Genomic DNA, 72,089 nt, shown 5'->3' on the forward strand with positions numbered 1-72,089 from the left:
AATATAGAGGAAACAGCTTGTGACCTTTATTGAAATAAAGCTAAAAAGAAAACTACCTGAGGTTGGGTTGCCTCCCAACAGAGCGCTCTTTTACCGTCGCTAGCTCGACGATTCCTCCTTTACCTGAGATGATACTGTACTCTGGGGTTTTCCCCCATGTTGCCCAGATAATGCTTGAGTCTTTGTCCGTTCACTGTAAAAGTCCTCTCTGAACCTTCATCCATGATTTCGATGTGTCCATATGGCGAAACTTTTGTGACAAGAAAAGGGCTGGACCACCTTGATTTGAGTTTTCCTGGGAACAGTCTCAATTTGGAATTGTAAAGGAGTACTCGCTGCCCCTTTTCGAAACTCCTGGGTGCAAGATGCAGGTCATGTCTTCTCTTTGCCTTCTCTTTATACATCTTGGTATTTTCATAGGCTTGTGACCTGAATTCCTCCATCTTTTGCAGCTGCAAGATCCTCTTTGCCCCAGCAGCAATGCTGTCAAAATTTAGTATCTTGATAGCCCAGAGAGCTTTGTGTTCCAGCTCCAGTGGTAAATGACAAGCTTTCCCATACACTAGTTGATATGGGGACATTCCAAGTGGTGTTTTGAATGCTGTTCTGTATGCCCAAAGAGCATCATCCAGCTTCTTCGACCAATCCTTTCTTGATGCACCCACAGTCTTTTCTAGAATCCTCTTTAGCTCTCTGTTGGATATCTCAGTTTGTCCACTTGTTTGGGGATGGTAAGGCGTGGCTACCTTGTGTTTTACCCCATATCGTAGGAGAAAAGCTTCTAGTGGTCTGTTACAAAAATGGCTCCCTCCATCACTGATGAGTGCTCGTGGGACTCCAAACCAGCTAAAGATATTCTTTCTGAGGAAGTTCATGACCACCCTGTTATCATTCGTTGGGGTTGCAATAGCCTCTACCCACTTGGAAACGTAATCCACTGCTACCAAGATGTACTTGTTTGCATATGAGGTTGGGAATGGTCCCATGAAATCGATTCCCCACACATCAAACAATTCCAGTTCCAAGATGAAATTTTGTAGCATCTCATTTCTTTTGGGCAAGTTTCCAGATCTTTGGCATTCATTGCAGCTCTTTACTAGTTCTTTGGCATCCTTGAAAAGGGTGGGCCAAAAGAATCCGCTTTGTAACACCTTTGCTGCAGTTCTGTCCCCTCCAAAGTGGCCTCTATAGCATGAGCCGTGGCAATTCCATAGGACCTCTCGTCCTTCTTCTTCCGAAACACATCTCCTAAGGATTCCATCTGAACACTTCTTGAAGAGATATGGCTCATCCTAGACAAAGTATTTTGCATCATTCATGAGCTTCCTTTTTTGATGTTTATTGATATCTGGAGGTAAGGCCCCAGTTGCCTTGAAGTTGGCAATGTCTGCGAACCATGGTGCTTTGTGAACTGTCATCAACTGCTCATCAGGGAAGAGCTCGTTCACACTTGTATCATGTGCTCCATCTTTATCATGAGGAATCCTGGAGAGGTGATCTGCTACCTTGTTCTCCACTCCTTTCTTGTCTCTGATTTCAATATTGAATTCATGCAGCAATAAGATCCATCTTATTAGTCTTGGTTTTGATTCTTGCTTGGCAAACAAATATTTAAGTGCTGTGTGATCTGTAAAAACAATCACTTTAGCACCAATGAGGTATGATCTAAACTTGTCAAATGCAAAAACTATTGCTAGTAACTCCTTTTCAGTAGTGGTATAATTTCTTTGAGTATCATTAAGGACTTTGCTAGCATAGTATATCACATGGACTAAGTTGTCTCTCCTCTGTCCTAACACTGCCCCAACTGCAAAATCAGATGCATCACACATCAATTAAAATGGTAAATTCCAATCAGGTAGGAAAATGATAGGAGCAGAGGACAACCTCATTTTCAAATTTTCAAAGGCTAACATGCATGTTTCATCAAAGATAAATGGTGTATCAGATACAAGGAGATTGCTTAAGGACTTGGCTATCTTTGAAAAATCTTTAATAAACCTTCTGTAAGAACCAGCATGCCCCCAAAAAGCTCCTAATTGCCCTGACATCACTGGGTGGAGGCAGTTTTTCAATAAGTTCTACTTTAGCTCTGTCAACCTCAATGCCTTGGTTAGAAACTTTGTGACCAAGGACTATTCCTCCTGTCACCATAAAGTGACATTTCTCCCAGTTCAAGACCAGATTGGTCTCTTGGCATCTTTTCAATACCAAGGCGAGGTGATGTAGGCAACTAGAGAAGGAATCTCAGAATACCAAGAAATCATCCATAAAAACTTCAATGAATTTTTCTATCATATCTGAAAAGATAGAAAGCATGCAGCATTGGAAAGTCGCAAGTGCATTACATAGCCCAAATGGCATGCGCCTGTAAGCAAACACTCCATATGGGCAAGTGAATGAGGTTTTCTCTTGATCCCTGGGATCAACCACTATTTGGTTATATCCTGAATAACCGTCGAGAAAATAATAATATGCGTGCCCCGCAAGTCTTTCCAACATCTGATCCATGAATGGAAGGGGGAAATGATCTTTTTGTGTAGCCTCATTGAGCTTCCTGTAGTCTATGCACATTCGCCATCCTGTGACTGTCCTTGTAGGAATTAGTTCATTCTTCTCATTAGGAACCACGGTAATTCCTCCCTTTTTTGGGACGACATGCACGGGGCTGACCCAGGGACTGTCCGAGATTGGGTAGATGACTCCTCCCTGCCATAGCTTCATAACCTCCTTCTGTACCACTTCCTTCATGATTGGGTTCAGCCTTCTCTGGGATTGAATGGATGGTTTGGCATCATCTTCCAACAGTATCTTATGCATGCATATGGCTGAACTGATTCCCTTCAAGTCAGCAAGGGTCCATCCAATGGCATCCTTGTGCTGTCGCAGTACTTTGATCAGTTTATCCTCTTGATCTTTGCTGAGGCATGAGCTTATGATCACTGGGTAATTTTTATTTTCTCCTAAGTATGCATATTTGAGAGTGGATGGCAGTGCTTTGAGTTCAAGTTTAGGTGCTTCTGACTTTTCGTTCTCTTCCTTTGGTGCACCTGGTATGCCAATTTCTGTTGTTGCAACCTCTTCACCTGATGTACACTCTTCCTCTATTATTCTTTTAGGCTTTTCAGACTTTTCTTCTTCAAAAACTCTCCTGCACTTCCTCTTCAAGTGAGTCCAACCTCATACATTCCCCCAGTTGTTCTTGTGGGTAACTCATGGCCTTGAACACATTGATTGTCATCTTTTCATTGTGTAATCTCAGGGTGAGATCACCTTTTTGGACATTAATGACAGCTCCAGCAGTGGCCAAGAACGACCTTCCCAGGATAATGGAGGTCTTGGCTTCCTCCTGCATGTCCAGCACTACGAAGTCTGCCGGGAATATGAAGTCTCCCACTTTCACCAGCAAATCCTCTACTACGCCATGAGGGAACTTGAACGATCTGTCTGCCAACTGTAAGGCCATTTTTGTTGGTTTAGCCTTCTCTATCTTCATATTCCTCATCATAGCTACTGACATCAAATTGATGCTGGCTCCTAAGTCACAAAGAGCTTTCTCCACTGTGATTTCACCTATAATACAAGGGATCTGAAAACTCCCAGGATCCTTCAATTTCTGGGGCAGTTTGTGCTGAATGATAACACTACATTCTTCGGTTAGTATCACAGTCTCGTTGTTCTTCCAGCTTCTCTTCTTAGTCATGAGCTCCTTCAAGAACTTGGCATAGAGTGGCATTTGTTCTATTGCTTCAGCAAAGGGTATGTTGATTTGCAGTTTCTTGAAGATTTCCAAAAATCTCGAAAACTGATTGTCATCTCCCTTCTTCTTTAATTGCTGAGGGTATGGGACTCTTGGGACGTCTGGCTTCAGCACTCCTTCCCCTTTTTGTGAAATCAAAGTGGGAACTCGAGCTTCGTCCTGCTCTTCTTCCTCTTTATTTGAGTCCTCTTCTTGTGGTTTCTGGGGGATTTCCTTCAGTTCCTTCCCACTCCGAAGGGTGATAGCCTGACACTCCTCCCTTTTGGTTGAGTTAGTATTACTGCGAAGGTTGTGGTTGGGGATTTGCTTGAATAAGTAGCCAATTTGTGTCTCAAGTTTCTTGATGGCAGCATCCTGGTTCTGTATATTGGACATCACTTCTTCTCGGAACGCTTTACTCTCTTGAAACTCTTTGCCTATGCCTTCAAGTAGATTCTCAATCCTTGAGAGTCTGTCATCAAATGATGGTAGATTGGGATTAGAGATGGAAGGATGAGGAGGGTTATTTTGGCCTTGGTAAAGGTTTTGAGAGGGTTGGTTATGTGGGTGCTGATATGGTCTAGATGTGAAATGTTGGTGGGCTGTATTGTTGTTGGGATTTGAACGTCTTTGATCTAGGCCTTGGTCTTGTTGATTTCTCCACCCAAAGTTTGGGTGATTCCTCCATCCAGGGTTATAGGTCTTAGAGCATGGATCATGGTTTTGCCTAGGTGAATTCCTAATGTAGTTGGCTTACTCCTGACTACCCTCTGCTTCTTCATTCATTCCTTCTTGGGTTGTTGATGAAGTAGTGATTGCTGCTACTTGGTTCCTCTCCATCTTCTTGGTAAGGTCAGCCAGCTGCTGGGTAATGAGCTTGTTTTGGGCCAGCAGAGCATCTACATTGTTTAGCTCCATTACTCCTCTAGTGTTGCCTCTTTCAGAAGCATAGAAATAGTCATTCTCTGCTACTGTTTCAATGACATCTATGGCTTCCTCAATAGTCTTCTTCTTGTTCAAAGATCCTCCTGATGAATGGTCTACAGCCTTCTTTGATTCATATGATAGGCCTTCATAGAAAATGTGCAGCTGCACCCATTCGTTGAACATGTCAGGTGGACACCTCCTTGTTAGGTCTTTAAACCTCTCCCATGCTTCATAAAGAGTCTCACCATCTTGTTGCCTGAAAGTTTGGACCTCAGCTCTCAGCCTATTGATTCATTGAGGGTAAAATTTTGCTAAGAATTTGTTCACCACATCTTCCCAGGTTGTCAAGCTCTCCTTCGGGAAAGACTCCAGCCACTTGGCTGCCTTATCCTTGAGTGAGAATGGAAATAAGAGCAGTCTATAGGCGTCAGGATGAACACCATTAGACTTCACTATGTCACATATTCTCAGGAAGGTGGTTAGATGTTGATTGGGGTCTTCTTGGACACCTCCTCCGAACGAACAGTTGTTCTGAACAAGGGTGATGAGCTGTGGCTTTAGTTCAAAATTGTTGGCGTGGATGGTTGGCTTTTGAATGCTACTTCCACAGTTTCCTGGATTTGGATTGATGTAAGAGCCTAAAACTCTTCTATCCTCCCCAGCATGATTTGCTCAACCTCTTCCGCCATGGTTGTGAGTCTCTTCTTCATGATGGTTTTCCATGTTTTCATCCATGTTTGGTTCAAAGTATTCCTCCTCTTCCTCAGCACCAACTACTCTCTTTCCTCTTGCTTCCCTCCTTAATCTAAGGAAGGTCCTCTCAAGTTCAGAATCAAAGGAAGTTGAAGCCCCGCTTCTTCTCTCTGTCATACAACCAACAAAGCACAAGCAAGGAAAGTAAATGCAGAAAGTATTCTGTTAGAATTACTGTTAATGTGAGTGATGCAATATATCAAACAGTTAGTGGGTTAGTGAACTGAATTGTAAATAACAAAAAGAAACGAGAAAGTAGGGGGAAGGGAAGAAATTAACTAAAACTGAAAGTAAATTACTCAAACAGAAAATTAAATCAAACAAAACAAAAATGCTCAATCTAGTTATCTTCCAATTTGATTATTGTTGATGCACAATCAATCCCCAGCAACGGCGCCATAAACTTGATGCGCAGAAAACTTGTCTCATAACAAATTTCCTTCGGCAAGTGTACCAAATTTGTCGTCAAGTAAACACTCACAATAGAATGAGGTCGAATCCCACAGTGATTGATTGATCAAGCAACTTTAATTAGAGGAATGTTCTAGTTGAGCAAATCAGAATTTGAGTTGAGAATTGCAGAAAATTAAATGGCGGGAAAGTAAATAACAGAAAAGTAAATGCTAGAAATAAAGAGCTGAATGTAGATGACGGAAAGTAAATTGCAGAATCTTAAATGGGAATGGGGTAATTGCTCATAAAAGTAAATGACAGAAATTAAAGAGAATGGATAAGATCAGAAATGGGGAGTACATTGGGCTCAGGAGATGTTGCATTCTCCGGATCAATTTCATTTTCATCTCTTCCTCAATCAATGCACTCATTGATCTCCATGGCAATCTTAAGTGATCGAATTACAATTCCTTGTAATTTAATCTCTCAAATCTTGATCAATAGCCAATTCCTTGGTCAATTGCTCATGAGAAGAGATGAAGTATGGTCACTGATTATACCACATGCATTTCCCAAATCAAGTGTTGAGAGGATTATAGTCACATATCTATCCAAACCCAATTTGGTCCAGCATGAGAAAGCATTTCTAGCATGATCTCTTCATTCCTCTTTCAAGGTTCAGAAGAGATCCAAGTTTGAATAGCTTCTTTTCCAAGATAACTACCCAATTGGATGAAGATCGAAAGCTTTCAAGTAAAATCAAGAGAAAAGATAGAAGAAGAATAATGAAAACTAGTATTGATCCATCAAATTTCAACAGAGCTCCCTAACCCAATGAAAGGGGTTTAGTTGTTCATAGCTCTGGAAAATGAAAACAAAGATGGAGAATACATGATGAAACTAGAAGTGCAGAGAAAGTAAAATACATAGAGTAGTTCTATGCCAAGAGGCTCCCTATAATTTCCAACTCCCAAAATAATTCAAAGCTACTCCTATATATACTACTCTTCTGATCTTCTAGTTGGCTCTTCAAGTCTTGGGTATGGGCCTTTGGATCTTGAGTTTGAAGCAGTTATCTTCTTCATTGGGCTTGGCTTTACTTGCAGAGAGAAAGTGTGAAGTGGGCAGAGACTTTAGCTCAGGACGTTAGTGGTGTTAACGTTCAGTGAAAATATGGGTTCGAGAACGTTAGTGACAATCACCTTTTTCACTAACGTTCCTCACCCAAGTAAGAGCCACGTTAACCTCAACGTTAGTGGCACAAACGTTGCCACTAACGTTGCCTCTTTGTCCTTCGCACACGTTATTGGGACTTATCTTTCCCAATAACGTTGAGAAGCCTCCTCCTTCCCTACGTTAGAGTCCACGTTCTTGCCAACCTTCGAGAACGTTAGTGACACTTACCTTTGTCACTAACGTTCCAATGTGCCCCTAGCTCCCACGTTAGAGTCCACGTTAACTAGGTTAACGTAACTTTAACGTGGCTGTGCTAGCCATCTCCAACGTTAGTGACAAAGGTGAATGTCACTAACGTTGGCTCATCATCTCTCCTCCTCACGTTAGCTTCCACGTTAACTAAGTTAACGTGGGAGTTAACTTGGCTCATTGTGGCTTGTGTGGGCTCCTTCCAACATTAGTGACAATGTTAGGTGTCACTAACGTTGGCGATCACCTTCCTTCTTCACGTTAGCTTCCACGTTAACTAGGTTAACGTGAAAGTTAACGTGACTTATTGGGGCTTGTGTGGGTTAATCCCAACGTTAGTGGCAATATTTGGTGTCACTAACGTTATCGATCACCTACTTTCTTCACGTTAGCTTCCACGTTAACTTTAACGTGGCTTATTGTGACTTGGCCAACGTTAGTGACAAAGTTGAATGTCACTAACGTTGGCTTCCCCTTTACTTCTTAACGTTAGAGGCCACGTTAACTAAGTTAACGTGGCTCTTAACGTGGCCACTTATGAGCTTGGTCCAACGTTAGTGACAAAGGTAAGTGTCACTAACGTTGGCTCCATTTCCTTTCCTCCACGTTAGAGTTCACGTTAACTTAGTTAATGTGACTCTTAACGTGGGCAATGATGGCTTCGAGAGCGTTATTGGCGATTACTTTTCTCATTAACTTTGCAAGTTACTCCCATTCCATGTTAGGAGTTACGTTAATTAGATTAACGTGGCTGCTAACGTGGTTCTTCCTTGCTTCCTTTGTCCTGAAATCAAGCAATAGAGTTTATCAAAGTTCTAGTCCAAGTCATGGGAAATACAACATCCAATTTGTTATTAAATTCATGCAAAATCCTCGTGAAATCATGTAAAGTGCACAATGTATGCTTGAATCAAGATGTAAGTGAATATCTACCCAAAACTAGCTTATTTTCTAAGGAAATGCATGAAATTACCCTAAAATCAGTAAAGAAAAGGTCAGTGAAACTGGCCAAAATGCCCTGGCATCAAGTATAACTTTCTGTATTAAGCAGCATTCAATCGGCTAAAATGCTTTCGGATTCCATGGTTTTTCCTTTTTTATCCATATCAAGCCGCTCATTTTATACTAACTAATAAACCTGCATGTTGTACAGTGGATGACTACCCAATGTTCAACTGAGGGACTGCTGCTCATGTTGCAATCAAAACAAAATTTCTCCGTATGAAAACCATACAACTTAGGTATTTTATCAACAACTGTACTATAGATACAGTAGACGACATGATGGAGTTTAGGAGGCATTTCATCCTACTCGTGTTGGAGATGTTCTTGTGTCCGATAGTGCAACACGTCATCTCGCCATGGCACATCGATACAATACTCGATATTTCTTATCCGAGGAGATTCTGTTGGCCCTTTAATATTTTCAACTGGTTAGAATAGGTGATCAAGAAGTATCAACGTAAAAACAACAAATCCTATAAGGGTTGCATGTTTGCTTTGCTGGTAATTTTTTAATACAAAATGCCAGTTAATCTGACTCAACTTTTGCATCCCAATACTTAATTTGTGTCTGTGATTTCTCCAAGTATTGTACTTCCAGAAACTAAAGCATGGTGAACTAGAGTAGTGTCAAGAATCGGAGCCATGGCTTTCTGCATGGATAGCCACGGAGCTCAGTGTTATGGCATCAGTTCAACCAGAGGTATTCACTGAAGTGATGCTAAAAGATTCCTGTAGCATAAAGAACTTAGTTGCTTTTTTTACGTTGCTATTTTTTGTGTGTGTTTCTGGAGATATTTATAATGAGGCTGTCGATTTCTCTTGTAATTAATTGCACATGCCCTTCCATGGACCTAACATTTATGGTTGTATGTACATTGATGTGTCCTCCCTGGATGTGTCTTATGTTGTATGTGCCTTCTGACTAATTGCTGTTCCCGAACAGGATTGCGTCGACACCGGTGGGAACGTTGAGGGGGTCGTCAAAGCATGCACAAGTAAGGTCACAACAAACCCACGTCTTGAAAGAGAAGGCTCACACCGGACAAAAAGACCTATAGGGTCTAAAAAAGTGAGTGGACGTTACCTTTTAAAGAAAATTTAAGTTGCATGTTTCAAAGTTAAAATAGGAGAACAGTACAACATTTTTAAAACTTACTGGTGATGCCATGTTTTTAAATTGCTTGATGACATGTTGTATTAATTTACCTTGTAATGGTTATGTGATTTAAAAACACTGTGTGGTTGTTGTGTATGATTATTTTGGTGATTTGAATTCAGGGATCTGATAAGAGACGGGAAGTTAGCAACGGCTCAGTGCGTACAGATGCACCTTTAGTTGCATCCGACGAGGATGACGATGACGATGAGCCCATTGCCAAAAGACTGCGCAGAAAAATTGATCGGACAAGAACACCTCTACTTCATAGGACAAAAGGGGACACCAGCATGACCAACTAGACAAAAACAACAGAGAAACCAAAAGTGAGTAGACGTTACAATTTGAAGAATCTATAAGTTGCATGTTTCAAAGTTAAAACATGAGAACAGTATAACTTACATTTAAAAAAGTTACTGGTGATGCCATGTTTTTAAATTGCTTGATGACATGTTGTATTAATCTATCTTGCATTGGTTGTGTGATTTAAAATCACTTCGAGGTTGTTGTGTATGACTATTTTGGTGTTGCAAATTCAATGATCTGATAAGAGGGGGAGTTAGCAGTGACTCAGTGCACATAGATGCACCTTCAGTTGCATCTGACGAGGATGACGATGACGACGAGCCCATTAGTAATAGGCTGCACAGAAAAATAGAGTGGACAAGAACACCTCAACATCATAGGACGGAAGAGGACATTGGCACGACCAGCCAGTCATAAACAACAAAGAAACCAACCAACCCAGAAGATCTTGAACCCAAGACTCCGTCAATAGCATTGGTGCAGTATTCAGGACTTGATGAATATTCTCGTGAATTTGAAAGGCAATTAAATGCTAAAAAATGTTTTACGGCTAGTATGCATGTATTTTGCTATTGGCTCCTTCAAATGCATAAAGGTTACCCCCTCACAAAAGTTATTTTTGAAACAGTGATCCTTACATATTATTTCAGTGAAATCCAGAGTGCAAAAAGTTCATCTTGCCGCACACCCAATCCATAGTGCCCCTTATTCTCACTTGGGATTACTCAGATGTTAAAAACACCCACACCGTCCCCCCCTCTGCCCCGTTCATCCATTACTTTAGGGACGGAAAATCACTGAGCAGCATGAGCAACGAATTAGAGGGTGGGGTGTGGACATGTCTCGTGGTAGCCAGTAAACAGTGGCGTCGTATGACGATAGACCACACCTAGTCCTGGTAAAGGAGGACTTGTGGACATTGAAACCACGTTGTTGGCTCAATAACAATGTATGTAACCCAAAATCATGTTACTTCAGTTTGTTTTGATCACATATTTTGGCGATATTTATATTTTAAAAGCTAGTGATATAGTTCGTGCACTGGATGTGTTGCGCATTCAATAACTCAAGGACAAAAAGATTCACACGTCACTTTTACTACGTGTGTCCAGGGATACTAGTAAGGATACTTTTACACCAATCCTTTATGTATATTACAATTTATCAACACTTACAAAGTCTTCTTGGACAGGAAATGGTCATGGTACCAAAAAATTTGAAGGACTTTAAGGAAAGGCTAACTCCTATGTATGTGGATTTGGGTGAACACTTCGGTGCCGACACCAAGTATTTTGACAAGGCGGCAGTTGCAAAGAGAAGATGGGTAAGTCAATTTGTTGTATGATATGTTACTTACATCGAAGCAAACGAACAACTAAAATGTGTTTTTGTTTATCTGTATACGTAATTTGCCTAGTTACAAGTGTATATTATTGCAGTGATTTTTTCTTGTATGTATGTCCCATCACTAGTGGGTGTATGCATTCGATGTCTCCGGAAAAAAGCTTTTCGTACTAGATAGTTTACACACTAAACCACATGATACATCACGAATGAAGATAGATGCATATGCAGTACAAAAAGATCTCATGACTCGGTTAATCTATTTTACCCGTAATATTGTATTACGTTTAAACTTTAATTGTGTTTCAGGGAAGGCTCATTGAAGACATAGCTCAAGTGGCTAACCCCACGTATAAGTGATGACATGTCACCATGTCATATTTTTCTACGCTTATTCATACAAGAAATTGATGATTTGTGCTTGAATAATGAATGCTTTTGTACTTAAATGGTATATTTCCTTGATCTTTTGATTTTATAAATTCTGTAGGAAATAAGAAGAAAAAGAAGCAAAAAGCACAAAATAAGCTAAAAAGGAGAAAAAAAGAGCTTTGGGGCACACTTTGAAGTTGGAGCACACTTTGGAGGCTTAGGCCACGCTTTTAAAAGCGTGGCCCAAGACCAAATTAAAGGAGATTGGCAATCAGCATATAAAGCTCCGCTCTTGCCAAGAGCTGAGCGCTATAAGAGTTCAAAATGAGCTTGAAAGCAAAATTTTCGCTAAGTTAAAATCTGGGCGTTCACAGCATGACCAGGCCTTCTTCAAAGGGCTATAACTTGAGCTACAGATGTCCGATTGATGTGCTTCCAATTGCGTTGGAAAGTTGATATTCAGAGCTTTCTAACGATATATGGAAATCTATATTTGGCATGAAATTGAGGCACTAATGAAATGCATCTTTAAGAGCAAAAAACAAGCAAAAAAATCAGCCAATACTTCCACCAAGGTTCGAAACTGGAGCCTCACTCCAAAGCAAAGTAGCACTCACTTAGAGAGTGCTGCGCTCTCATGGAGAGCATTGTCGTGCTCTCTCCCAAAGAAAATGCAAGGAAATTGGGCAAGAGTGCAACCCTCATGGCTTGAACACGGATACCTCACCAAGGAAGCAAGGATGCTGCGCTCTTGGTGAGAGCGGAGCGCTATTTTGATGCTTGGACCTTGTCACGCACGAAAATTGACACGGCCAGGGACACAAATTGAATCCTGCGCTCTTGTGGAGAGTGGAGCATTGCCCTGGGAGGTGTCCCACACCAAACCAACTTGAACCAAGCTTGACCCATGCTCCAAACCAATTAAACCAAGGCTAACCAAACTCATCTCTCTTCAAATCCAAAGCAAGCAAAGGCCACATCATCACTCAAAGGCACAAGAACAAGTTAGAATTAGGATTTTCATTTAATTTTTTTTATTTCAATTTTATTTTATTTTGTAAAAAGCCTATATAAAGGCATCATTCTCATTTTCAAAAGAGGAAGTGAGCTCCATTAGAGAGCATAGAGGCTGGCTCCATTAGAGAGCTCTCTCTTCTCTTTGCTCTTACTTCTGAAATTCTACTTTCTGTTTCTGAATTTTAGATTGAGATTTGAAGGAATTCTGTTTCAAATCTTGATTTGAAATTTCTTTGTTCTTTTTCTACAAAATCTTAGTGAATTGAAAATTTAATCTGAGTTTCCTTTACTGCTTTCATTTTCTTCTCTTTTGGAAATTGTTCTCTGTTAGATCAAGGAAGGAATTGAGATCTAGACTTGTTATCTAGTCTTATCCAACCCCTGAGATCTTAAATTTTATTTTGCAATTAAGCTGAGTTTCATTTCTTCTTTGCTTCTTCAAGCAACTTTCCACTTCTGTTAAGATCTGCTGCAACTTTTTTCATATTCTAGCTCTCTGATTGATTGCACTTTACACTTTCCTATTAAATTTTAATTCTCAGCACCCAACTCAATTTACTTTCAAACCATTTAATTCTTCTGCTACTTTTACTTTACTGCAATTTCCTTTCCTGCATTCTGCAATTTCACATTTCCATTCACATTTAGCTTGATTTAATTTCCTGCATATTTACAATTCCTGCAATTTAAATTTTCAGTTCCTTGATTTATTGCTTTCTTTAAATTCCCTGCACCCAATCCCCTTTACATTTGATTCAATTTACATTTCTTGCAATTTAAGTTTCAGCTATTTTACTTTCTTGTTCTTTAAGTTACTTGCACATTTACATTCTGTAGCTTTAAATTCATTGCAATTTACTTTCTGTAGCTACATTTCACACAATTCACTCAATGTTAGCTTGACTAAACTAATCACCCACTAAAGTTGCTTGATCCATCAATCCCTGTGGGATCGACCTCACTCTAAGTGAGTTTTACTACTTGATGCGACCCGGTACACTTGCCGGTGAGTTTTGGGTGTTTGGAATTCGTTTTCCAAAATATCCATCAAGTTATTGGCACCGTTGTCGGGGATTGATTAGATCAACAATGATTAAGTGGGTGAGAAGTCTAGATCAAGTATTTTCTTTATTTTTGTTCTCTGTTTTAAGTTGATAGCAAGGTGTTTGAGCTATTGCCTCACTAAGAAATTCTTTCTCTGTGACATGAATTTCAATTTTCATTGATGTTGCATTTTATAAAATACAAATGGAGTTCAACTCATCTTATGGTCAAACAAAATTTTATGGGATATCACCCACCATCATCAATCTCTAATGGTGGCTGAGAATATCACCAAGAAAATACAAATTCTAAGCACTCCAACCCATGGAGATTTGCTTCAGAGACACAAGATGAGCAAGAGAATCATATGAGATATTTCCCTCCACCACAAAATGATGCTAGTCATGATTCTAATGGTGGCTGGAAAGGGAATTCTAATGCTCCATATGATATTCATCCAAAGATATCATCACTTGACCATGCTTCAACAGAAAGTCCCTGTCAAAACTCACCACCCACACAAACTTCCATGAACTAAAGCCTCTCAAAGCTTGAGACTATGTTTGAAAAATATGAGAGGGAGGCACAGATATCCTGGAACGAGCAAGAGAATTCATTCAAAAACATAGAAGTGATGGTAAACCAAATGTTAAGTGCAAGGGAGAAGGTGGAAAAGCAAGATGAGGAGGCTACTGTATCAAGTGAACTTTCAATGAAGAATGAGGTGTTTGAAAATGAAACTGCACTTGAGATGACAAGGGAACATGAAGACTTACAACTCTCACAAACTTCCCTGATCCAAAAACTCTCAACAATTGAATCTGTAATTGAAAAATATGAAGAGAAGATGAAGAAATGTTGGGAAGATCAACAAACCTCCTCAATGAAAAAGCTATTAAGTCAAATGTTGGGTGCAAAGAAAGGAGTGAAGGAACAAGAAAGTGAGGAAGTCATTCCAAAAAATTTACACTCAAGTGAGGCAGAGAAGTACATGAAGGAAGAGTTCATGGAACCACCAATTCAAAAGGCTCTGGATGAATACAAAACTCCAATAATCACACAGCAACCAAGTTTTGAATTCAAAGGAGTGAAGGCAACTAGTAAGAACACCAATCCTGTCCCTGATCCAGCAAGCAAGATTAATCAAGCCATTTGCAAAAGGAAGCTTGCTGAGGAAAGACCAAGACAAGGGACACTAGCTGAATCTTCTCCCCCCTTAAGGTCATTCCTATTAATAAACTGGAAGAAGAGGAAGAAAGTGAACAACATGTCAACCGTAGGTATAATTTCTCTTTTCTGCTTTGTTTTCATTCTTTGTTTTGTTTAAATTCAATAAATTGGCATATGGTTACATTCTAAGTTTGGTGTTGCCTTGCAACAAATTGTTTTCAGTCTTTTGGATGATTGCATCAAATCAAAAATGAAAGTGATACACCAAGATTCTAAGTTTGGTGTGCCACTTATTATCTATGCAATTCATTCAAGTAACACTACTTGTCTGCATAATCATAATGCCTCTGCAGTTTTATTTTTCTCTTTTAATTTGACACTTTTTCATTCTACTTTCTTTAGTCATTTTTCTGTTTTTAAATGCTTTCATTTTAGTTTGCTTATTTACTGTGTTTGTTAATACATCACCAAGAGAGCTTTATTCATGACAGATTCTTGGCTTGGTGATTGTAATTAACAAATAACAGTTTCACTTGCTTAGTTTTAATTCAAATAAATTGAGATATGATTGCATTCTAAGTTTGGTGTTGCTATGCAACAAAATTTGGTTCCAATTCTTACAAGATACTGACATTAATTTCAAGTGAAAGTGTCACACTAAGTTTGGTATGCCACTTATTTTTTATGCAATGTATTGTGCACACCTTCTTATCTATGCAATCAAAATGTCTCTGTCTCTTGTGCCTTGATTGTTATCTTTAATTTTGCTTGCTTAAAACACATGTGCTACTAACATTTCATTGTATAAGACATTCATGATCCATCTTAGCCCCATAGCCATTGTTCTAATTGTTGCTTGAGGATGAGCAAGCATTCTGAGTTTGGCAAGGGAAAAGGAAGAATAAGAGGAAAATGACAACAATAGAGAAGATGGACTACAATGTTGTAAAGTTCCTTTTCCTCTCCTTTGTTTCCAGCACTTTATTTTGCATGATTGTCTTTATATTCTCTGTATGCATGTGTGGTATGAATAAGCATAGCTTGAATATTGATTTGTAACATGTTGCCATGCCATTATGACTACCAACTTGAGTTTTGTAAGGCTTAAAGCAGTAAAGTATCATGATCATAAACAAACAAGGCATTAAAGAAGAGTTTAGCATATACATACAAGTATTAGAAAGCTAGTATGATTAATTGTTGCTCAAATGCGTTGGATTTTATTTAATTGAAGTTTTCATCTAGGACATTTTGTGAAATCTTTCATAATTACGAAAACCTTGAAGGAGCAAATACAAATTAAGGCAAAAAAAAAAGAAAAAGGGAAAGAATGAGAAAGCTGAAGGCTCTGAGTACCAATGACAATTTCATTGTTAAGTACTTGTGGTGTTTATGTATCAAGTAAAATGCTTGAAAACAAAACACTTAGAAGTCAAGGTTAGGCTCAAAGTGCAAAAAAGCACTCCCTCAAAGCTCAAGGCTCCGAGCATCAATGATTAGAGAGTCAAGAAAATAAACAAATGAGCTTAATAAAGTCCTCTAATTAAATGCTTGTGGTGCTTATGTATCAAGTGGTAATACTTGAAAACAAAGAATTTAGAAGTCATAGCTTTGTTATCAACTCATGGGGCAAAGCACCCAAAAGGAGAAGCTAATAAGAAAATCAAAAGCTTGTTTCAAGGAAGAAATATAAGAGAAAGATTTCATAAATTGAGCTAGATAGAAGCATCAATCATTTGCATCTCTTTTGTAATTGTAGCATGCTTAGAAAACTAGCTAACCATGAACATTGAGTTGCTATTCTTCTTACCTTGGATTGTCAATCTTTATTGCATGATTCTTTTCTTGCTTGGGGACAAGCAAGGTTTAAGTTTGGTGTTGTGATAACATGTCACCATGTCATGTTTTTCTATGCTTATTCATACAAGAAATTGATGATTTGTGCTTGAATAATGAATGATTTTGTACTTAAATGGTATATTTCCTTGATCTTTTGATTTTATAAATTCTGTAGGAAATAAGAAGAAAAAGAAGCAAAGAGCACAAAATAAGCTAAAAAGGAGAAAAAAAGAGCTTTGGGGCACACTTTGAAGTTGGAGCACACTTTGGAGGCTTAGGCCACGCTTTTAAAAGCGTGGCCCATCACCAAATTAAAGGAGATTGGCAATCAGCACACAAAGCTCCGCTCTTGCCAAGAGCTGAGCGCTATAAGAGTTCAAAATGAGCTTGAAAGCAAAATTTTCGCTAAGTTAAAATCTGGGCGCTCACAGCATGACCATGCCTCCTTCAAAGGGCTATAACTTGAGCTACAGATGTCTGATTGATGTGCTTCCAGTTGCGTTAGAAAGTTAACATTCAGAGATTTCCAAAAATGTATGGCAATCTATATTTGGCATGAAATTAAGGCACGAATGAAATGCATCTTTAAGGTCCAAAAACAAGCAAAAAAATCAGCCAATGCTTCCACCAAGGTTCGAAACTGGAGCCTCACTCCAAAGCAAAGTAGCGCTCACTTAGAGAGTGCTGTGCTCTCATGGAGAGCATTGTCGTGCTCTCTCCCAAAGAAAATGCAAGGAAATTGGGCAAGAGTGCAACCCCCAAGGCTTGAACACGGATACCTCACCAAGGAAGTAAGGATGTTGCGCTCTTGGTGAGAGCGGAGCGCTACTTTGATGCTTGGACCTTGACACGGCCAGGGACACAAATTGAATGCTGCGCTCTTGTGGAGAGCGGAGCATTGCCCTGGGAGGTGTCCCACACCAAACCAACTTGAACCAAGCTTGACCCATGCTCCAAACCAATTAAACTAAGGCCAACTAAACCCATCTCTCTTCAAATCCAAAGCAAGCAAAGCTCACATCATCACTCAAAGGCACAGGAACAAGCTAGAATTAGGATTTTTATTTAATTTGTTTTTCATTTCAATTTTATTTTATTTTGTAAAAATCCTATCTAAAGGCATCATTCTTATTTTCGAAAGAGGAAGTGAGCTCCATTAGAGAGCATAGAGGCTGGCTCCATTAGAGAGCTCTCTCTTCTCTTTGCTCTTACTTCTGAAATTCTACTTTCTATTTCTGAATTTTGGATTGAGATTTGAAGGAATTCTGTTTTAAATCTTGATTTGAAATCTCTTTGTTCTTTTTCTGCAAAATCTTAGTGAATTTAAAATTTAATCTGAGTTTCCTTTACTGCTTTCATCTTCTTCTCTTTTGCAAATTGTTCTCTGTTAGATCAAGGAAGGAATTGAGATCTAGACTTGTTATCTAGTCTCATCCAACCCCTGAGATCTTAAATTTTATTTTGTAATTAAGTTGAGTTTCATTTCTGCTTTGCTTCTTCAAGCAACTTTCCACTTCTGTTAAGATCTGCTGCAACTTATTTCATATTCTAGCTCTCTGATTGATTGCACTTCACACTTTCCTATTAAATTTTAATTCTCAGCACCCAACTCAATTTACTTTCAAACCATTTAATTCTTCTGCTACTTTTACTTTACTACAATTTCCTTTCCTGCATTCTATAATTTCACATTTCCATTCACATTTAGCTTGATTTAATTTCCTGCATATTTACTATTCCTACAATTTAAATTTCCAGTTCCTTGATTTATTGCTTTCTTTAAATTTCCTGCACCCAATCCTCTTTACATTTGATGTAATTTACATTTCTTGCAATTTAAGTTTCAGCCATTTTACTTTCTTGTTCTTTAAGTTACTTGCACATTTACATTCTGTAGCTTTAAATTCATTGCAATTTACTTTCTATAGCTACATTTCACACAATTCACTCAATGTTAACTTGACTAAACTAATCACCCACTAAAGTTGCTTGATCCATCAATCCCTGTGGGATCGACCTCACTCTAAGTGAGTTTTACTACTTGATGCGACCCGGTACACTTGCCGATGAGTTTTTGGTGTTTGGAATTTGTTTTCCAAAATATCCATCAATAAGCCCACTCAAAGAGACCTGCCTTGCTCATACGCCTCTGTTCCAATACAACCAAACAAGTGAGTCCCTCTCAAAACCAAATAATATCTTAATTTGTAAGTTTACTTGAGATCTATACCTGTTCTCCTAATACACCCCATTGTTTCCATTCACCTAGTTTTGATTGTGGGGTATATGCCATAAAATTCATGGAGTACTGGACCGAAGCGGGTAAACTAAATGAATGGGATTATGTGAGCTTCCAAATCCTATTGCTGAATAACTTATTATCTAAACACACATGACTGTCCGTAACTAAATGCCGTCATACAACATTGACTTTTACATGCAGGACACCATCAAGTTATATAGGAAGGAAATAATGATCAATATTATTCTAGATCATAATAATTCTGCCATTGAAAACATGCGCTGAATGCCCTTAACAATTGTCCTAAACCTGCTGTGCGCCACAACTAACTAAGAAACAAACATAAGGAGGTTAGAACACGTTCACATCACCTGGCACAAAAAGCATGCTTCGACGAGCTAAAGGATTGCCGAAGAAACAGACCATCAAAAGGAGCTAAATATGGGAAGAAAAAAATGCATAGAACATTCTTCTTTACCTAGTCCAGGGATACCTTCACATGTTGAGCTGTATTTTGTTGTAACTTAATATTTTCCTTGTGTTACACATATTGATTATTTCTTTTGGGTTCTTATATTGTTATTAGTGAGTATTTGTTTTGTGAACCTTGTTGAATTTTGTTGGTTAATTAATGGAGAATGCATGTATTGTGGATGTGAATTCTGTCTTAGGACATTGGTTTATCTTATTTTGCACATGCTAAACACTTGCTATATTTAAAGTGTAAATTTCTGAAATGGCTAAGAATGTTAACATTTTCGAAGTCTTATTGCTAGATGTGTCTACCTATGGACGTGTCTTCTAATGGAGGTGTCTTTCTTAAACTATGGATGTGTTTTCTGATATATAAGTGTCTATTTTGGTTGTGTCTTATTCGGAGGTGTCTATATATGGATGTGTCTTCTAATGGAGATATCTTTTTCCAATGTGTCTTTTGTGTTTTCATTTAACTATGGATGTATCTTCTGAGGGACGTGTCTACTTTTGTCGTATCTTCTTCGAAAGTGCCTGTATATGGATCTGTCTTCTGCTGGAGGTGTCTTTTTTGCCACTTTATCTTTTGTATTTTTGTTTAACTAAGGACGTGTTTATTTTTGTCGTGTCTTCTTCGGAGGCGTCTATATATGGATGTGTCTTCCAATGGAGGTGTCTTTTGTTAACGTGGCTTCTATGGGTTTGTCTATCTATGGATGTGTCTTATAACAGAGGTGTCTTTTTTTTTCTGTCGTGTTTTTTTCTCCTTACAATCAAAGTTCCAATTGATACTTGTTAGATTCTCGAATAAGCCTTCGTCAAACTAACTTGGGAACATAACCATGCAAAAATGAAACACAAACAAAGTTAAAGAACCTACTATGTTGTGTCCTCCACATTAAAATCACATAAAAATCGTGATTATTCGGTAAGTTGATTGAAACTTAAAAAACTTATAACAGTATAATCATATCAATGGATCGCACTCAAAAAATAATCATATATCTTCAACTGAAAATTGTTTATTAAATCGTATACCTAAATATTTTGTTAAAAAGAAGTGGAAAAAAAATCCAAATAAAAAAAGGAATTCTCCTTAAAAATCCATAATCAAAATTCTTCTCACTATTTCCAAACAAGTTTAACAAAGACATGAATTTGCCATGTTCTTGTGATTCATTCACTCTAATAACAGAACCCACCGCTACATTTTGATTGGCTACTACATCATTTTCTAGAAAAAAAACACCACGCAAAAAAAAAAGAGTCAATTGTATCCATAAAGTCATCTCAACAAGGAATTCAAAATTAACCAAATGGTAAACACATACTGGAGGTGCATTTTTCTTCTTTCTTCGCATAGATTTCTTGGTCGAGCTATCCAGTTTAGATCCAAGCCTCTTCGATCTCGGCCGACCCTTAGTTGCCACCTTTGACGGACCTCGAATATTATCTGCACCAAGAGCGAACTCATACTGTGTCACCATGCTGTTTTGTGTAGGTGCAACACTTTTGGACCCCAAGTTCGAATGATAATCAAATAGCTCGTCAAGACCTGAATGTAACGTGTTCGCTTCTTCGTCGCAGGTCACGAAATCTTGGGCAACATTAAAGAAACGTGAACACAATCCTCTGACTAAGTTGTGTCTTTCATCCGATCGATTTTCGTCATGGTTGCTCTTGATGTAAGTGTATTTGCACCGTACATTCTTGCTCCCTCGAGGGAGAACATAGCAAGATGGTACTCTATCTACTCTATAATATGGGAACACAGCAAGACAATGGCAACAAAGAATACTTCTTGATTCAAACATGTTGCACTCGTACCGAATCTTATGTGTCAATGGGTCAAACTACACACCGTTCGTGCAGTACCTAAACTCCCTATAAAATAGGTATTGCTCATCCACGTTCACATGGAACAAATTACCCTCTTGAGTCACACCACGGATTAAACAATCCATTTTTTGCTGAATTTCTATTGTACTTACCTAAACATAGAGCTTGTGTACTCACGTTGAAATTGTCTTTCAATTGTAAAGCTGGATGAGCAGGGGACAACTCCTTTCAATTGAATGAAGATTGAAAGCTTTCTAGTAAGATCAAGAGAAAAGACAGAGAAAGAAGAGTGAAAACTATAATTGATCCATCAAATAACAATAGAGCTCTCTAACCCAATGAAAAGAGTTAGTTGTTCATTGCTCTACTCAAACAGAAAAGAAAGAAAGTGCAGAAAAATAAAGAAGATTAAGAATTCAAAACAAGAATTGTACTTCAGAATTCATAATGAAAATTACAAATTGAAATGGAACTACTCCTAAGAAAGAAAAGAAAAGAACAGGAAGAAGAGTGCATGAAGGGTGCGTGTCAGGGGATGTGTGTGCGTGATTCTGGACTCCCCTCCAATCCAGAATGAATTCCTCCAATCCAGCTACTGCCTATATATAGGCTTACAAACTAAGAGATGAAAATACAAATTACAAATAAAAATTCCTAATCTAGATGCTTCTTGTGCCTTGGATTAAGTGATGTTTGATGGGCTCTGCTTGCTTGCATGATCTAGGGGTGTATTGGGGCCTTTAGTGATGTTGCAGTGTTAAAAATTGCTCCCAGACCCTATCTTCAGTGTTTTCGTCAATATTGGCATGCAAACGTTCACTCCAACGCTCTTCCTTGTGTGCGTAGGCACAGGACACTGTGTGCACGCACACCGGCAAAATTTTCTCTTGTGCGTACGCACACTCGCTTGTGCGCACGCACACTGAGCGTTGGAGGCAGCGTTGGTGGGCTAACATTCTGCTTGTGCGTACGCACACTCACTTGTGCGTACGCACACATGCCAATTCTCTTCTTGTGCGTACACACACTACTCTGTGCATACGCATACATGGTGATTCTTTCGGCTTCCAATTTTTGAGAGGTTTCGAGAACGTTGGGGGTAACGTTAGTTTACCAACGTTCCCTCCAACGTTGGTGCAGTATTTCTTTATCACCAACGTTCACTCCAACTTTGCCACCAACGTTGGTTCTCCCTCCTTGCTTTTCTCTGCTTCTCTGCTTCTATTTTGCCTATCACCAATCAAATAAGTGTATCAAAGTAATATACATGATAATCCTTACTATACTAAATGTGCTAATAATGCTCAAAATCATAACTTTACTTAGTGTGATCTATTTCATCATGTTTACCCTGTATATTAACTAAAATTCACCTATGCTTGAGGTTTTGTTTCATGTAGAGATTTTTCATGCTTTTGCTCCATTTATCAACAAAATTTGTATGAAAACTAAACAAAAAACTACTGAAAAAGCATAGAAAGACAAGCCATGATGCCCTAGCATCACAATCCCCGTAAAAAGCGTACATACTTTTACTCCTCTGAGTACTCCTCATACCAGCCCAAAATTCACCTTAGAAATAGACTGGAATCCACAATCGTTGATTGTCATAAGGGTCTACAAAAATAAAAAATGCAAAAACCACCATCATGAACACTTAGCTACATCACCACACACATCTACAAACTTAGTGAACCAAAGAGCCATCGACCTTCAAATAGAGACATCCCATAAAGCATCCAAATAAGTTATAAATTATCCAATGAGAAAAGAATCTAAAATCAAATATACTCAAAGAAAAGCTTCACAAGAAATCTACTCTCCAAAAAGAACATATAAGCACGTGACAAAACGAACCTGATAGCCATCTGTTGTGCTCTTGATTAAACTTAGGAATGAATCCAGCCCAATCCTTCTCAAAAGATTCCACAAACTGGACATTCCATATAGTGGTAGTCATTTTAGCATTTATTTCTCTGTACCGAGTATATCCTTCGAGCTCATGTGGTATCTTCTTCAATATGTGCCATATGCACCGTCGGTGGAGAGTATTTAGAAGGACATTGTTAATAGCATCACATGGACTTACACTGGTCTGTGATGATGGCCTGTGGGACAATTTCCATGCACTTCAACCATTGCATAAAGACCCACTTAAAACTACGTATTTTCTCATTCCCCAGCAAAGCACATCCAAGCATAATGGACTTTCCGTTATGGTTGACACCAACAAGAGATGCAAATGGTAGTCCATACCTTCAATAAAAATAGCCACAAGTAAGAACTCGCGATAATGTCAAAACAAGAAACCTTTCAATAGAGATACAAATACATACGTACTTGTTTCTACTATATGTTGTGTCAAACAATATCACATCTTCATAATAATCGTAGGAAGCCCTGCACCTTGCATCTATCCAGAGCACACTCCTAAACTTGTTAGCTGCGTCGACATCTACTACATAAAAAAATTCGGGTTAATCTCTTTCATTCACAATAAATAGCTCAACGTTTTCTTAACATTCGCATTTTCGTCAGCACAGCACAGATTGCTTGTAATGTAATTCCTCACATCCTTTTCTGAGTAACCCAAATTCGACAACCCACCAACCTCGTTCTCCAATGCGAAGTAAGTCTTGTTGGGCCATATGCCAGCCTCATCGTTGTCCTCAATTACATACTTGGCATGCATAGTCAGTTCTCTATACTCGTAGTAATGGACAGGTTGCTTAGTAGAACACGGGTGGCTATGCTTTAATTCTAATTTTGACACCATCCAAATATCCTTCTGCCTATCAAACATCACGTACATCCTTGCTCTGTATCTCGTGGTTGTTATTTTCTTTACTCGAGATGCTGCCTTCACTTGAGACTCCCAATAACCTTCACGATTGCAATGTATTGATTGGTTAATGGGTATCCTTGATTCCTTCCTTGTCTTGTCAAAATTGGTGTTCCTAATCTCAGTCATGAACCCAACTTTCTTTGCATAATTAGAATATAATTCTTGTAGTCACTGCAACAAAACAAATCGCAATCCTACATAGGAGATTTTCTCTAGTTGAATTTCAATGTGATCCAGCAACTACAAATCCATTCAGAGAAAATAACATTCAATTCCAAAAACAATTAAAAAATTAGTCTCCCACAACTTGTTAGTATTATGACAACAATAAAGTAAATTTTGCACCTTATGACTCAATTTTGTATCATCATCTTCCAACTCAATAACATCTACAAATTCTTCCTCCTGAAATCAAAACACCCTAATACAGTTCAGTGGATCAAACCAAAAACATATAACAAAAGGAGATAAGCATCCACTATTCAATACCCAAAAAAACTCTTTCAACATCCACTTATTCATCGATAACACCAATATATAAACAAACATAAGTAAAATAATTTCAAACAAGAATATCCTTGTTAATACCTAGAAAATAAAAATCTAAACAAAGTTGCAAAGAAACATGCAACATGGTGAATGAGGAACTGATTTATGCTAATTTAGAATTTTATAAAAATATAATCGTGTTGTAAGTATAGTTTCTAAACCAACAGAGAATCCTTTCGTTCAAAAGTTTTGGTTGTCACTTAAGCAAACCCAATAAAAATAATAAACCGAAGTATTTAAACCTCGGGTCGTCTTCTCAAGGAATTTCAGGGAAGTATGATTTATGATTGGTTATGGAAAAAGGTGTATTTTTGGATTTTTTTTAAATAGGGAACAAGTAATTTAAATGGCAAGGAAAGATAAATTAATAATTAGAAAAACTCTTGGCAAGGTATCAGAACTGGAAATCCCATCCTAGTTATCCTTATCAGGTGTGATAAGAATTGTTTATCACTCCCACTTAGTTAACCCTTACTAAATAAAGAAAAGTCAAGTGGACCAATCAATTTGATCCTCAAGTCCTAGTCAACTCCTGTGGAAAGACTAGCTTTAGAGCGATCCAAATCAAATAGCGAGAATTCTAATTTTCAATCAACTGCTGAGTCTGATAACTCAAGTGTTACCAATTACTTAACCAAAACCAAAAGGAGAAAAATATAAATTAAATTTAAAGCATCATAAATAAAATAAAATAATCATAAATCTGAAATACCTCAAATTATATTAAATAGAATATTCAAATCTAATATGGGAAGATTCATAAGCCAATTTGGTAACATAAGTAATTAACAAGTAAAAGCATTAAAGTAAATAAAAGTAGAAGAGAAACATATATTTAAAGGAACATTGAACCTGGAATGGAGTAATAACCATAAAGTAAAAGAAATCCTAATTCTAAAACCTAAGAGAGAAGAGAGAACCTCTCTCTCTAGAAAACTACATCTAAAACCTAAAATTTGTGTATTCTGAATGTTGTATCCCCTCCCCATTGATTCTCCCATTCTCTGGCTTCTATTCTATGTTTCTAGGCTTGGATTTGGGCCGAAAAAGGGTCCAGAAATCGCTGGGGGCGACTTCTGTAATTTTCTACACGTGGCGTCCGTCACGCGTGCGTGTGGGTCACGCGTTCGCGTCATTTGGAGTTTTCCCTTGTCACGCATACGCGTCAGTCACGCGTTCGCGTCGTTTGTGCTCTGCGCCTAGGCATGCGTCCGCATCGTCCATGCGTGCGCGTCGCTTGCATTTTTCGCTAGGCACGCGTCCGCGTCGTCCATGCGTGCGCGTCGCTGCCATTTTCTTCAGAACTCCATTTTGTGCGTTCCTTCCATTTTTGCATGTTTACTTTCTATCCTCTAAGCCATTTCTACCCTATGAAGCCTGAAATTACTTAACACACAGATCACGGCATCGAATGGTAATAAAGGATAATTGAAATAAATATTTTTGAAGCATAGGAAACATGTTTTCACATATATCATAAAATAAGGAAGGAATTGTAAAACCATGCAAATCTTATGAATAAGTGAGTGAAGAATTGATAAAAACACTCAATTGAGCACAAGATGAATCATAAAATAAGGGTTTATCAACCTCCCCACACTTAAACAATACCATGTCCTCATGCTAAATCCAAGAGAAAGGAATGAAGGTAGAATGGTGGAATCTTATGCAATGCAATCTATTCTAAATGCAAGCTACCTAAATGAATTATGCAATTCTAATTACTATTCACTTATATATATAAAGCTTACATGTGGTTAAATTAAGTCAAATTCTCAAGGAATCATATATGTACAACTAAGGCCAAACCATATTAAAACATATTCACAATTGATTTGAGTTAAAAGAATTTACAAACTTGCAAGACAATTAATAATTAAACATGGATATATGGAAATGAGCTATTGAACCCTCACTGGATTTGTGTTTACTCTCTAATCACTCAGTGTTTGGGGTTAATCACTCTATTCTTTTCTAGTCATGCTTTCTAAAACTTTGTTCTTCATCTAACCAATCAACAAATATATAATGTATACATGCAAACATCATGAGGTCTTTTTCAAGGTTGTAATGGGGCTAAGGTAAAGGTGAGGGTATATATATAAGGTTAAGTGAGCTATAAATTGAATCCTTGATTAGTCTAAGATCTCACCTAATATATACATACTCTATACAATTTTTGAAATTATGCCTAGCTTCCCAATTTTCTCACTTTTGTATCACATACTCATGTACCAAATTATTTTTGATTTTATCCCATGTGCATAGTTTTTTCTATTAAACTTAATAATGTGGTAATTTTATCTCCTTATTTATTTAATTAAAAAGGAATTTTTTTTTGAAAAATAAACACAACATATCAATGCACATGGTATTTTAATTATTTTGGTTTCACATGAGCATGCTCCCAAATTTTAAATGATTTATAGAGTTAATACCTTCCTATCAATCCATGTTCCCACAGTTTCTCCACACTTAGTTTGATTCACAATCTCTATCTTAAGCTAACCAAAGATTCAATTTGGAGTTTTTAAATTATTTTTCTGCTTAAGGCTAGTAATATGGTTATAGAATAGAAGGGGATTAAAAGGCTCAAGGGGGCTAACAAGGGTGACATAAAAGGGTAGGCTTATTTGGGATGAGTGAGCAAAAACAAATAATGGCCTCAATCACATGCAAGTATGTAAATACATTCTATATTGGACATATAGAATAAAACAAAGTAAAGATTGCAAGCATAGAAAAGAAGGGCGAAACACACAAGAATGAAAACTATGGTTAAGTGTAATGATGAGCGGATAATTTATACGCTTTTTGGCATTCTTTTTAGTATGTTTTTAGTATATCTTAATTAGTTTTTATTATATTTTTATTAGTTTTTATTTAAAAATCACTCTTCTGGACTTTACTATGAGTTTGTGTATTTTTCTGTGATTTCAGGTATTTTCTGGCTGAAATTGAGGGACCTGAGCAAAAATCTGATTCAGAGGCTGAAAAAGGACTGCAGATGCTGTTGGATTCTGACCTCCCTGTACTCAAAGTGGATTTTCTGGAGCTATAGAAGCCCAATTGCCGCGCTCTCAATTGCGTTGGAAAGTAGACATCCTGGGCTTTTTAGCAATATATAATAGTTCATATCTTTCACGAGATTTGATGGTCCAAATAAGCGTTCCAAGTCAGCTCAAGAATTCTGGCGTTTAACTCCAAAACTGGCACAAAAGCTGGAGTTAAACGCCCAAACTGGCATAAAAGCTGGCGTTTAACTCCAAGAAAAGTCTCTACAAGAAAATTCTTCAATGCTCAGCCCAAGCACACACCAAGTGGGCCCGGAAGAAGATTTCTGCATTAATTACTAATTTCTGTAAACCCTAGGCTACTAGTTCTCTATAAATAGGACCTTTTGCTATTGTATTTTCATACTTTTGATCTTTGATAAGTCTTATGCTATCTTAGACACGTTTGGGTCTGACCTCACGGCCATGCCTGAACCTTGTTCTTATGTATTCTCAACGGTGGAGTTTCTACACACCATAGATTAAGGTGTGGAGCTCTGCTGTTCTTCATGAATTAATACAAGTACTATTGTTTTTCTATTCAACTCAAGTCTATTTCTTCTCCAAGATATTCGTTCGTTCTTCAACTTGATGAATGTGATGATCCGTGACACTCATCATCATTCTCACCTATGAACACGTGCCTAACAACCACCTCTATTCTACTAGCAATGGCTTGAATGCGCATCTCTTGGGTTTCTGATCTAAGATTGGAACCTTCGTGGTATAGGCTAGAATTATTGGTGGCCATTCCTGAGATCCGGAAAGTCTAAACCTTGTCTGTGGTATTCCGAGTAGGATCTGGGAAGGGATGACTGTGACGAGCTTCAAACTCGCGATTGTGGGGCGTGTGACAAACGCAAAAGGATCAATGGATCCTATTCCGACATGATCGAGAACCGACAGCTGATTAGCCGATGTTGTGACAGAGCATCAGGACCATTTTCACTGAGAGGACGGGATGTAGCCATTGACAACGGTGATGCCCAACATAAAATTTGCCATGGAAAGGAGTATCAATGATTGGAAGAAGGCAATAGAAAAGCAGAGGTTCAAGGGGAACAAAGCATCTTCATAGCTTATCTGAAATCCACCAATGAATTACATAAGTATCTCTATCTTTATTTTATGTTTATTTTCATCACCTTAAACTCCATAACCATTTGAATCTTCCTGACTGAGATTTACAAGATGACCATAGCTTGCTTTAAGCCGACAATCTCTGTGGGATCGACCCTTACTCACGTAAGGTTTATTACTTGGACGACCCAGTGCACTTGCTGGTTAGTTGTGCGGAATTGTGACAAAGTGTGATTCACGTTTAAGAGCTCCAAGTCTTTGGCGCCATTATTGATGATCAAAATTTTGTGCACCAAGTTTTTTGGCGCCGTTGCCGAGGATTGTTCGAGTTTGGACAACTGACGGTTCATCTTGTTGCTTAGATTAGGTATCTTTTCTTCAGAATTTTTAAGAATGAAATCTAGAGTTTCAAGGTAATGTTTCCACCATCACAAAAGCTGATTGGTTCTCATCAATTTAGCTATTGCATGTAATGTCCTGCTGAAGCTTGGCCAAACATGTCTAATCTTTTTAGACTGAAGCTTTAGACTAACATTGCATGATTCCTGGAATTCTTATTAGAAGTTTTGATTCTCTTTATTTTCTTTTCTATATAATTTTCGAAAAAAATACAAAAAATTTTTAAAATCATAAAAATAAAAAATATTTTATGTTTCCTGTTTGAGTCTAGTATCAATTTTTAAGTTTAGTGTCAATTACATTCTTCCTGCATTTTTCGAAAACATGCAATATGTTCTTCATTAATCTTCAAGTTGTTCTTGATGATTTCATTGCTCTGATCTTTAAATTCTCTTGTTTTGTGTGTTTCGTTGTTTCTCATATGCATTCTCAATTTGTTAGTGTCTCCTATATGAAAATTTTTAAGTTTGGTGTCCTGCATGCATTGTTTATTTGATCTTAGTTGCAATTTTTATTGTTTCTCATCATTAAAAATTCAAAAATATTTTTAAAATTATGTCTTTTCAAGTCAATAATATAGAGAATTGAAGATCCAGAACATTCAGCAGAGGGATCAAACAGAAAAAGCTGGGCGTTCAAAACGCCCAGTGAAGAAGGAAAACTGGCGTTTAAACGCCAGCCAGGGTACCTGGCTGGGCGTTTAACGCCCAAAAATGTAGAGATTTGGGCGTTAAACGCCAGAATGGGCACCATTCTGGGCGTTTAACGCCAGGATGACACTGGAGGGAAGATTTTGTTTTTAATTCACATTTTTTTCAAGTTTTCATATTTTTTTCAGAATCAAATCTTTTTCAAATCATATCTTTTCAATTATATCTCTTTCAAAATCAATTTCTTTCCATTTTATATTTATTTTTACCATATTCAAAAATCCTTACTTCAATTAAAGATTTACTTCAAAATTTTCAAGTTGTTACTTGCCTATTAAGAAAGGATCAAACTTTAAATTTTAAAATCATATCTTTTAATTTCTTGATAGTCAAGTAATCAATTTTAATTTTAAAAATTTTCTTTTTTTAAATTGATTTTCAATCATATCTTTTCAAACATATCTTTTCAATCACATCTTTTTCAAAATTAATTTTTTCAATCATATCTTTTTCTAATTTCAAAATATTTTTCAAAAATCACTTTATTTCTTTAACAATCTTAGTTTTAGAAAATCTCAATCAAATTTTCAAATTTCTTTTTAAAATCTTTTAATTAATTTTCGAAAATTCTTCCCCTCTTCTCACATCCTTCTATTTAAGGGACTAAGACTCCTCCTCAAGGTACAATTCGAACTCCCTCCTTCTTTATATGTTCGAATTCTTCTCTACCTCCCTCCTTCTATTCTTCTTTTCCCCTGACACCTCAAGGAATCTCTATACTGTGAGATAGAGGATTCCCTACTTTCTTGTTCTCTTCTCTTTCATATGAGCAGGAACAAAGATAAAGGCATACTTGTTCAAGCTGATCCTGAACCTGAAAGGACCTTGAAGAGAAAGCTAAGAGAAGCTAAAGAATAATTCTCTTTAGAGGGCCTAACAGAGCTCTTCAAAGAAGAAGAAACCATGGCAGCCGAAAAAAACAATGCCAACAATGCAAGGAAGGTGCTTGGTGACTTTACTGCACCTACTCCTGATTTCTATGGGAGAAGCATCTCTATCCCTGCCATTGGAGCAAACAACTTTGAGCTTAAGCCTCAATTAGTTTCTCTAATGCAACAGAATTGCAAGTTTCATGGACTTCCATTGGAAGATCCTCATCAGTTCTTAGCTGAATTCTTGCAAATCTGTGACACTGTCAAGACCAATGGGGTTGACCCTGAAGTCTACAGACTTATGCTCTTTTCTTTTGCTGTAAGAGACAGAGCTAGAACATGGTTGGATTCACAACCTAAGGAAAGCCTGAACTCTTGGGAAAAGCTAGTCAATGCCTTCTTGGCAAAGTTCTTTCCACCTCAAAAATTGAGTAAGCTTAGAGTGGAAGTCCAAACCTTTAGACAGAAGGATGGTGAGTCCCTCTATGAAGCTTGGGAGAGATACAAGCAATTGATCAGAAGGTGCCCTTCTGACATGCTTTCAGAATGGAGCATCATAGGAATCTTCTATGATGGTCTGTCTGAACTATCCAAGATGTCATTGGATAGCTCTGCTGGAGGATCTTTTCATCTGAAGAAGATGCCTGCAGAAGCTCAAGAACTCATTGAAATGGTTGCAAATAACCAATTTATGTACACCTCTGAAAGGAATCCTGTGAATAATGGGACAACTCAGAAGAAATGAGTTCTTGAGATAGATACTCTGAATGCCATATTGGCTCAGAATAAAATATTGACCCAACAAGTCAATATGATTTTTCAGAGTCTGTCAGGAATGCAAGCAGCAACAAGCAGTACTAAGGAAGCTTCCTCTGAAGAAGAAGCTTATGATCCTGAGAACCCAGCAATGGAAGAGGTAAATTACATGGGAGAATCCTATGGAAACACCTATAATCCTTCATGGAGAAATCATCCAAATCTCTCATGGAAGGATCAACAGAGACCTCAACAAGGTTTCAACAACAATAATGGTGGAAGAAACAGGTTTAGCAATAGCAAGCATTTTCCATCATCTTCTCAGCAACAAACAGAGAATTCTAAGCAGAGCCACTCTGACTTAGCAACCATTGTCTCTGATTTAATCAAAACCACTAAAAGTTTCATGAATGAAACAAGGTCCTCCATTAGAAATTTGGAGGCACAATTGGGTCAGCTGAGTAAGAAAATTACTGAACTCCCTCCTAGCACTCTCCCTAGCAATACAGAAGAGAATCCAAAAAGAGAGTGCAAGGGCATAACCACATCTCACATAGCCAAACATGGAGAGGAGGAAGAGGCAGTGATTCCCACTGAGGAAGACCTCAATGGATGCCCACTGACCTCCATCGAGTTCCCTAATGAGGAATCATGGGAATCTGAGGCTCATTCTAAGACCATAGAGATTCCATTGAATTTACTTCTGCCTTTCATAAGCTCTGATGAGTATTCTTCCTCTGAAGAGGATGAAGATGTCACTGAAGAGCAAGTTGCTAAGTACCTTGGAGCAATCATAAAGCTAAATGCCAAGTTATTCGGTAATGAGACTTGGGAGAATGAACCTCCATTGCTCATCAAAGAACTGGATGACTTGACTAGGCAGAGATTACCTCAAAAGAGACAGGACCCTGGAAAGTTCTCAATCCCTTGTACCATAGGCACCATGATCTTTGAGAAGGCTCTGTGTGACCTAGGGTCAAGCATAAACTTCATGCCTCTCTCTATAATGGAGAAGCTAGGGATCATTGAGGTACAAGCTGCAAGAATCTCACTAGAGATGGCAGACAATTCAAAGAAACAGGCTTATGGACTTGTAGAGGATGTCTTGGTCAAGGTTGAAGACCATTACATCCCTGCTGATTTCATAATCCTAGAAACTGGGAAGTGTATGGATGAATCCATCATCCTTGGCAGACTCTTCCTAGCCACAGCAAAGGCTGTGATTGATGTTGACAGAGGAGAATTGATCATTCAAGTGAATGAAGACTCCCTTGTATTTAAAGCTCAAGGATATCCCTCTGTAACCATGGAGAGGAAGCATGAAGAGCTACTCTCCATACAGAGTCAAACAGAGCCCCCACAGTCAAACTCTAAGTTTGGTGTTAGGAGGCCACAACCAAACTCTAAGTTTGGTGTTCAACCCCTACATTCAAACTCTAAGTTTAGTGTTGGGAGGTTCCAACATTGCTCTGAACATCTGTGAAGCTCCATGAGAGCCCATTGTCAAGCTATTGACATTAAAGAAGCGCTTGTTGGGAGGGAACCCAATCGTTACTATTCTATGATAATTTTCTATTTTCTATTATTATTTTATGATTTTTGTAGGTTGATGATCATGTGAAGTCACAAAAACAATTGAAAAAGCAAAAACAAAGTGAAAAACAGAATGAAAAACAGAACACCCTGGAGGAGATAGTTACTGGCGTTTAAACGCCAGCAAAATGGGCGTTAAACGCCCAGTCTGGCACCATTCTGGGCGTTTAGCGCCAGAAAAGGGCACCAGACTGGCGTTTAGCGCCAGGAATGGGCAAGAAGCTGGCGTTAAACGCCAGAAATGGGCAGCAGTCTGGCGTTTAACGCCAGGATTGGCAGAAAGAGGCGTTTTGCACGCTACTTGGTGCAGGGATGAGATATCCTTGACACCTTAGGATCTGTGGACCCCACAGGATCCCCACCTACCCCACCACTCTCTCTCTTCTTCACCCATTCACCAATCACCTCAATACCTCTTCCCCAAAAATCCCTCACCTATCAAATCCCACCATTCTCTTCACCACTCATATCCATCCTTCATAAAACCCCACCTACCTCACCATTCAAATTCAAACCACTTTTCCTCCCAAACCTACCCTCTATAGCCGAACCATACACACCCCTCTCACCCCTATATAAACCCATCTTCACTCCGTCATTTTCACACAACCTAAACACCACTTCTCCCCCTTGGCCGAAACACAAAGCCCATTCCATCTCCTCTATTTCTTCTTCTTCTACTCTCTTCTTTCTTCTTTTGCTCGAGGACGAGCAACCTTCTAAGTTTGGTGTGGTAAAAGCTAAAGCTTTTTGTTTTTCCATAACCATTTATGGCACCAAAGGCCGGAGAAACCTCTAGAAAAAGGAAAGAGAAGGCAAAAGCTTCCACCTCCGAGTCATGGAAGATGGAGAGATTCCTCTCAAGGGTGCATCAAGACCACTTCTATGAAGTTGTGGCCAAGAAGAAAGTGATCCTCGAGGTCCCTTTTAAAATAAAAAAGAATGAGTATCTGGAGATCCGACATGAGATCCGAAGAAGAGGTTGGGAAGTTCTCACCAACCCTATTCAACAAGTCTGAATCTTAATGGTTCAAGAGTTCTATGCCAATGCATGGATCACCAAGAACCATGATCAAAGTGTGAACCCGGACCCCAAGAATTGGCTTACAATGGTCCGAGGGAAATACTTGGATTTTAGTCCAGAAAATGTAAGGTTGGCATTCAACTTGCCCATGATGCAAGGAGATGCACACCCCTACACTAGAAGGGTCAACTTTTATCAAAGGTTGGACCAAGTCCTCATGGACATATGTGAAGAGGGCGCTCAATGGAAGAGAGATTCAAGAGGGAAGCCGGTTCAACTAAGAAGGCATGACCTCAAGCCCGTGGCTAGGGGATGGTTGGAGTTCATCCAACGCTCAATCATTCCCACTAGCAACCGGTCCGAAGCTACTATAGACCGGGCTATCATGATACATAGCATCATGATTGGAGAGGAAGTGGAAGTTCATGAGGTTATATCCCAAGAACTCTACAAGGTGGTGGACAAGTCCTCTCCTTTGGCAAGGTTAGCCTTCCCTCATCTCATTTGTCACCTTTGCAATTCGGTTGGAATTGACATAGAGGGAGACATTCTGATTGATGAGGACAAACCCATCACTAAGAAAAGGATGGAGAAAACAAGAGAACCTCATCAAGAGCATGAGGAAATTCCTCATCATGAAATCCCTGAGATGCCTCAAGGGATGCATCTTCCTCCACAAAACTATTGGGAGCAAATCAACACCTCCCTAGGAGAATTTAAGTTCCAACATGGGACAACTAAGGGTGGAATACCAAGAGCATTCCATCCTCCTCCATGAAATTAGAGAAGATCAAAGAACCATGAGAGAGGAGCAACAAAGGCAAGGAAGAGACATTGAGGAGCTCAAGCACTCCATAAGATCTTCAAGAGGAAGAACAAGCCGCCATCACTAAGGTGGACCCGTTCTTTAATTTCCTTGTTCTTTATTTCCTGTTTTTCGAAAATTGTGCTTTATGTTTATTTATGTTTGTGTCTTTATTACATGATCATTAGTGTCTATGCCTTAAAGCTATGAAAATGAATCCATCACCTTTCTTAAATGAAAAATGTTTTTAATTGAAAAAGAAAAAGAAGTGCATGAATTTCAAATTTTAAAACAGTTTAATTATTTTGATGTGGCGGCAATACTATTGTCTTTCTGAATGAATGCTTGAACATTGCATATTTTTGAATTTGATTGTTTATGAATGTTAAAATTGTTGGCTCTTGAAAGAATGAAAGGAAAAGGAGAAATGTTATCTGATGATCTGAAAAATCATAAAATTGATTCTTGAAGCAAGAAAAAGCAGTGAAAAGCTTGCAAAAAAAGAAAAAAGAGAAGGGCGAAAAAAAAGAGAAAAGAAAAAGAAAGAACAAGAAAAGCAAGCAGAAAAAGCCAATACCCGTTTAAACCAAAAGGCAAGGGTGATAAAAAAGATCCAAGGCTTTGAGCATCAGTAGATAGGAGGGCCCACAGGAATAAAATCCTGGCCTAAGCGGCTAAAACAAGCTGTCTCTAACCATGTGCTTGTGGCATGAAGGTGTCAAGTGAAAACTTGAGACTGAGTGGTTAAAGTCGAGGTCCAAAGCAAAAAGAAGAGTGTGCTAAAGAACCCTGGACACCTCTAATTGGGGACTCTAGCAAAGCTGAGTCACAATCTAAAAAGGTTCACCCAGTTATGTGTCTGTGGCATTTATGTATCCGGTGGTAATACTAGAAAACAAAGTGCTTAGGGCCACGGCCAAGACTCATAAAGTAGATGTGTTCAAGAATCAACATACTTAACTAGGAGAATCAATAACACTATCTGGATTCTGAGTTCCTATAGATGCCAATCATTCTGAACTTCAAGGGATAAAGTGAGATGCCAAAACTGTTCAGAAGCAAGAAGCTAAAAGCCCTGCTCATCTAATTAATACTGATCTTCATAGATGTTTTTGGAATTCATTGTACATTCTCTTCTTTTTATCTTATTTGATTTTCAGTTGCTTGGGGACAAGCAACAATTTAAGTTTGGTGTTGTGATGAGCGGATAATTTATACGCCTTTTGGCATTATTTTTAGTATGTTTTTAGTATATCTTAATTAGTTTTTATTATATTTTTATTAGTTTTTATTTAAAAATCACTCTTCTGGACTTTACTATGAGTTTGTGTGTTTTTCTATGATTTCAGGTATTTTCTGGCTGAAATTGAGGGACCTGAGCAAAAATCTGATTCAGAGGCTGAAAAAGAACTGCAGATGCTGTTGGATTCTAACCTCCCTGCAAGTGGATTTTATGGAGCTAATAAAGCCCAATTGGCGTGCTCTCAATTGCGTTAGAAAGTAGACATCCTGGGCTTTCCAGCAATATATAATAGTCTATACTTTGCCCGAGATCTGATGTCCCAAACAGGCGTTCCAAGTCAGCTCAAGAATTCTGGCGTTTAACTCCAAAACTGGCACAAAAGCTGGAGTTAAACGCCCAAACTGGTACAAAAGCTGGCGTTTAACTCCAAGAAAAGTCTCTACACGAAAATGCTTTAATGCTCAGCCCAAGAACACACCAAGTGGGCCCGGAAGAAGATTTCTGCATTAATTACTGATTTCTGTAAACCCTAGGCTACTAGTTCTCTATAAATAGGACCTTTTGCTATTGTATTTTCATACTTTTGATCTTTGATAAGTCTTATGCTATCTTAGGCACGTTTGGGGCTGGCCTCACGGCCATGCCTGAACCTTGTTCTTATGTATTCTCAACGGTGGAGTTTCTACACACCATAGATTAAGGTGTGGAGCTCTGCTGTTCTTCATGAATTAATACAAGTAATATTATTTTTCTATTCAACTCAAGTCTATTTCTTCTCCAAGATATTCATTCGTTCTTCAACTTGATGAATGTGATGATCCGTGACACTCATCATCATTCTCACCTATGAACACGTGCCTGACAACCACCTCTGTTCTACTAGCAATGGCTTGAATGCGTATCTCCTGGGTTTCTGATCTAAGATTGGAACCTTCGTGGTATAGGCTAGAATTATTGGCGGCCATTCCTGAGATCCGGAAAGTCTAAACCTTGTCTGTGGTATTTCGAGTAGGATCTGGGAAGGGATGACTGTGACGAGCTTCAAACTCGCGATTGTGGGGCGTGTGACAGACGCAAAAGGATCAATGGATCCTATTCCGACATGATCGAGAACCGACAGCTGATTAGCCGATGTTGTGACAGAGCATCAGGACCATTTTCACTAAGAGGACGGGATGTAGCCATTGACAATGGTGATGCCCAACATAAAGCTTGCCATGGAAAGGAGTATGAATGATTGGAAGAAGGCAATAGGAAAGCAGAGGTTCAAGGGGAACAAAGCATCTTCATAGCTTATCTGAAATCCACCAATGAATTACATAAGTATCTCTATCTTTATTTTATGTTTATTTTCATCACCTTAAACTCCATAACCATTTGAATCCGCCTGACTAAGATTTACAAGATGACCATAGCTTGCTTCAAGCCGACAATCTCCGTGGGATCGACCCTTACTCACGTAAGGTTTATTACTTGGACGACCCAGTGCACTTGCTGGTTAGTTGTGCGGAATTGTGACAAAGTGTGATTCATGTTTAAGAGCTCCAAGTCTTTGGCGCCATTGTTGATGATCACAATTTCGTGCACCATGTAACCATGCGATTTGGCTCAAAAACTCACGGGTTGTGTGTTTTTTGGCTCAAAAACCATATATCAGTTATGTATTTCATGCAAGTAGAGATCAAGAGTTTCCATTCAACTCAATGTGAATCCTTGAATGGCTCAAATAAAAATAAGTATATTCTTTGCAAAAATGTTGTCAATTTACCAACATTTATTGCTATATATATACATAGTGTGTGGATTGTTGTGATTCTGAAAAACTAAAGTTTCTAGTTTACTCTTTTTTTTCAATTAATCCAAATTCTCATATGCTAAATGGGTAAACTATACTAAATAATCCATATTTTCTATATCACAACGAATAAGCTAAAAATGCAAATTAAGCTAAATATCTAAGATATATACAGTCCAAAGTGCAAAAATGCAGAAATAAAGTAAAAATACAGTAAAAGAAAAACACACAAGTACTGAAAGACAAATAAGATAAAATAAAATAAAATACAAAAAAAGAAATAAAAATAGGATAAGAGAGCCTGAAAGTGGTTCACCAAAAATAAAGTTCGCCAGAGATGGCGACCTCCCCATACTAAAATAATATCATCGTCCTCGATGCTCAATCAAGCTGGGTGTGAGAAAGTAGCATCTCCGGAAGGATGTGCTACTGGTGTCTCTGTGGGCTCTGGTAGGGATAGTGCCTGAGGCTCTGCTTGTATCGGTGCCTGTTGGTCTGATGGCTGTCTCTGCGGAGGCTCCTCATGCTGGGACTCTGCCTGTTGATACTCTGCACGTGCCTCTACCTCATGATCATCCGCCTCCTCCTCAGATGGCTCTGATGGTGTGTCAGGCTCGGAGGGGATGTCAGGGTTGCCAGACCGGATCATTAGTTTCAGATGCTTATAACGTCACTTGTCGCGGCGCTCTATCCAATCCAGGCACTCGAAGAGTCGGTGCACCAGGTGGTAGATGGGCTCTGAAGCAGGTGGAGGTGCTGTGGTAGTGGCTGGTGCAGCAGGAGCTAAAGGGGCAGCAAAAGATGTAGCTGCCTCAGCAGAGGCAGTGAAAAAGGGTGGTCGGTAGCCCAAAGCCTGGAACTTCCTACTGTGTGGGATAATCTTCTTGCATTCGGCGGCAGGTGGCTTTTCATCCGCGAGCTCCCAGGGCACCTCAGCTCGGCGGCCCATCTGAGTAATCAAATAAGGAAGGGGCAGAGTGCCTTGGACATGGACCCTGGACATATAATACCGGATGAATCTAGGAAGCTACAGGTCCTTGCCCTCCATCACACACTAAATGAGGGTAATCATGGCAGCTGGCACCTCAGTCTCATGAGTGCTCGACATCACATAGTTACTCAGAATTTGCTGCCAAAGCCGAGCCTCATCATTCAAATAAATAAGCTTGATTCCCTTTGGGGCCACTGTGGACTTGCCCATGACCCATGGGACAGTAGGATCAAGAGCTATAGTCCGCTTTACGGTGTCCCAATCAAACCTCATAAATCTCATATCCTCCTCAGCCTGCTGGTAACCATATGGTTTATCTGATTTAGGTAGGAGCTAGAGGATATCTTCAATTGCTTCCTAAGTAACCAGAATCTGTTTGCCTCTGAGCTGTACTGCATCCAGGGTCGTTTTGAAATAGTTACAGTAGAATTCTCTGACCCAAGATGAATTGACCTCAGTCAAGTTCCTCTCCAGGAAGAACCAGCCTCTCTGTTTAATTTGTTCTAAGGTGTATTGTTTGAGTTCTTCTGGAATTTTGAGGGTCTTTTCCAGGTATAGGTTTCTTGAAGTTGCGAAGACCGGATACTTGAGTTCACAGTATCTGTTGGCAAACTTGACTGGGTCTGTGGCAGGCACCAACTGTTCAGCCTTTTCCTGCGGGGTAAAATTCTTTTTCCGCCAGGAATCATCATGGAGGATATCTAAGATAGAGGTAGAGGATTCTCCTCTTTTCCTTTTGCCTGTGGTTGCCTTGCCCTTTCCTTTGCTTTTGGTGTCAGACATCCTGAAAAGCAGAAGTTCCAGGATACAGTTTAAGAAACTAAAGCAGGAAAACAGGTAAGCAAATAGGATTTGAACGATATAAGTGATGAGCGGATAATTTATACGCTTTTTGGCATTGTTTTTAGGTAGTTTTTAGTATGTTTTAGTTAGTTTTTATTATATTTTTATTAGTTTTTAAATAAAAATCACATTTCTGGACTTTACTATGAGTTTATGTGTTTTTCTGTGATTTCAGGTATTTTCTGGCTGAAATTGAGGGACCTGAGCAAAATCTTATTTAGAGGCTGAAAAAGGACTGCAGATGTTGTTGGATTCTGACCTCTCTGCACTCGAAATGGATTTTTTGGAGATACAGAAGCCCAATTGGCACGCTCTCAATTGCGTTGGAAAGTAGACATCCAGGGCTTTCCAGCAATATATAATAGTCCATACTTTGCCCAAGTTATGACGATGCAAATTGGCGTTTAACGCCAAGTCCTTACCCTATTCTGGCATTAAACGCCAGAAACAGGTTGCAAACCAGAGTTAAACGCTAGAAATAGGCTACAACATAGCGTTTAACTCCAAATAAAGTCTCTACACATGGAAGCTTCAATGCTCAGTCCAAGCACACACCAAGTGGGCCCCAGAAGTGGATTTCTGCACTATCTACCTTAGTTTACTCAATTTCTGTAAACCTAGGTCACTAGCTCAGTATAAAAACTACTTTTAGAGATCTATTTTGGGATCATCAGACTTTACACGTTTCATATTGTATCTTCTATGGCATGAGTCTCTAAACCCCATGGTTGGGGGTGAGGAGCTTTGCTGTGTTTTGATGAATTAATGCAATTACCACTGTTTTCCATTCAATCACGCTTGTTCCTATTCTAAGATATTCATTCACACTTTAATCTGATGAATGTGATGATCCGTGACACTCCTCATCATTCTCACCTGTGTATCTCTTGGGTTTCTAATCTAAGATTGGAACCTTCGTGGTATAGGCTAGAATTATTGGCGGCCATTCCTGAGATCCGAAAAGTCTAAACCTTGTCTGTGGTATTCCGAGTAGGATCTGGGAAGGGATGACTGTGACGAGCTTCAAACTCACGAATGCTGGGCGTAGTGACAGGCCCAAAAGGATCAATGGATCCTATTCCAACATGAGTGAGAATCGACAGATGATTAGCCGTGCGGTGACAGCGCATTTGGACCATTTTCACTGAGAGGACGGATGGTAGCCATTGACAACGGTGATCCACCAACATACAGCTTGTCATGGAAGGAGACTAACGTGCGTGAAGAAGAAGACACTAGGAAAGCAGAGATTCAGATGACAGAGCATCTCCAAAACCTCAACATGTTCTCCATTACTTCATAACAAGTATTTATTTCATGTTTGTTTGCTTTTTACAATTAAATCTGAGAATTATTGATATCCTGACTAAGAGTTACAAGATAACCATAGTTTGCTTCAAGCCGAAAATCTCCGTGGGATCGACCCTTACTCATGTAAGGTATTACTTGGTCGACCCAGTGCACTTGCTAGTTTGTTGTGCGGAATTGCAAAGTGTGATGTGATTTCGTGCACCAAGTTTTTGGTGCCGTTGCTGGGGACTGTTCGAGTTTGGACAACTGACGGTTTATTTTGTTGCTTAGATTAGGAATAATTTTTTTTTTTTTTGTTGATTTAGAGTCACTAGAATTGCATCTGCTATTTTCCTTTCAAAAATCTTTCAAAAATACTATTTTTCTTTATTAAATTTTAATTTTTCTTTGAGTCTTGTATTCGAGTTTAGTTTTATGTTTTAAGTTTGGTGTCAATTGCATGCCTTTATTTTCCTTTAAATTTTTGAATTTGTGTTCATTGTTCTTTCTTGATCTTCAAGTTATTCTTGCTATTTTTCTTGTTTGATCTTTAGTTTTTCTTGTTCTGTGTCTTTCCTTATTTTTCTTGTGCATTTTCAAATTATCAGTATTCAAAAAAATTTTATATATTAAATACCTTTTTAAAACACGTTAAATTTATAGCTCAGTTGGCTAAAGTGTTGTGCTTATGTTCTTGGTAATTGGGTATCTTCCTTTCAAAATTTTTTTCAAAAATAATTTTTCTTTGATTAAATCTTGTGTCAAACTTTTAAGTTTGGTGTTCTTTTTATGTTCTTGAGTCTTTGAATTTTGTTCTTGTTGTTCTTGTGAGTCTTCAAGGTGTTCTTTGGTCTTCTTTGTGTTTTGATCTTAAAATTTTTAAGTTTGGTGTTCCTTGGTATTTTCCCTCCAAAATTTTCAAAAACAAGGAGCATTAGATCTAAAAATTTTAAGTCTTGTGTCTTTTGTGTGTTTTTTCTCTTTTCTCATAAAAATTCAAAAAATAAAAAAAAATATCCTTTCCTTTAATGCTCATAATTTTCGAATTCATTAGGTTGATTTGGTCAAAATTTTAAAATCATACATTTTTCAAATCTTTTATTTTATCTTATTTTATTTTATTTTATTCTCCTACAAATATCTTTAATTTTAAGAAATATCTTTTTCAAAACTTCCTAACTACTTTCTCTCCCCTCAATTTTCGAAAATCATATCCAAAATTTTTCAAATCTTTTTAATTAATTACTTATTTTAGTTTTCAATTTTCTTTTTATCTATTTTTCTAATTTTCAAAATTATAGTTAATTTTTCAATTATTTTATTTTATTTTATTTTCCTTTTAATTTTCGATTTTCAAAAAAAAATAAATAAATAATTTTTTTTTTACAATCCACATCATCTCCCTTTCTCCATCATGGATCTAAGTGGAAATGAACAGTCCAGAAGGACTCTGGGGTCATATGGTAATCCCACTACTGCTGCATATGGAAGTAGTATCTGTATACCTCCCATCAAAGCAGGCAGTTTTGAGCTAAATCCTCAGCTCATTGTCATGGTGCAGCAAAACTGCCAGTATTTCGGTCTTCCACAAGAAGAACCTACTGAGTTTCTGGCACAGTTCTTGCAAATTGCTGACACAGTACGTGACAAGAAAGTAGATCAGGATGTCTTCAGATTATTACTGTTTCCATTTACTGTAAAAGATCAAGCTAAGAGGTGTTTAAATAACCAACCTACAGCAAGCATAAGAACATGGAAGTAGTTATCTGACAAATTCCTGAATCAATATTTTCCTCCAAAAAGGATGACACAACTAAGGTTGGACATCCAAGGCTTTAAACAAGAGGATGATGAATCCTTTTATAACGCCTAGGAGAGGTACAGAGGGATGCTAAGGAAATGCCCCTCTGAAATATTTTCAGAGTGGGTGCAACTAGACATCTTCTACTATTGGCTTACAGAAAAAGCTCAGATATCTCTACACCACTCAGCTGGTGGATCTATACACATGAGAAAGACTATTGAAGAGGCTCAAGAGCTTATTGATATAGTTGCTAGAAATCAGCATCTATACATAAGTAATGAGTCCTCCATGAAAGAAGAGGCTAAGGCAGTATTAACTGACTTTAGTCCTCAGGAGCAAGTTACTGAACTCAATCAGCAACTATCTTCTATAACAAGGCAATTGGCAGAATTTAAGGAGATGCTACAAGAAACCAAAATTGCTAACAAGGATATGGAATCCCAATTGAATCAGATAAAACAGCAGTTATCAAAACAGATAACAGAGGAGTGTCAAGCTGTTCAATTAAGGAGTGAAAAAATATTAAATACATCAACTCAAAGCAGCAGAAAGCCAAGGAAAGAATAACTGACAGAGGATGAGCAGAATGCTACCCAAAATCCCTCTGAGGACAGTAAGAGCCCAGAGAGGAATGATTTTGGCGTTCAAACACCAGAAAAGGGTGAAAAGTTGGCGTCAAACACCAATTCCATGTTCAATTCTGGCGTTCAAATGCCAGAACAGGGTAGGAATCTGGCGTTAAACGCCAATCCAGCACCCAATCCTGGCGTTCAAACGCCAGTAAGGGATCAGACACCTGCAGGTGCTGATAATAACTCCCTCAAGAAGGCTTCTCAGCCTACTTCTATAGGAAATAAACCTGCAACAACCAAGGTTGAAGAATATAAAGCCAAAATACCTTATCCTCAGAAACTCTGCCAAGCGGAACAGGATAAACAATTTGCCCGCTTTGTAGACTATCTCAGGACTCTTGAAATAAAGATTTCGTTTGCAGAAGCACTTGAGCAAATACCCTCTTATGCTAAGTTCATGAAAGAAATCTTAAGCCATAAGAAGGATTGGAGAGAAACTGAAAAAGTTTTTCTCACTGAGGAATGCAGTGCAGTCATTCTGAAAAGCTTACCAAAGAAGCTTAAGGATCCTAGAAGCTTTATGTTACCATGCACATTAGAGGGAATTTGCACCAAGACAGTCCTATGTGATCTTGGGACAAGTATCAACCTAATTCCTGCATCCACTATCAGAAAGCTTGGTTTGGATGAAGAGATCAAACCAACCCAGATTTGTCTTCAACTTGCTGATGGCTCCATAAAATACCCATCAGGTATAATTGAAGACATGATTGTCAAGGTTGGGCCATTTGCCTTTCCCACTGACTTTGTAGTGCTAGAAATGGAGGAGCACAAGAGTGCAACTCTCATTCTAGGAAGACCTTTCCTAGCAACTGGACAAACTCTCATTGATGTTCAAAAAGGTAAAGTGACCCTGAGAGTCAATGTGGATGAGTTTAAGTTGAATGCTGTCAAAGCTATGCAGCATCCAGACACACCGAAGGACTGCATGAGAGTTGATATTATTGACTCTTTGGTAGAGGAAGTCAATATGACTGAGAGTCTCGAATCAGAGCTAGAGGACATCTTTAAATATGTTCAGCCTGATCTAGAGGAATCAGAGGAAACAGAAGAACCTTTGAAAACGCCTCAGGAGGAGGAAAAGCCTCCCAAGCCCGAGCTCAAACTACTACCACCATCCCTGAAATATGTATTTCTGGGAGAAGACAACACTTTTCCTGTGATCATAAGCTCTACCTTGAAGCCACAAGAAGAGGAAGCACTGATTCAAGTGCTAAGGACACACAAGACAGCTCTTGGGTGGTCCATAAGTGATCTTAAGGGCATTAGCCCAGCCAGATACATGCACAAAATCCTCTTGGAGGATAATGCTAAGCCAGTGGTTCAACCACAAAAGCGGCTGAATCCAACCATAAAGGAAGTGGTGCAAAAAGAGGTCACTAAACTACTAGAGGCTGGGACTATTTATCCTATTTCTGATAGCCCCTGGGTGAGCCCTGTCCAAGTCGTCCCTAAGAAGGGAGGCATGACAGTAGTTCATAATGAAAAGAATGAACTGGTTCCTACAAGAATAGTTACAGGGTGGCGCATGTGTATTGACTACAGAAGACTCAATACAACCACCAGAAAGGATCATTTTCCTTTACCATTCATAGACCAGATGCTAGAAAGACTAGCAGGTCATGATTATTACTGCTTTTTGAATGGCTATTCAGGATACAACCAAATTGTAGTAGATCCCCAGGATCAAGAGAAAACAGCATTCACATGTCCATCTGGAGTATTTGCCTACAGAAGGATGCCATTTGGGCTGTGTAATGCACCTGCAACCTTTTAGAGATGCATGCTCTCTATTTTCTCTGATATGGTGGAAAAATTTTTGGAAGTCTTCATGGATGACTTCTCGGTATATGGAGACTCATTCAGTTCCTGTCTTGGTCACCTAACACTTGTTCTGAAAATGTGCCAAGAGACTAACCTGGTTTTAAACTGGGAAAAATGTCACTTTATGGTGACTGAAGGGATAGTCCTTGGGCACAAGATTTCGAACAAAGGAATAGAGGTGGATCAAGCTAAGGTAGAGGTAATTGAAAAATTACCACCACCTGCCAATGTGAAGGCAATCAGAAGCTTTCTGCGGCATGCAGGATTCTATAGGAGGTTTATAAAGGATTTTTAAAAAATCGCAAAACCTCTAAGTAATCTGCTAGCTACTGACACGCCATTTATATTTGACACAGAGTGTCTACAGGCGTTTGAGACTCTGAAAGCTAAGCTGGTCACAGCACCAATCATTTCTGCACCAAACTGGACATTACCATTCGAACTGATGTGTGATGCCAGTGACCATGCCATTGGTGCAGTATTGGGACAGAGGCATGACAAACTTTTGCATGTCATCTACTATGCCAGCCGTGTTCTAAATGATGCATAGAAGAATTACACAACCACAGAAAAGGAATTGCTTGCAGTGGTTTATGCCATTGACAAGTTCAGATCCTATTTAGTAGGATCAAAGGTGATTGTGTACACTGACCATGCTGCTCTTAGATATCTACTCACAAAGAAGGTTTCAAAACCCAGGCTCATAAGGTGGGTGTTACTCCTGCAAGAGTTTGATATAGAGATAAGAGACAGAAAAGGGACAGAAAACCAAGTAGCAGATCACCTGTCCCGGATAGAACCAGTAGAAGGGGCGTTCCCCCCTTACTGAGATCTCCGAAACCTTTTCGGATGAGCAACTCTTTGCCATTCAGGAGGTACCATGGTTTACTGACATTGCAAACTATAAGGCTGCAAGATTCATACCCAAGGAGTATAGCAAGCAACAAAAGAAAAAATTAATTACTGATGCAAAGTACTACTTGTGGGATGAACCATATCTCTTTAAGATATGTGCAGACAGCATAATCCGTAGGTGTATGCCTAGAGAAGAAACACAGAAGATCCTATGGTATTGTCATGGATCACAATATGGAGGACATTTCGAAGGTGAGCGAATAGCCACAAAAGTCCTCCAATGTGGCTTCTACTGGCCCACTTTCTATAAAGACTCCCGAGAGTTTGTACATAACTGTGATAGCTGTCAGAGAGCTAGTAATCTGCCTCACAGTTACGCCATGCCGCAGCAAGGGATCTTAGATATTGAGTTGTTTGACGTATGGGGTATTGACTTCATGGGACCTTTTCCACCATCGTATTCAAACACTTACATTCTGGTGGCAGTCGACTATGTATCCAAATGGGTAGAGGCCATTGCAACACCAACCAATGATACTAAGACAGTGCTGAAGTTCCTCCAGAAGCATATCTTCAGTAGATTTGGTGTCCCTAGAGCACTAATCAGTGATGGAGGCACTCACTTCTGCAACAAACAGCTTTACTCTGCTATGGTCCGATATGGAATTAGCCACAAGGTGGCAACTCCGTATCATCCACAGACAAATGGGCAAGCTGAAGTCTCTAATAGAGAAATAAAAAGAATCCTGGAACGGACTGTAAGTACCCATAGAAAGGATTGGGCTAGAAGCTTGGATGACGCTCTGTGGGCATACAAAACAGCATTCAAGACTCCTATAGGTTCCTCTCCATACCAGCTTGTATATGGTAAGGCCTGTCATCTGCCCGTGGAACTGGAGCATAAGGCCTACTGGGCAACCAGATTCCTAAACTTTGATGCTAAATTATATGGAGAAAAAAAGATTGCTCCAACTGAATGAGCTAGAGGAATTCAGACTCACTGGTTTCGAAAATGCCAAGCTTTACAAAGAGAAAGCCAAAAGGTGGCATGACAAAAAGCTATCATCTAGAGTCTTCGAACCAGGACAGAAGGTTCTGCTGTTTAACTCTAGGCTCAGACTATTCCCTAGGAAACTGAAATCTCGGTGGAGGGGACTGATAAACTACTATTTTATGGTTTATATTGTGTTTAATCGAGTGGTTTTTATCAACTCTTTACCCACTTATTCATATAATTTGCATGTTTTATATTCTCCTTCCTAATTTTGTGCTATGATTGAAAACATGCTTCTTTGGCCTTATATTTGCTAATATTAATCCTCTTTTATTACCATTAGATGCCTTGATATGTGTGTTAAGTGTTTTCAGAGATTACAGGACAGGAATGGCTCAGAAGATGGAAAGGAAGCATGCAAAAGTGGAAGGGATACAGGAAATTGAAGAAATTGCTAAGCTGTCCAGCCTGACCTCTTCGCACTCAAAAGGTCATAACTTGAGCAAAAAAGATCCAAAAGAGATGGTTTCAGTTGCGTTGGAAAACTAACGTCTGGGGCTTCGCAACGATATATAATTTGCCATAGCTGCCCTTACGCCAGGCGACACGAACGCATAGATCATGCGGATGCGTGACCTGGCAAAAATGCAATCCACGCAATCGCGTGGACGACGCCTCCGCGTCACTTTGTCGTGACCTGAACGTAACAGAAATTGCTGGGGGCGATTTCTGGGCCACTTTTGACCCAATTTTTGGTCCAGAAAACACAGATTAGAGGCTATAAAGTGGGGGAATGCATCCATTCATCAACATGCTTTTCATAATTCACTTCTCATAATTTAGATGTAGTTTTTAGAGAGAGATATTCTCTCCTCTCTCTTAGGTTTTAGGATTAGGATTCCTCTTAAGGATTTAGAATTTCAACTCTTCATCAGGTTCAATATTTCTTTTACTTTATATTTCTCTTTTACTTTCAGATACTTTAATGCTATCCTTTAATTACTTATATTGCCAGATTGGCTTATGAATTCTTTATGTTTAGATTGATTTTCTCTTATTTAATGCAATTGAGGTATTTTAGATCTAAGATTCTTATTTATCTTTTTACATTATTGGCTTTAATTGATTAACCGAAAGCTCTTGAGTTATCAACTATCCGTGATTGGTTGTTATGTCGGCTAATTGACTGGTATTCCACTAACTCTAGTCTTTCCTTAGGAGTTGGCTAGGACTTGGGAATCTAACTAATTAGTTCACTTGACTTTCCCTTGCTTTCATAAGGGTTAACTAAGTGGGATTAACTTCCATTCTCATAGGAGTAACTAGGATAGGACTTCCGAATTTTCATACCTTGCCAAGAGTTTATTTTACAGTTATTTATTTATTTTATTTGTCATTTAAATTACTTGTCCCTTACTTTCAAAACCCCCAATTTACAAAACTCATAACCATTAATAAGAACATACCTCCCTGCAGTTCCTTGAGAAGATGACCTGAGGTTTAAATTCTTCGGTTATCAATTTTAAAAGGGTTTGTTACTTGTGACAACCAAAATGTTTGTACGAAAGGATTTTCTGTTGGTTTAGAAGCTATACTTACAACGCGATCATATTTTTATATTTCTTTACCGTTAGAAAATCCGATCGTCAAAATGGCGCCGTTGCCGGGGAATTGCAAATGTGTGCCTTATTATTGGTTAATGTAAATATTTTCTTTTGCTTGTTTATTTATTTTTATTTTTGTTTTTATTTTTTCTTTTTCGTAAATTAAGAGGTTATTGATTTTTATTTAGTTATTAAAAAATTTTTTCAAAAATTTGTTCTTGGTGTTCATCTTGATCTTCAAATTGTTCTTCGTGTTCATCTTGACCTTCAAGTTGTTCTTAGTTGTTTTCTTCGTTTTGATTTAAAAATTTTAAATTTGGTGTCATTTTATTATTTTTCTCTTTCCTCATTTAATTCAAAAATATCTTTTCTCTTTATTTTAATTGAATTTTCGAAATTTGCATTAAAAAAAATTTTCAGATTTTGATTTTAAAATTTTTATCTTATCTTATCTTAGTTTTAAATTTCAAAATTCAAATTTTTTTCAAAAAAATCATATCTTTTTCAAAATCTTATCTTATCTTATTTCAAAAATCAAATTTCAAAATTCAAATTTCAAAAATTTAATTTTCAAATTGAAAATTTAAATTTCAATAACCTTTTAATTTAAAATTATTTTTATTTTCGTTTTTTATTTTTATTTGCTATTATGAGTTCTCACCCCCATCGCTTTGAGTTTGGTCCCAATGCTGTTGCAAGGAATGGAAATTATAACAGGAACATGCATCAAGGTCAAAACAATCAGAGATGGAAGGAGCCACGAGGATCTGATCAACCCTTTCGGCAACATCACCTTCCAAAATACCATGGACAACGACCATCCTACAATGCATGCCAAGACAATAGATATGGTGGACCCCCTTGTAGTTACCAGCAAGCTCCATCATATGCCAATGAACTACCTCCTCAAAATAGCTTTGGACCACCAAACTCACAAGCCACCTACAACCATTCACCTCCTTATGACCCTAATCCTTATCCACCACACCAACCACCATATGGACCACACCCAGAACCACCACCTCAATATTCACCATCTCCATATCCTTATCAAAAAGAACCACCTTCCTATTATGAACCCTTTCTCCAAAATAATGAACCCTCCTATCCACCCCAACCTCCATTGGGTAACAACTCCCTTAGTGTTATTCTTCAAGGGCAAGAAAGGATGAATAAGAGTGTGCTAAATTTCGCGGCCGCCTTAGGCGAGTTAGTAAATATAATAGCTTCCCAACATCTGAGCACTCAAGGAACTCCCATGGCTACATGTGGAGAATCAAAAGAAGAGCAAAGCATGAAGGAGACACTAGAAACTTCAGTGGATAATGAGAAACATGGCTTTGTATTGGAACAAGTGGAGGAAGCTGATGAGCGGATAATTTATACGCTTTTTGGCATTGTTTTTGGTATGCTTTTAGTATATTTTAGTTAGTTTTTATTATGTTTTTATTAGTTTTTAAATAAAAATCACTCTTCTGGACTTTACTATGAGTTTGTGTGTTTTTCTGTGATTTCAGATATTTTCTGGCTGAAATTGAGGGTCCTGAGCAAAAATCTGATTCAGAGGCTGAAAAAGGACTGCAGATGCTGTTGGATTCTGACCTCCCTTCACTTAAATTAGATTTTCTGGAGCTACCAAAGCCCAATCAGCACGCTCTTAATTGCGTTGGAAAGTAGACATCCTGGGCTTTCCAGTAATATATAATAGTCCATACTTTGCCCAAGATTTGATGGCCCAAACTGGCGTTCAAAGGCAGCACAAAAATTCTGGCGTCAAAACGCCAGAATTGGCATAAAAGCTGGAGTTAAACGCCTAAACTGGCACAAAAGCTGGCGTTTAACTCCAAGAAAAGTATCTACACATGAAAGCTTCAATGCTCAGCCCAAGCACACACCAAGTGGGCCCGGAGAAAGATTTCTGCATTAATTACCTATTTCTGTAAACCCTAGGCTACTAGTTCTTTATAAATAGGACCTTTTGCTATTGTATTTTCATCTTTGGATCATGTTTTGATGATTGAACCCTCTTTGGGAGGCTTGCCATTCGGCCATGCCTAGACCTTTTGTTCTTATGTATTTTCAACGATGGAGTTTCTACACACCATAGATTAAGGTGTGGAGCTCTGCTGTTCTTCATGAATCAATGCAAAGTACTATTGTTTTTCTATTCAACTCAAGTCTATTTCTTCTCCAAGATATTCATTCGCACCCAAGAACATGATGAATGTGATGATTATGTGACACTCATTACCATTCTCACCTATGAACGCGTGCCTAATAACCACTTCCGTTCTACATGCAAACAAGCTTGAATGTGTATCTCTTGGGTTTCTAATCTCAGATTGGAACCTTCGTGGTATAGGCTAGAATTATTGGCGGCCATTCCTGAGATCCGGAACGTCTAAACCTTGTCTGTGGTATTCTGAGTAGGATCTGGGAAGGGATGACTGTGACGAGCTTCAAACTCGCGAGTGTTGGGCGTGTGACAGACGCAAAAGGATCAATGGATCCTATTCCAACATGATCGAGAACCGACAGATGATTAGCTGTGCGGTGACAGCGTGCGTAGAACATTTTCACTGAGAGGACGGGAAGTAGCCATTGACAACGGTGATGCCCCACATAAAGCTTGCCATGGAAAGGAGTATGAATGATTGGAAGAAGGCAATAGGAAAGCAGAGGTTCAAGAGAAACAAAGCATCTTCATACGCTTATCTGAAATTCCTACCAATGAATTACATAAGTATCTCTATCTTTACTTTATGTTTTATTTATCTTTTAATTATCAATCCTCCATAACCATTTGAATCCGCCTGACTGAGATTTACAAGATGACCATAGCTTGCTTCAAGCCGACAGTCTCCGTGGGATCGACCCTTACTCACGTAAGGTATTACTTGGATGACCCAGTGCACTTGCTGGTTAGTTGTGCGGAATTATGACAAAGTGTGATTAACATTTGAGAGCTCCAAGTCCTTTGGCGCCATTGTTGATGATCACAATTTCGTGCACCAGAAGCCATAATAGTTGCAGAGAAAGAAGTGGTTGCAGACTTAGGAGATGCTAACCTCCATGGAAAAGTCAGGTTATAGAACCTCCTTCCAAGGCGATTGAAATTGATGCTGAGGAGGGTGTACAACCTCCAAGGCATATCATAGTTGAAGACTTGGAAGAGGTCGATCAAGAGATGGAGATTAAAGAAGAAGAAGCACAACCTCCCATGCCCTTGGAAAGCAGTGAAGAGGAGATTGAATTGGAAGAAAGTTACCAAGAGGAAGAGGTTGAAATTGAAGAAGCTTACAAAGAGGTGGAAGTTGTCAAAGAAGAGCACAAAGGAGCAGAGCTTGCAGGATCATTAGAAATACCTCTCCCAAAGCCATTACCGTCCAACACAACATTCAAGTGGGTAAAATTCTTATCCTTGATCTTTACTTTCTCACTTGAATATGGGCTACTTGAGACAGATGGTCAACTTAGAGCTCTTTGTGGCTTTAAGAGTAAGAGGGAGATGGTTAGTGGTTGGCAACACAATCCTAGGTTCATTATGGTAGGTAGCTCACGGCTGAATTATTATGGTTGGAAGAATACTATATTGGATGGGTCTAGGAAGTTGATTGGCCGCTTTAGTGAGAATTCAGATTGCCTGCCACCCGGTTGGAACACTAATGATCAACAAGATGACGGGTGCAAAAGCAAGATTTAGGACCCCAGAATTCATTCTGGCAATCAACACTCTTGGGGCCTTATCACTTGCTTTAACTTACTTGAAGGCTTTCTGCGCCTAGTTTGGGATCCCGGAGGCTACTGGAATTCCAAACATTGGTGGAGATTTTTGGATGAATTCAAGCACAAGCCACCATGACAAGGAGCTCACCAAGTGTCCAACTTAAGGACTTTAACTAAAAGTGCTAGGTGGGAGACGACCCACCATGGTATGATCATTCCTTTCTCAATTTTAATTTTATTTCGTTTTGTTTGTTTTTAGTTTTATTCTATTTTATTGAACCTGGAATTATTCATAACATCCATATCAGCATTGCATTTTTCATTCTGCATTTTTCATGCATAAAAAAAAATGCACGCGACGTGTAAGCGTCGCTGACGCGTCCGCGTCACAAATGTAATAGGAAGAAAAGAAAAGTGAACGGAGAGTCACGCGAGAGCGTAGCTGGAGGCGTGCCTCAGGCACAAATATGCCCACGCGACTGCGTCGCCGACGCGGCCACGTCAATAGAAAAATAGCTTCCCCATGCATCCGCGTCACCCACGCGAACGCGTGGCTCTGTAAAATCGACGTAAAGGGGTGTATGGCAGTATGTTGTGCTGGAATGGGACTGGACTCATGCTGGAAGCCCAAGCCCTACCACGCGAACGCGTGCCCTATGCGTCCGCGTCATTTTTAAAAGAAAGGCCATTCACGCGATCGCATCACCCACGCAACCGCGTCATCCGAAAATTTGGTAAAAGGAGTTTCGAACAGAGAGTTGCGCGAACGCGAGGCTGCACTCGCACCAATCGCACAAATCAGGCTACGCGATCACGTGACCCACGCTTCGCATCACCTGACCTTATCGCGCACCACGCGACCGTGTTACTCACGCGTCCGCGTCGCCTGCGCCGCACAGCTTATCCAAATCAGCGCCAAATATCTTATATTTTCTTCCTCAATCCTAATTTTTCCTCCCTCCTTTCTTACTTACTTCTTCTTCCCTTCTTTCCCTTCTCATTCCTCTAATCTTTCATTTTATTTTATTTTAATTCATTTTCATACTTTCATTCATTACATTTTAATTTAGTGTATATTTTTATTTTTCTTTTCTAAATTCATTATTTTTTCATTGGTGTTAAATTTTCTTATTCAACTGTTACATCTTTTCTTGAATTATTCTGGTGCTTCATGACTTATTTTATTCTGATTGGGTATCAATTATATGTCAATGCTAATTTTTATAATACTGTTATTCCTTTTGCATTGACATGAATTTATATTGTCTTTCATTACCCACACTTCTCCCCCATTTGTTGCAACTTTTGCACCACTGGTATGCCATTTGCTTCCACTATTTTCTCACTTGCATGTTGTAGCTACCATGTAATTGAGACCTTTATTATTTGGCATTAACACCCATATTTTATTTATGTTCTTATCTTTATTTCTGGGTTACTTTCCTTCTTTTTCTCTTCTTTCAGGATGGCCACCGAGGAAGGAAAAGGAAAAGCTTCTTAATGGGAAGACAAACAAGTCAATCTACACAATCTATAGAGAAAGGCATCAGTTAGAGCAACTCGTCCACTTGTACATCTTAGCATTCACCGAGGATGGTGTGACCTTTAAGTGTGGGGAGGTCGATACCGATCTCCATGGGTTAGTACCTTCTTGTCTCAACACCAATATTTTATTTTATTCGTTTGTTCATTATTGCATTTGCATGTTTGATTGCATATTTTCTTGATTTTGTGCATATTTACCACTGCTTGGTTAAAGTAATATTTTCTTTTTTTCAAGAAATTTTTTAGAGTATTTCACTAATTTAAATTAAAACTTTTTATTAAACTTGTTTGAAGAAATATTATTTTGGAACATGGTTTAGAGCTCGAGTACACAAACCTGTGAGATTTTGAGCCTATTTGATTGGTTGCATTTTATCAACCAATAATTTGTTTTTAGTGTGTGTTTTCCTCTCTAAAATTGTGATCTTTGTCTTGCTTGATTCTATATTTCCATTGTTTGATGTATGCATGCACTTATATGATTGAGGCCTTTGTTTCACTAAAGCTTACATACCCATATGGCCTTACCTTTCATTATCCCTTGCAAATCAATTTTGAGTTTATTTTACCCCTTTGTTCTTTACTTTAGCACATCATTATCTCTAAGCGGAAAACAATAATGTCCTTAATTTGAATCCTTGGTTAGCTTAGACTAGTGAGAGTGCTTATGATTTAAGTGTAGGAAAATTGGGTTTGGAAATATTTGGTTTGAGAATTGAGTATGTTAGAATTTTCTGAAAATGTGAAAGAAATGTTTAGGACATGATTCATTGATAAACCACTATTTTATGATTTATATTGTGTTTAATTGTGTGGTTTTATCATGATCCTTACCCACTTATTCATTAAATTAGCATGCATTTAGATTTCCTTCCTGAATTTATTACATGTTTGAAAACTACTTCCTAGAGACTTTAATTATTTATTTTTAATTCTCCTTTATTCCATTCGATGCCGTGATCTGTGTGTTGAGTGTTTCAGACTTAACAGGGCATAAATGAGTTGGAGATTGGAAATGAAGCTAACAAAAATGGATGGAACACAAGAATTTGAGGAGATAACCAGCGAGAAGTGACGCGGTCGCATGGCTCACGCGACCGCGCGAAGGAGAGCAAATCGCAGTGACGCGGCCGCATGGCTCACGCGGCCGCACGGATTGGAAAAGCTCAGGCGACGCGGTAGCGTGGACGACGCGAACGCGGGGCAAGGAAAAACGCGAATGACACGTCCGCATGGATGACGCGATCGCGTGACATGTGAGATCTGCATAATCTGCAGAATTCGTTGGGGGCGATTTTGGACATTAATTTGACCCAATTTTTTGCCCAGAACAGAAGACTAGAGCCGGAGAATATGTAGAAACAAAAGAGAACATTCATTTTATACAGTTAACAGTTTTAGATCTAGTTTTACTCCCTTAGGTTTTTTCTCTCTAGGTTTTAGAATTTTAATTTTCAATTGGTCTTAGCATTGGAACATTGAGAAGGTTTATTTCCTCATCAAGACTTCGTCATTCTAGTTCGTTTTCTCAACTTGGTTTTATTCTTCCATGTTCTTTGCTTTGTTCAATTTTGTCATTCAGATACTTTTATGATTATTTAATGCAAGGATTATTTCTTTGTAATTCAATTTCAATTCCAATAATTGTGTCTTCTTTTAATTTCCTTTCATGTGTTATGGATTTATTATTTGCAATGAGTGAGTAGTTTCTTCACTTGATGGGGAGTTGATTAAAAGGAACTCTTGAGTTGGAAGGATTGAAGGAAAATTTGTAATTGGGTTAACTGTTGGATTGCTATCCTGTCACCAACGCCAATCCCTTTGAATTAAGTAGGTTGCAACTTGTGAACAGATCTAGCATTCCAACTTGTTTGACTTTCCCTTACCTAGTAAAGGATAACCAAACAGAGAAACCACTAATTATAAATTAATCTTACAATTATTCCATCAATAGTAGAAGTTCCAACGAATCAACTCCCAATCAAGGCTTTTATTCATATTATTTAAATTTCTTCAATTTAAATTCCAATTTACTTAACTCAACTTCTTGGAACATCTGATTAATAAGATAGCACACTTTTCTGCAACTCGTTGGGAGACGACCTGGGACTTAAAACTCCCAGTAATTTTTAATTTAACTCTCTGTGACATATTTCTAAATTGATAGGTGGATTTTTGTTGAGTTAAGAACTATACTTGCAACGTAACCATTTTAATAATTTTTAATTCACCAGCTTCTGCATCTCATCAATTTTTGGCGCCGTTGCCGGGGACTTGCAATAGAGTGCTAAATTTATTAATTAGAATTTATTTCTTTGCATTTTCTTTTATTTTGCTACTATGAGCTGCAGTTTTCTTCCGTCAAATGACGCGCTCACTTCCTGATCCGCGCTTGCTAATATTCGATCCTGAAATTGAAAGGACTATTTCACGAATAAGGCAAGAACAGCGCTGGTTTGCCCGCTCTGAGGGCGGATCTGAAAGTGAACTTCAGGAAGAAACCAGCCCCCGTTCTACTGACTCGGTTGTTTTACTGCAGAAGACATGGCAGCTAGGAGAGTTACCATCCAGGAAGAAGGAGCCCCTGATTTTACAATGCAACCGTTTCAAGTGCATCATCCAGAGGTAGCTACAGATTGTGAAATAAAGACCGCACTACTAAATTTGATGCCCAAGTTTCATGGCCTACCTGCTCAAGAGCCTATCAAGCACTTGAGAGACTTCCAGGCAGCCTGTTCTACTGTCAGGCGTGATGGCACTGATGAAACTTCAATTTTGCTGAAAGCTTTCCCGTTTTCTCTTGAGGGAAAGGCAAGGGAGTGGTACTACACTCAACCTCTGGCAAATGTATCTGACTGGGATACACTCAGAAAGGAGTTTCTGGAGAAATTCTTTCCATCAGAAGTCACTGATAAACTGAGGAAGGATATTTCCACAATTGTTCAGGATGACAATAAAACTCTCTTTGAATACTGGGAGCGCTTCAATAATCTTCTGGAAGCATGCCCCCACCACATGATTGACAAGATCGTGCTACTCAGCTATATCACACAGGGTATGAGGCCCCAAGATAAGACCACATTAGAAAGTGCCAGCAATGGGTCTTTGAAGAAGTACAAGACCACGGATGAGGCTTGGCAACTGATCAGTGATTTAGCTGAATCTACTAGGAACCACAGACAGAAGCAAGGCCATTCAAAAGCCGTTGCAGAAGTATCCTCTAGCAGAGAGACTGCTGCTTTAACTCAAAGCATCTGTGAAATGACCAACTTGCTGAAGCAAATGCAATTGAATCAACAACAAGCTCAGTAAGCTCAACCTCCTCCACCACAGCAAACCCAACAACTAGTCCCACAAAGAATTTACGGAATCTGTGTTGATTATAGCCATTACACTGATGAATGCCCGCAGCTCCAACAAGAAGACAACATGGTGGCATCCACTCACAACTTCTATGACCGCCCCAACCAAGGGTACAATCAAAGTGGAAATAACAACCATGGATGGCAGGACAATTCAAACCAGAATTGGAGGGACAACAATAGCAGAGGAGGCAGAGATAATCAGGGAAATCATAGGTGGAATAATAACAACAATAGGCAGCAAAATCAACCTTACAGAGCACCTCACCTGAGGCAAAACCAAGGACCACAGAACAATCAACAGCAGACCTCTCAATTTACCCATTCTTCTTTATCTTCTAATGAAGAGCTACTGCAATCTTTTGAGCGAAGACAACAGACCATGGAAAATAACATCATGAATAGTATTAATGCCACTCTGAATGGTCTCACCTCTACTCTGCAAGCTTTTATGACACAGCTTGGATCAACACAAAATTTCAGTAACCAACCTTCAAGCACCACTGGAATCCCCTCTCAACCATTACCCAATCCAAAGGGAGGCATTAATGCCATCACCCTGAGGTCCGAAACCACACTGCAGGAGAGGAATTGGGAGGAACCAAGCTCACCAGAATACGCCTCAGCTGAAGAGGTGGTAGAAATCGAAGATGTTGAAGAGGAAGAGGATATACAGGACATAGCTGAAAAAGAGATAGCTCAACTGATAAACCCCATTTTTAGGGTTTATCTTGTATTGAATTTAGAGTATTTTGATGACCTTTTCTCGCATTTAACCTATGAATTAGCATGATTTTGTTATCTCTCCCGTATTTGTGCTTAAGTGTAAAAACATGCTTTTTAGGCCTTATTTTGATGAATTTTGATTTCTCCTTGATTCCATAAGAGGTCTTGATGTGTTTGCTAGTAATTTCAGGATTGAAATAGGCCAGGCATGGATCAAAGGAAGCAAGGAAGGAAGCATGCAAGTGGAGAGAAGCACAAAAAAAGCCAAAGAATTGGTCACGGCCAAGCACGCGCACGCGCACAAGGCGCTCGTGCGCACATTGCGGAATCAACCAGGCACGTGCACGCGTACCGTGCGCGCACGCATCGATGTCTGCACATGACTTCATTAAGGCAACACGTGCCTGGTGATTTTGAGGGGTTTCTGAACCTATTTTTTGGCGCCAATTGCTGATAGAAAGGAATAAAAGGATCAAGGATTAAAGGGGAGAGACAATTAGATTAGAAGTTAGTCATAGCTTTAGTTTAAAGTAGTTCTAGAGAGAGAAGCTCTCACTTCTCTCTAGGATTAGGATTAGGTTAGGGTTAATCTCTCTTCTCAGATCTAGGTTTAATTCATGTCCTAATTCAATTCTCCTTTGCCAATTCTTAATCTTCTCCTCTTCCTCTCTCTAGTTATGTACTTTAATTCTTGTGATTCTTCACTTTGTTTTGGATAGATTGTTGTTTCTTTTATTCCCTTTCAATAATGCAATTTGAGGTAATTCATGATAATTGTGATTTCCTTGGTTGTTGTTGTTAATTCTTTGTATTCAATTGTAGTTAGAATTCATTCTTGTTGTGATTTGCTATACTTTTCTTTTGTGCCTTCCGAGTGTTTGATGAAATGCTTGGTTGGATTTTTGTATAGATTTTGTTCCTCGTGGCCTAGGTAGAGTGATTAGTGACTCTTGAGTTATCTAATTCCTTTGTTGATTGATAATTAGAGATTGCTAATTGATTTGAATGCCTCTAAAGCTAGTCTTTCCTTTAGGAGTTGATTAGGTCTTGAGGAATCAAATTGATTCATCCACTTGACTTTCTTCCATGGTTAGAGGTTAACTAAGTGGGAGCAATGAACAATTCTCATCACAATTGAGGGAGATAACTAGGATAGGATTTCTAGTTCTCATATCTTGCCAAGAGCTTTGTTAATTGTTAGTTTATTTTCCTTGCCATTTATATTTCTTGCACAAAATTTTAAAACCCCAAAATAACTTACAACCAATAACAAACCACTTCATTGCAATTCCTAGAGAGAACGACCCGAGGTTCGAATACTTCGGTTTATAAATTTAGGGGTTTGTTTTAGTGACAAACAACTTTTTGTATGAAAGGATCATTGCTTGGTTTAGAAACTATACTTCGACGAGATTTCATTTGAGAAATTCTAAACCGCCAAGAATCCGTTCATCAACCACAGGAGAAAGCACCAAAAGGCGCAGGCACCACAGAAAACACTACTCCCATTCCATTTCCACAACTTGCAAGGAAGCCCAGGAAGCAGCTAGAACCCGATCCTAAAATGGTAGAGATATTAAAAAAGGTTGAGGTAACTGTCCCCCTTTTTGATGTTATTCAACAGGTACCTAAATATGCAAAGTTTCTAAAAGACTTATGTATCCATAAAGACAAAATTAATGAATTAGAAACTATTCCTTTAGGTAGTTCTATATCTGCTTTAATGGGAGGATTACCTGAAAAATGTAGTGATCCAGGTCCTTGTATAGTTAGCTGTACTATTGGTGGTGTAGTAATTTATGATTGCATGTGCGATTTAGGAGCATGTGTTAGTATAATGCCTTTGTCTATATATGATGCTTTGAGGCTCCCTCCCTTAAAAAGGTCGGCAGATCGTTTTGTGTTAGCAGATAAAAGCATTATTACGATGGCTGGAGTTGCTGAAGATGTTTTGGTGAATATTAAAGGGCTCATATTTCCCACTGATTTTTATATCTTGGAGATGCCCCATAATGATTCAGATAAGCCATCATCGATCCAGCTTGGTAGACCATTCCTGAAGACATCAAAATTCAAATTGGATGCTTTCTCAGGGACATACTCCTTTGAAATAGATGGCCGGATAGTAATCTTCAATCTGAATGGAGTCATTGACAGCCCCCCAGAGGATCGTTCTATCTTCCAGTGTGATGTCATAGACGAAAGTGTAGCTGAAGTTCACAAGGAAGAGTTTGAAGAGAGGCACACTGGACAAGGTCCAAGTGTGGGGACCCTCTTAACTGACAGTGAAGGCACTTCACCATTTTCACAAGCCCTAGATAATCCAGAGTCTGCCCATGATCAAAGTTAGAATTGAAACCCCTCCCTCCACATCTCAAATATGCGTATCTTGAGGATGAGCAGAAGCTTCCAGTCATTATCACAAGGGAACTGACTTCTCAACAAGAAGAGCAGTTACTTGATGTACTGAGGAGGCATAAGAAGGCAATCGGGTGGAGTTTGGCAGACATAGTTGGAATCAACCCTCAAGTATGTGAGCACAGAATATTTTTAGAAGAGGAAGCAAGACCTGTCCGTCAACCCCAAAGAAGATTGAATCCCACCATCTTGGAGGTTGTCAAAAAGGAAGTGACCAGACTATTGGAAGCAGGTATCATATATCCCATTTCAGACAGCGAATGGGTAAGCCCAGTACAAGTGGTGCCCAAGAAGTCTGGAGTCACTACAGTGAAGAGTGAGTATGGAGAGCTCATAGCAACTCGAGTTCAGAATGCTTGGAGAGTCTGCATTGATTACAGGCGTCTCAACCAAGCTACCCATAAGGATCAAATGCTGGATCGCCTGTCAGGTAAATCACATTATTGCTTTTTAGATGGTTACACAGGTTATTTCCAGATTCATATAGCTCCGGAGGATCAGGAAAAGACTACTTTTACATGTCCTTTTGGGACTTATGCTTACAAGAGAATGCCCTTTGGCTTGTGCAATGCACCAGCTACTTTCCAAAGGTGCATGATGAGTCTTTTCTCTGATCTTATTGAGGACTGTATGGAAGTTTTTATGGACGATTTTAGCGTTTATGGTGATTCTTTTAGCCTTTGCTTAGATGGATTATCTAGAGTATTAGATAGATGTGTTCATACAAACCTTGTATTGAATTTCGAAAAATGCCACTTTATGGTTAAACAAGGGATTGTATTAGGACATGTGGTATCTAATAATGGCATTTCTGTAGACCCAGCAAAGGTGAATGTTATTTCTAGTTTACCTTACCCCTCTTCTGTGAGGGAAGTCCGTTCGTTCCTTGGCCATGCAGGTTTTTATAGGAGATTTATTAAGGACTTTAGTAAGGTGGCACTTCCCTTATCCAGATTACTACAGAAGGATATTGAGTTCGAGTTCAGTGAGGATTGTAAACAAGCGTTTGATAAGCTGAAGACTGCTCTGACTCAAGCTCCAATTGTGAGAGGACCAGACTGGAGCCAGCCATTTGAAATCATGTGCGATGCTTCCAACCATGCAGTAGGAGCAGCGCTGGCTCAGCGTGAAGGTAAGGATCCTTTTGTTATTGCCTATGCGTCTAAGACTTTAGACACTGCCCAGTCCAATTATACTACTACTAAGAAAGAGCTTCTTGCTATTGTTTTTTCTCTGGATAAATTCTGGGCTTATTTACTTGGTACTAGAGTAGTAGTGTATTCAGACCATGCAGCTCTAAAGTATCTATTTGCTAAAAAGGAATCCAAACCAAGACTTATACGTTGGATACTGCTGTTACAAGAATTTGATTTAGAAATAAAGGATAGGAGTGGTAATCAGAATTTAGTAGCAGACCACTTGAGTCGCCTTGAACATATTAAGGATGATTTTACTCCTATAGATGATAATTTTCCTTTTGATAACCTGCAAGTAGTATCTGAGATAATCCCTTGGTATGCACCTGTTGCTAATTATTTAGTTCGCCGCACATTTCCTCCAAATTTTTCTAAGCATCAAAGAGACAAGCTGAAAAGCGAGTCTAAATATTATATATGGGATGACCCATATTTATGGAGATGTGGCACTGACCAGATAATTAGACGTTGTGTGCCTCAATCAGAATTCCAGTCCATTTTAGAGGCCTGTCACTCATCTGAGAGTGGAGGACATTTTGGCCCTCAAAGAACAGCTAGAAAGATCTTAGACTGTGGATTCTGGTGGCCTACTCTTTTTAGAGATGCTGCTAAGTTTTGTAAATCTTGTCTGCCATGCCAGAAATTTGGTAATATATCCAGGAGGGATGAGATGCCTCAACAATATATGCTTTTCTGTGAAATTTTTTATGTTTGGGGCATTGACTTCATGGGTCCATTTCCAAATTCTAATGGATATTTTTATATATTGTTAGCTCTGGATTATGTTTCCAAATAGGTGGAAGCAATTCCTACCCGCACTGATGATGCTAACACTGTTATTTCCTTTGTGAGAAACCATATTATATGTCGCTTTCGATCACCACGAGCGATCGTAAGCGATCAAGGCACCCATTTTTGTAACAGGAGACTAACAGGATTGATGAAGAAGCATGGGATAATTCATAAAGTTGCAACAGCTTATCATTCCCAAACGAATGGGCAAGCTGAGGTGTCAAACAGAGAAATTAAGCGTATCTTGCAAAAGATAGTCAAGCCACATAGAAAAGACTGGAGCATCAGGCTGCAAGATGCACTGTGGGCATACAGAACAGCATACAAGACACCCATTGGGATGAGTCCCTTCCGCTTGGTTTATGAAAAAGCTTGTCATCTCCCAGTTGAGGTAGAACACAAAGCTTTTTGGGCAGTTAAGGAGTGCAACATGGGAATTGAGAAAGCCGGAGCTGAAAGGAAGTTGCAACTGCAGGAACTGGAGAACCTTTGTCTAGAAGCTTATGAGAACTCCAGAATATACAAGGAAAAGATGAAAGCTGTGCATGATCAAAACATCAAGAAGAAAGAGTTCCAACCTGGAGATTTTGTTCTCCTTTACAAATCTCGACTACGGCTCATGCCAGGTAAGTTGAGATCAAAATGGGAAGGTCCATATAGAGTAGAGAAGCTGAGCCGACGGAGTTTATCACCTAAGCCATCCGTCAAGCTCTGACCTTATTAAAGTTAATGGACAACGCCTGAAGCTGTACCATGGTGAGAAGGTGCAAAAAAACAAGGAGCTTGAGATTTTCCGCTTGGAAGATCCCCACATAGCAGCAAATTGAGCTAGTGGAGCATCCAACTTACGGACGTTAAAGCAAAGTGATAGGTGGGAGACAACCCACCGTGGTATGATCGTTCTTTTCTTTGTTTTTCCTATTTAATAACTCTTCTCTTTATTAGTACTTTCGTGCATTTGCATTTACATGTCTTTATATTTCTTCCATTTACAAAAAAAAAAATTTTCGCTACGCGACGCGATCGCATCAGCGACGCATCCGCGTCGCAAGGGAAGTGAAGAAAAAAAAATAAATGAGCAGAGAGTCACATTGGAGTGTGGCTGGAGGCGTGCCAATGGCACAAATCGACCCACGCGACCGCGTCGCTGACGCGTCCGCCTCGCATGGGAACCATGGCCTTCCACGCGACCGCGTGCTCCACGTGGTCGCGTGCCCTGAATTTTCGACGTATAAGGGTGCACACTGAAATATTGTGCAAGAGTGGTGCTGGATTGGTGCTGGAAGCACAATCCTTATCACGCGACCGCGTCACCAACGCGGCCGCGTCATCCATCTTCTGACGCACCCTCACGCGATCGCGTGACCCACGCGATCGCGTCACCCTAATTTGGCAATTAAATTATTTTGAACAGAGAGTTGTGCTGGTGCGAGGCCACACTCGCACCAGACGCATAACATGGGTCACGCGACCGCGTGACCGACGCGATCGCGTCACCACACTGGAAGCGCGCCCATGCGAACGCATGCCCCACGCGGCCGCGTCGCATGCACCGCACAGCTCAACCTAAATTGCCAGATTATCTTATCTTTCTCTCTTCCAAATCCTAATTTTCCTTTTCCCTCCTTATTCCTTCTTCCCCCTTCCTCTTTCTATCTCACCTTTCACTCTCTATCTCTCTCACCTCCATTAACAAGGTTTTATTCTCTTCTCCCCTATCTCTCTTTCTATCATTCTTATTATTTTATATATATTTTCTTCTCTTTTCTTTCTCTTTTCATTATTCATATTTTCCTTCTTTTTCTTTTCCTTTTTACATGGTGTTAGAAATTTTCTTTTGAGTCATCATCCCTCATTAAATGCTTGTGGATTGTTGCAAATTGTTTGACATTTATTCTATTTAAGGGATTGCTTGCATGTTCATCTTCATATTTTCTATACCTTATTCACCACGCATGCTATGTGTTTGTAAGAATGCTCATATGGCGTTATGCACTTCTCTATGTTGTTATACTTTTCAATGCTTGCTTTTCACAACTTTCCCTTATTATTTTATTAATTGAATTTAATTGTCAATACAAACGTGATGGTTTGTTACGAAGTATTGCTTGGTCTATGCTACTCATGCCCTTTGCCAGCATGCCAATAAACACCTTGCATTCACTTGTTTTTATCTGCACTAGCTATTTTTCATTGATGGCTTTTCATATGTACTCGAGAGCATGTGTTAATGTCGTTTACATTTTACTGTGCCCCCTTCAACCTCTTTTCCATTTCCTTCCTTGCTGTCTATCTCTTTGAATTTAATTTACTTTCTCTTCCCTTCTTTCAGGATGGCCACCAAGAAAGGAAAGGAGAAAGCAACTTCCAAACCACCAGCAAGAAGAGGAACTAAAAGAGCATTAGTGGCAGAGCCTTCTTCAACCGCAGTCAAGCCCTCAACAAAAAGAGTTAAGAGGATAATAAAGGTTGATGAAAAGGAGAAATCCTTTCCAGCAAAGGACACTGCACGATTTCCCAATCGCTACTGTGAGCAGATGTTCCCTATCCTGGCAGAAAGGAACTATAACAATAAATACCTTCTTATCCTCCCGCCCAATATTGCTACCTTTGTTGAGCTGCAAATTGAACGACGACATTGGGGTTTCCTACGGAGACAACCAAGGCAGGTCAATCTTTCTTGGGTAGTTGAGTTCTACTCCAACTTCTACATGCCGACCCTGCAGTCTGTTTATGTCTGGCAGAAGCAACTCCCCATCACAGAAGAGGCCATTCAACAAGCTCTGAATCTTCCCCCTATTCCAGAAGGAATGGACACCTTTCAAGAAGCCGCACTTAAGTGCCAGAGGTACCAATTTAACTGGGACTCCGTTCTCGGAGTCATCGCATTACCTGGCAGCCATTGGATCTACGGATACCACCGTACCCGCCCTAAGAGAATCTTGGCTTCAGCACTCACCTTGGAGGCTCGTGTATGGGCACAGATCATGTCTCATTACGTCTTCCCGAGCACCCACGAGTCCTCTTTCACTGCGGACATGGCTGTTCTACTATGGTGCATCCTTACAGACCAACCTCTGAATCTCTCAAGACATATCCGGAATGCTATGGGACACGTACAAATTGCGAGCAATTTACCTTTCCCTGCCATGGTCTCAGATCTTGTCTCAGCAGCCGGAGTCTCCTACAAAGCTAGGGACACCAAAGCCGTGCTTCCACGGGATGATCAGTATGTCCCTAACGGGAAATACCTCAGACTTCCAGCAGCCACTACAAATCTTCCTACTGATCCAGTTGAAGACAATCCTCCTTCAACACCACAAGCACTTACAACTGATGCATTGCTCCAGCAGATAATCGAACGGTTGGATTGGCAAGAACAGAAAACTAAGATGAGAGAGCACCGTAACGAGCGCCGATTCAAACACCTCAAGGAGCTACTCAAGGGACACTTCAAGGACTCGGATACCCCGGACTCCACTTCTTTCACCAGCACAGGGAGCCATGACGGCCCCGACTGTGGAGATACTGCTACCAGCCCACCCCTGTTCCTGACAGATGGCACCGAGGACGGTGCAAAGCCTTAAGTGTGGGGAGGTCGGTCAGTACCTGACTTCCGGAGGTAATTTCTCTTCTCTAGCACCAATAATTAGGATATGTTAATTAGATTTTCTTTCCTTTATAAAATAGAATAAATTGCATAAGTTAGGATAGTTGCATGCATGTTCTACTGGATTGAAAAGACAATAAGTTTCTTTTAAGACTCTATCTTTGGAACAAAATTTCACTAATTTTTCAAAAATTTTTATGATAAATTTGCTTGAATTTTCATGTTCCCTGCTTTCATGAGCTATCTTCTTGCACTTTTATCTGTTTTATTGTGTAATGATAAAATTAGTGGAATATGTTTTGAAGAGCTTATTTACTTTTGATCAAGTGGACAAGAATCATATAGTTGCATTTATTTATATACATATAGGCCTGCATTGCATTTCATGAGTTTCTACATGTTCATGCTCATTTCCTTATCTCCTTCAGTTAAGCATGAGGACATGCTAATGTTTTAAGTGTGGGGAGGTTAATAAACCACTATTTTATGATTTATATTGTGTTTAATTGTGTGGTTTTATCATGATCCTTACCCACTTATTCATTAAATTAGCATGCATTTAGATTTCCTTCCTGAATTTATTACATGTTTGAAAATTGCTTCCTAGAGACTTTAATTATTTATTTTTAATTCTCCTTTATTCCATTCGATGTCGTGATCTGTGTGTTGATTGTTTCAGACTTTACAGGGCATAAATGAGTTGGAGATTGGAAAGGAAGCTAGAAAAAATGGAAGGAACACAAGAATTTGAGGAGATAACCAGCGAGAAGTGACACGGTCGCATGGCTCACGCGACCGCGCGAAGGAGAGCAAATCGCAGTGACGCGGCCGCATGGCTCACGCGGCCGCGCGGATTGGAAAAGCTCAGGCGACGTGGTAGCGTGGACGACGCGAACGCGGGGCAAGAAAAAACGTGAATGACACGTCCGCATGGATGACGCGATCGCGTGACATGTGCGATCTGCATAATCTGCAGAATTCGTTGGGGGCGATTTTGGACCTTAATTCGACCCAATTTTCGGCCCGGAACAGCAGACTAGAGACGGAGAATACGCAGAAACAAAAGAGAACATTCATTCTATACAGTTAACAGTTTGAGATCTAGTTTTACTCCCTTAGGTTTTTTCTCTCTAGGTTTTAGAATTTTAATTTTCAATTGGTCTTAGCATTGGAACATTGAGAAGGGTTATTTCCTCATCAAGACTTCGTCATTCTAGTTCGTTTTCTCAACATGGCTTTATTCTTCCATGTTCTTTGCTTTGTTCAATTTTGTCATTCAGATACTTTTATGATTATTTAATGCAAGGATTATTTCTTTGTAATTCAATTTCAATTCCAATAATCGTGTCTTCTTTTAATTCCCTTTCATGTGTTATGGATTTATTATTTACAATGAGTGAGTAGTTTCTTCACTTGATGTGGAGTTGATTAAAAGGAACTCTTGAGTTGGAAGGATTGAAGGAAAATTTGTAATTGGGTTAACTGTTGGATTCCTATCCTGTCACCAACGCCAATCCCTTTGAATTAAGTGGGTTGCAACTTGTGAACAGATCTAGCATTCCAACTTGTTTGACTTTCCCTTACCTAGTAAAGGATAACCAAACAAAGCAACCACTAATTATAAATTAATCTTACAATTATTCCATCAATGGTAGAAGTTCCAACGAATCAACTCTCAATCAAGGCTTTTATTCATATTATTTAAATTTCCTCAATTTAAATTCCAATTTACTTAACTCAACTTCTTGGAACATCTGATTAATAAGATAGCACACTTTTCTGCAACTCGTTGGGAGACGACCTGGGACTTAAAACTCCCAGTAATTTTTAATTTAACTCTCTGTGACATATTTCTAAATTGATAGGCAGATTTTCGGTGAGTTAAGAACTATACTTGCAACGTAACCATTTTAATAATTTTTAATTCACCAGCTTCTGCATCTCATCATTCATCCATCCAATAATTTAATCATATGCATTGAGAAAAATAAAAGAAAAGAAAAAATATATATATATAAAAAAGAGAAAGAAGTGAGAAAAAGAAAATAAAAAGAGCAAATAAGTAAAAGGGGACAAAATGCCCCAAAGTAAATGATGAAAGCAATGCATATGTACTGTACTCAAAATCGGATGCATGAATATGTGGAAAACATAGTTAATGGGCAGTTAGATTTTGCATTGTAATTAAATGGATTGTCTTAAGTTAGGTGGGAAAATTTTAAGTTAATTAAGGATTTAGATTTTAGTCCACTTGGCCAAATGCAATCCTACCTTGACCCTAACCCCATTACAACCCTTAAAAGACCTCTTGATATGTGTATCTGTGCATTAAATTTTTGTTGATTGTTAGATGAAGAGCAAGCCTTAGAAAGCAAGGTTAGTAGAGAATTGAGAGAATCGAAACCTTAAACACATGAGTGATTAGAGTGTATACACTTCCGGTGAGGGTTCGATGCTCGATTCTTTGTTCCTGGCTTTCATGAGCTATTTTCTTCTGCAAGTTTATTTGTACTTCATTTTTATGATTTGAATTAGTGAAATCCAGTTCATGTTTGTTCTTGAAAGGTTTATTTACTTTTCACCAAGTTGGTAGAATCATTTTGCATTTAGTTGCATTCATATAGATATGATTGCATTTCATACATTTTACCATTCCTCTTCACTCTTATAGTTTCTCTTGAGCCTAGCATGAGGACATGCTAATGTTTAAGTGTGGGGAGGTTGATAAACCACTATTTTATGGTTTATATTGTGTTTAATCGAGTGGTTTTTATCAACTCTTTACCCACTTATTCATATAATTTGCATGTTTTACATTCTCCTTCCTGATTTTGTGCTATGATTGAAAACATGCTTCTTTGGCCTTATATTTGCTAATATTAATCCTCTCTTATTACCATTAGATGCCTTGATATGTGTGTTAAGTGTTTTCAGATATTACAGGGCAGGAATGGCTAAGAGGATGGAAAGGAAGCATGCAAAAGTGGAAAGGATACAAGAAATTGAAGAAATTGCTAAGCTGTCCAACCTGACCTCTTCGCACTCAAACGGTCATAACTTGAGCTACAGAGGTCCAAATGAGATGGTTCCAGTTGTGTTGGAAAGATAACGTTTGGGGCTTTGTAAAGATATATAATTTGACATAGCTGCCTTGACGCCAGGCGATGCGAACGAATGGATCACGCGGACGTGTGACCTGGCAAAAATGCAATCCACGCAAACGCATGGACGACGCCTCCGCGTCACTTTGCCGCGACCTGAACGTAATAGAAATCACTGGGAGCGATTTCTAGGCTTTTTTTGACCCAGTTTTTAGTCCATAAAACACAGATTAGAGGCTATAAAGTGGGGGAATGCATCCATTCATCAACATGCTTTTCATAATTCACTTCTCATAATTTAGATGTAGTTTTTATAAAGAGAGGTTCTCTCCTCTCTCTTAGGTTTTAGGATTAGGATTCCTCTTAAGGATTTAAAATTTCAACTCTTCATCAGGTTCAATATTTCTTTTACTTTATATTTCTCTTTTACTTTCAGATACTTTAATGCTATCCTTTAATTACTTATGTTGCCAGATTGGCTTATGAATTCTTTATGTTTAGATTGATTTTCTCTTATTTAATGCAATTGAGGTATTTCAGATCTAAGATTCTTATTTAGCTTTTTGCATTATTGGCTTTAATTGATTAACTGGAAGCTCTTGAGTTATCAACTATCCGTGATTGGTTGTTATGTCGGCTAATTGACTGGTATTCCACTAACTCTAGTCTTTCCTTAGGAGTTGGCTAGGACTTGAGAACCTAACTAATTAGTTCACTTGACTTTTCCTTGCTTTCATAAGGTTTAACTAAGTGGGATTAACTTCCATTCTCATAGGAGTAACTAGGATAGGACTTTCGAATTTTCATACCTTGCCAAGAGCTTTTTTTACAGTTATTTATTTATTTTATTTGTCATTTAAATTACTTGTCCCTTACTTTCAAAACCCCCAATTTACAAAACTCATAACCATTAATAAGAACATACCTCCCTGCAGTTCCTTGAGAAGACGACCCGAGGTTTAAATACTTCGGTTATCAATTTTAAAGGGGTTTGTTACTTGTGACAACCAAAATATTTGTACGAAAGGATTTTCTATTGGTTTAGAAGCTATACTTACAACGCGATCATATTTTTATATTTCTTTACCGATAGAAAATCCGATCGTCAGGGACCATATGTGATTACAAGTGTGTCACCATATGGCTATGTGGAGCTTCAAGACATTGATTCTAATAAGAAGTTCATTGTTAATGGACAGAGAATCAAGCATTATCTTGAAGGCAATGTCGAGCAAGAGTGCTCAAAGCTGAGGCTAGATTAAAAGCTCAGCAAGGTCCAACTAAAGACAATAAAGAAGTGCTTGCTGGGAGGCAACCCAGCCATTAGCAAGGCTTATTTGTTATTTAAATAATAATTATACGAGTTTAATATAAATAATCTTCAAGGTAGAGTATCAATTGCATAAGTTCACAGAGTTACAGAAGGATTCAGAGTACAAAACAGGAAAAGGAGCTCACTAGCAAGAAAACGCCAGTAAGAGGTACATTTGGGCGTTAAACGCCCAAAAGAAGCTTCTACTGGGTGTTTAACGCCAGTAATGATACCTTTTTGGGCGTTAAACGCCAGAATGGGTACCATTCTGGGCGTTTAACGCCAAACATGCAGCATCCTGGGCGTTCAGAAAAACGCCCAGTGACAAAAGATTTCTAGCGTTTAACGCTAGCCAGAAGCAACAAAAGAGGCTACAGATGGGCGTTAAACGCCCAAAACAAGCAGCAGTTGGGCATTTAACGCCAAGGTTGTGGAGGGGAGGAAGTTTTGTTTTTCAACTCAATTTTTTCAAATTTTCATGATTTCATCCATAATTTCTTGCATAAACATGTTACATATCATCATCTTTGGTGCACGAATTTGTTACATGTCAATGTCAATATTACTATTTTTCACAAATTTGCACAACTAACCAGGAAGTGCACTGGGTCGTCCAAGTAATACCTTACGTGAGTAAGGGTCGAATCCCATGGAGATTGTTGGCTTGAAGCAATCTATGGTTACCTTGTAGCTCTTAGTCAGGAAAATAATTCACTTATCAAATTGAATTGCGAGGAATAAAAGAGCATGAAATAAATACTTGTTATGCAGTAATGGAGAATATGTTGGAGTTTTGGAGATGCTTTGTCTTTTGAATCTCTGCTTTCTCCCTGTCTTCTTCTTCACGCACGCACGTCCCTCCTATGGCAAGATGTGTGTTGATGGATCACCGTTGTCAATGGCTACCATCCTTCCTCTCAATGAAAATGGTCCAGGTGCGCTGTCACCGCACGACTAATCATCTGTAGGTTCTCGATCGTACCAGAATAGGATTTACTATCCTTTTTACGTCTGTCACTACGCCCAGCACTCGCGAGTTTGAAGCTCGTCACAGTCATCCAATCCCAGAATCCTACTCAGAATACCACAGACAAGGTTTAGACTTTCTGGATTCTCAAGGATGCCGCCAATAGATTCTAGCTTATACCACGGAGATTCTGATTAAGGAATCTAAGAGATACTCATTCAATCTAATGTAGAATGGAAGTGGTTGTCAGGCACACGTTCATAGGTTGAGAATGGTGATGAGTGTCACAGATCATCACATTCATCATAATGAAGCACGAATGAACATCTTAGATAGGAATAAGCGTGTTTGAATAGAAAACAGATGTAATTGCATTAATTCATCAAAACACAGCAGAGCTCCTCACCCCCAACAATGGAGTTTAAAGACTCATGCCGTCAAAGAGTACAAAGTTCAGATCTAAAAATGTCATGAGATACAAAATAAATCTCTAAAAGTTGTTTAAATACTAAACTAGTAACCTAGGTTTACAGAAAATGAGTAAACTATGATAGGTAGTACAGAAATCCACTTCTGGGACCTACTTGGTGTGTGCTAGGGCTGAGACTAAAGCTTCTCACGTGCCTGGGCTGTTTTGGGCGTTCAACGCCAGGTTGTAACCTGTTTCTGGCGTTGAACTCCAACTTGTAACCTGTTTCTGGCGCTGGACGCCAGACTGCAACATAGAA

At 38.9% G+C, this 72,089-nt stretch overlaps 1 protein-coding gene and 2 non-coding genes across 3 annotated transcripts; 1 reads left to right on the forward strand and 2 right to left on the reverse strand.

The window, feature by feature from the left end:
- Positions 1–4,847: 4,847 nt before the first annotated feature.
- Positions 4,848–4,951, forward strand: LOC148562270 (small nucleolar RNA R71). Its single transcript, XR_015888106.1, has one exon. It is a non-coding gene; the product is annotated as a small nucleolar RNA R71 (small nucleolar RNA).
- Positions 4,952–20,428: 15,477 nt separating this feature from the next.
- On the reverse strand, positions 20,429–24,016 carry LOC107647097 (protein FAR1-RELATED SEQUENCE 5-like). The gene is made up of 6 exons (XM_016351221.1): positions 23,587–24,016; positions 23,386–23,503; positions 23,200–23,301; positions 22,903–23,153; positions 20,538–20,956; positions 20,429–20,440 (listed from the first exon to the last, which is right to left on the reverse strand). Exons 1-6 carry the CDS (start codon positions 24,014–24,016, stop codon positions 20,429–20,431), a joined length of 1,332 nt encoding a protein of 443 aa, XP_016206707.1.
- A 6,970-nt stretch (positions 24,017–30,986) lies between these two features.
- LOC148562271 (small nucleolar RNA R71) lies at positions 30,987–31,094 on the reverse strand. Its single transcript, XR_015886728.1, has one exon. It is a non-coding gene; the product is annotated as a small nucleolar RNA R71 (small nucleolar RNA).
- Between the last annotated feature and the right edge of the window lie 40,995 nt (positions 31,095–72,089).

The sequence above is a fragment of the Arachis ipaensis genome, chromosome B6, assembly GCF_059453495.1.
Source record: "Arachis ipaensis isolate K30076 ecotype BB chromosome B6, ASM5945349v1, whole genome shotgun sequence".
Taxonomy (NCBI): Eukaryota; Viridiplantae; Streptophyta; class Magnoliopsida; order Fabales; family Fabaceae; genus Arachis; species Arachis ipaensis.

Excerpts from the sequence above, each read along its gene's own strand:
- LOC107647097 (XM_016351221.1), bottom strand. The coding sequence starts at position 24,016 with ATGACTGAGATTAGGAACACCAATTTTGACAAGACAAGGAAGGAATCA. Across the intron at positions 23,302-23,385 it reads ACAACATATAGTAGAAACAA|GTATGGACTACCATTTGCAT; the intron begins GTACGTATGTAT and ends TTTTTATTGAAG. Across the intron at positions 23,154-23,199 it reads GAGAAAATACGTAGTTTTAA|GCCATCATCACAGACCAGTG; the intron begins GTGGGTCTTTAT and ends ATTGTCCCACAG.